The sequence below is a fragment of the Petromyzon marinus genome, chromosome 69, assembly GCF_048934315.1.
Source record: "Petromyzon marinus isolate PM22_M1 ecotype Great Lakes invasive population chromosome 69, UKy_Petmar_22M1.pri1.0, whole genome shotgun sequence".
Classification (NCBI taxonomy): Eukaryota; Metazoa; Chordata; class Hyperoartia; order Petromyzontiformes; family Petromyzontidae; genus Petromyzon; species Petromyzon marinus.
Window position 1 is genome coordinate 3457137 of NC_133735.1, and position 72089 is coordinate 3529225.

The following is a 72089-nucleotide window of genomic DNA, read 5'->3' on the forward strand; positions in this document are numbered from 1 at the left end:
TGTCTATGGGTCTCTGTGGGTGTCTATGTATGGGTGTCTATGGGTCTCTATGGGTCTCTGTGAGCGTCTCTGTGTGAGTGTCTATGGGTCTCTGTGGGTCTCTGTGGGTGTCTCTGTATAGGTGTCTATGGGTCTCTGTGGGTGTCTCTGTATGGGTGTCTCTGTATGGGTCTCTGTGGGTGTCTATGTATGGGTGTCTGTGGGTCTCTGTGGGTGTCTGTGGGTGTCTGTGGGTCTCTGTGGGTGTCTATGTATGGGTCTCTGTGGGTCTCTGTGGGTGTCTCTGTATGGGTCTCTGTGGGTCTCTGTGGGTGTCTATGTATGGGTGTCTGTGGGTCTCTGTGGGTCTCTGTGGGTGTCTGTGGGTCTCTGTGGGTGTCTATGTATGGGTCTCTGTGGGTGTCTGTGGGTCTCTGTGGGTGTCTCTGTATGGGTGTCTGTGGGTCTCTGTGGGTGTCTCTGTATGGGTCTCTGTGGGTGTCTATGTATGGGTGTCTGTGGGTCTCTGTGGGTCTCTGTGGGTGTCTGTGGGTCTCTGTGGGTGTCTATGTATGGGTCTCTGTGGGTGTCTGTGGGTCTCTGTGGGTGTCTCTGTATGGGTGTCTGTGGGTCTCTGTGGGTGTCTCTGTATGGGTGTCTGTGGGTGTCTATGTATGGGTGTCTGTGGATCTCTGTGGGTGTCTCTGTATGGGTGTCTCTGTATGGGTCTCTGTGGGTGTCTATGGGTGTCTCTGTATGGGTGTCTGTGGGTCTCTGTGGGTGTCTCTGTATGGGTGTCTGTGAGTCTCTGTGAGTCTCTGTGGGTCTCTGTATGGGTGTCTATGGGTCTCTGTGGGTGTCTCTGTATGGGTGTCTATGGGTCTCTGTGAGTGTCTCTGTATGGGTGTCTATGAGTCTCTGTGGGTGTCTCTGTATGGGTGTCTAAGGGTCTCTGTGGGTGTCTATGGGTGTCTCTGTATGGGTGTCTGTGGGTCTCTGTGGGTGTCTCTGTATGGGTGTCTGTGAGTCTCTGTGGGTCTCTGTGGGTGTCTCTGTATGGGTGTCTGTGGGTCTCTGTGGGTGTCTCTGTATGGGTGTCTATGAGTCTCTGTGGGTGTCTCTGTATGGGTGTCTGTGAGTCTCTGTGGGTCTCTGTGGGTGTCTCTGTATGGGTGTCTGTGAGTCTCTGTGGGTGTCTCTGTATGGGTGTCTGTGGGTGTCTATGTATGGGTGTCTGTGGGTGTCTCTGTATGGGTGTCTGTGGGTCTCTGTGGGTGTCTCTGTATGGGTGTCTATGAGTCTCTGTGGGTGTCTCTGTATGGGTGTCTGTGAGTCTCTGTGGGTCTCTGTGGGTGTCTCTGTATGGGTGTCTGTGAGTCTCTGTGGGTGTCTCTGTATGGGTGTCTGTGAGTCTCTGTGGGTCTCTGTGGGTGTCTCTGTATGGGTGTCTGTGAGTCTCTGTGGGTGTATCTGTATGGGTGTCTGTGAGTCTCTGTGGGTCTCTGTGGGTGTCTCTGTATGGGTGTCTGTGAGTCTCTGTGGGTGTCCCTGTATGGGTGTCTATGAGTCTCTGTGGGTCTCTGTGGGTGTCTCTGTATGGGTGTCTGTGAGTCTCTGTGGGTGTCTGTGGGTGTCTCTGTATGGGTCTTTGTGGGTCTCTGTGGGTCTCTAAGTTTGAAATATATTAACAACTTAAATTCTTATTTTCAAGTGATTAGTTTACCTTTCCTGTACTTTGCACTGCTGTCGTGTTTGTGAGTATTGTTTTTATTGTTGTAACTTTCTGACCCAGTGCCATCTGATTCTGTTTTTGACCATACTTCACCATTCTGGTCACAAGGCGGGGGGGGTCACGTGACTCATCCCCCCAAACCCGCCCCCCCCCCATTTGCCCCCACCCTCCCTTTGCCCCCTCCCCCCTCGCCCATACCACCGACGCATCCGATTGGTGAACGGGTTGGCCAACGGCTGCATATAATTACGAGGGCGAATTTGAATTTGTGCTCGCTTTCGATTGGCCCTCGCCGCTCGCGACGTCATCACGGCCCTTACGCGTTATCATATCGATCGCGTATATATTGTGTTAATGTTGTTTCGTGACGACATCGCGGCGACTGTAAATGTAATGCTAATAAGATTCGCCGCCCGTGACGTAATAGCGGCGACGTAATATACCGTGTAAATACTTGGTTCTTTCGGTAAAGTCGCCACCACGTAGAATGTAAACAATAAAATAATAAAAGTATAAAACAGTTAAATTCTCACGACGTTTCGACTGCAACACAATCAATCATCATCAGGTGTGAAAACCACACCCGTAGAAGGGAAACAATAAAATAATAAAAATATAAAACAATAAAATTCTCACGCCGTTTCGACTGCAACACAAGCAATCATCATCAGGTGTGAAAACCACACCCGTAGAAGGGAAACAATAAAATAATAAAAATATAAAACAATGAAATTCTCACGACGTTTCGACTGCAACACAAGCAATCATCATCAGGTGTGAAAACCACACCCGTAGAAGGGAAACAATAAAATAATAAAAATATAAAACAATAAAATTCTCACGACGTTTCGACTGCAACACAATCAATCATCATCAGGTGTGAAAACCACACCCGTAGAAGGGAAACAATAAAATAATAAAAATATAAAACAATAAAATTCTCACGACGTTTCGACTGCAACACAAGTAATCATCATCAGGTGTGAAAACCACACCCGTAGAAGGGAAACAATAAAATAATAAAAATATAAACAATAAAATTCTCACGTTTCGACTGCAACACAAGCAATCATCATCAGGTGTGAAAACCACACCCGTAGAAGGGAAACAATAAAATAATAAAAGTATAAAACAATACAATTCTCACGACGTTTCGACTGCAACACAAGCAATCATCATCAGGTGTGAAAACCACAACAAGAACATTTGAAAAAAGTGGTCACTCAAGCGGCGTCTTCCGGAGAGTCCTGTTTCTTCACCTGAGGAAGGCTACTTGTGTTGTGGCCGAAACGACGTGATAATTTTATTCTGTTATTATTATTACTTTTTTTTAGTTTAATGTTTGGTTCGATTCAGAACATCTTTCCAATGGTTGCTTAATTTGAAACCATCCTCTCGGTTGAAATTGTGTCTGTGTTTGTAGATCTGAATTGCCTCGTGAACAAATCTCTGATAAAAGCCCGTGGGTTTGCAAAGAACCTTGGCATCGGAGAAAATTATATCGTGATCACCCACAGTGTTGTAACAGTGATCAGCCACGGCAGAAGAATTCGTTCTGCCGTGTTTCAAATCTGATTTGTGCTCGCGAATTCGGTCAGAGACATGTCGCTTTGTCTCCCCGATGTAGCAATCACCGCAGGTACAACTCAATTTGTAAACCCCGGGGTACTGTAAGTCAGGAACAACATCCTTCACAGAAGGGATCAGATCACGAATTTTGTGTACTGTATTGAACCGGACCCGGATCTTGTGTTTGTTTAGAATTTTGGAGATCTTTTTAGTAACGCCTGCTATATATGGTAGCGTGATGGTTTTGATTGTGACCTGATCCCTTCCGTGAAGGATGTCATTCCTGACTTACAGTACCCCGGTGTTTACAAATTGAGCTGCACTTGTGGTGATTGCTATATCGGGGAGACAAAGCGGAACGAATTATTCTGCCGTGGCTGATCACTGTTACAACGCTGTGGGTGATCACGATATAATTTTCTCCGATGCCAAGGTTCTTTGCAAACCCACGGGTTTTTATCAGAGATTTGTTCACGAGGCAATTCAGATCTACAAACACAGACACAATTTCAACCGAGAGGATGGTTTCAAATTAAGCAACCATTGGAAAGATGTTCTAAATCGAACCAAACATTAAACTAATTTTCAATGGTACAGTATATTTTTTCATCAATATGTAAACTCCTCCTTCCCCCCTCGCCGGTCTGCACTTGTTCACCACCTCTACACCGTCCATCATTCTAAGTCCGCCAATTGAATGCTAATTTTCATGCTAATTCCTTTGGCAAGGCACCTTGATTCCTCTCACACAGCTTAAAGGTCGCGGTCTGAGCTTGGCTGTGTTTCACTCCAGCGCTCTCCTCGAGACAGTCTGGTCCCTTCACCTGGTGAAGGCCGCTTGCGTTGTGGCCGAAACGTCGTGAATTTTTTTTATTATATTTTGTTGTTTTATACTTATACGTGACTTTACCGAATAGAACCAAAGCGTTTGGACCCATAGACTACGTTAATGTTCATGCGATCTGACGTTATCGCGGCGACCGCATATATTATGTTAAATAGATGAGTGCCCCGTGACGTGAACGCGGCGACCGCATATATTATGTTAAAGAGAGGAGTGCTCCGTGACGTAATCGCGGTGACCGCATATATTATGTTAAATAGAGGAGTGCCCCGTGACGTAATCGCGGCGACCACATTATGTTAAATAGATGAGTGCCCCGTGACGTATATCGCGGCGACCACATTATGTTAAATAGATGAGTGCCCCGTGACGTAATCGCGGCGACCGCATATATTATGTTAAAGCTAGGTTGGCCAGTGCAGAGCGGTGGAAGCGTTGGCGTGGCCACAGATGTAAAGTCTTTCTCTTTTAAAGGGCGCTAAACATCGAGAGATAATTATTTGTATTAACTAAGAGCGATTTTGAGGGAAAATCAAACATGTTCTATTACCCAGAGGTGTTGAGGAGGCGAGGGAAGTTTGCGACGATTTGGTAAAACAAACTTTTACCTATATTTACCTATATTTGTTGTTTCCCTTCAACGTGACTTTACCGAAAGAACTAAGAATATGAATTACTGCAGTCACGAAAGCTTTAAATCAAAACTTTTACCTCACAATTTTAATGAACTTGCTGATAGCGACAAGATAGCGACTAATTATAATTGATAAACATTTTTCAAATATTGTAAATACATTAACCTGTCAATCAATTGATGAAGAGCGCAATGATGATATTAATTTGTTATTCTACATTACATAGTTATTAATATTACCTCACGTTATAAATGGTATTAATTTATTAATAGTACCTCACGTTATTAATGTATTAATATTACCTCACGTTATTAATGTTATTAATGTATTCATATTACCTCACGTTATTAATGTATTAATATTACCTCACGTTATAAATGTTATTAATGTATTCATATTCACGTTATTAATGTTATTAATCTATTAATATTACCTCACGTTATTAATGTTATTAATATTACTTCACGTTATTAATGTATTAATATTACCTCACGTTATTAATGTTATTAATGTATTCATATTACCTCACGTTATTAATGTATTAATATTACCTCACGTTGTAAATGTTATTAATGTATTCATATTACTTGACGTCATTCATGTTATTAATCTATTAATATTACCTCACGTTATTAATGTTATTAATATTACTTCACGTTATTAATGTATTAATATTACCTCACGTTATTAATATTATTAATGTATTCATATTATCTCACGTTATTAATGTATTAATATTGCCTCACGTTATAAATGTTATTAATGTATTCATATTACTTCACGTTATTAATGTTATTAATCTATTAATATTACCTCACGTTATTAATGTTATTAATATTGCTTCACGTTATTAATGCATTAATATTACCTCACGTTATTAATGTTATTAATGTATTCATATTACCTCACGTTATTAATGTATTAATATTACCTCACGTTATACATGTTATTAATGTATTCATATTACTTCACGTTATTAATGTTATTAATCTATTAATATTACCTCACGTTATTAATGTTATTAATATTACGTCACGTTATTAATGTATTAATATTACCTCACTTTATAAACGTTATTAATGTATTAATGTTACCTCACTTTATAAACGTTATTAATGTATTGATATTACGCGTGTTAAAATGTACCTTGTATATTTAAAACGTTATCGCTGTTCATATTTGTTGAGTTTATTTGTAAAATTTAAGTGAATAGTTGAATATTTACGTTAACGAGTAAAGTCTTGCTATTATACAATTATACATTTGCATTATCTCTGCGTTTATCATTTAATTAGCACCAGTATAACCCTTCAATTAAACAGTTGTATAATATAATCATACAAATGATATACAGAATGTATTAATAACGATACACTTGCACAGTAGTACGGTCTATAATGAATAATTAATCACTTATAGATTTATAATACATCGTGCTAATGTATTCATTTATAAAGTTACCAATGTTCGTATCCATTCCTAATGTTATCACAACTATTAACTACTCAAACATTCGTGAGCAGAGAATTTGATATCGTTAATTTTTTTAGAAAAATTTCCCTCAGGTAACAATCAACAAACATTCACCTCACAGTTTATTATATATAAAGTTAATATCACGTAACCTATACAGTATTACAATTTATAACTCGCACCAAGCTATTAAATTATCATTATTGTACAAAACAATAGTCAATACATTATCGCATTTTTATAAATACATTTATTAACTGATCGATTTTTGTTATCAAAGTACGGGGGGGGGGTGATGGTTGACCATACTTCACCACTCTGGTCAATGCGGATTGGTAGAGAGTGGGGGGGGGGTATTGGTTGACCATACTTCACCACTCTGGTCATTGCGGATTGGTAGGGGGGGTGATGGTTGACCATACTTCACCACTCTGGTCAATGCGGATTGGTAGGGGGGGGGGGGGGTGATGGTTGACCATACTTCACCACTCTGGTCAATGCGGATTGGTAGAGAGTGGGGGGGGGGGGGTGATGGTCGACCATACTTCACCACTCTGGTCAATGCGGATTGGTAGAGAGGGGGGGGTGATGGTTGACCATACTTCACCACTCTGGTCAATGCGGATTGGTAGAGAGGGGGGGTGATGGTTGACCATACTTCACCACTCTGGTCAATGCGGATTGGTAGAGAGTGGGGGGGGGGGTATTGGTTGACCATACTTCACCACTCTGGTCATTGCGGATTGGTAGGGGGGGTGATGGTTGACCATACTTCACCACTCTGGTCAATGCGGATTGGTAGGGGGGGGGTGATGGTTGACCATACTTCACCACTCCGGTCAATGCGGATTGGTAGGGGGGGGTGATGGTTGACCATACTTCACCACTCCGGTCAATGCGGATTGGTAGAGAGTGGGGGGGGGTGATGGTTGACCATACTTCACCACTCTGGTCAATGCGGATTGGTAGAGAGGGGGGTGATGGTCGACCATACTTCACCACTCTGGTCAATGCGGATTGGTAGAGAGGGGGGGGTGATGGTTGACCATACTTCACCACTCTGGTCAATGCGGATTGGTAGAGAGTGGGGGGGGGGTGATGGTTGACCATGCTTCACCACTCTGGTCATTGCGGATTGGTAGAGAGTGGGGGGGGGGTGTTGGTTGACCATACTTCACCACTCTGGTCAATGCGGATTGGTAGAGAGTGGGGGGGGGGGTGATGGTTGACCATACTTCACCACTCTGGTCATTGCGGATTGGTAGGGGGGGTGATGGTTGACCATACTTCACCACTCTGGTCAATGCGGATTGGTAGGGGGGGGGTGATGGTTGACCATACTTCACCACTCCGGTCAATGCGGATTGGTAGAGAGTGGGGGGTGATGGTTGACCATACTTCACCACTCTGGTCATTGCGGATTGGTAGAGAGTCGGGGGGGGGTGTTGGTTGACAATACTTCACCACTCTGGTCATTGCGGATTGGTAGAGAGTGGGGGGGGGGGGGTGATGGTTGACCATACTTCACCACTCTGGTCATTGCGGATTGGTAGAGAGTGGGGGGGGGGGGGTGTTGGTTGACCATACTTCACCACTCTGGTCATTGCGGATTGGTAGGGGGGGTGATGGTTGACCATACTTCACCACTCTGGTCAATGCGGATTGGTAGGGGGGGGGTGATGGTTGACCATACTTCACCACTCCGGTCAATGCGGATTGGTAGAGAGTGGGGGGTGATGGTTGACCATACTTCACCACTCTGGTCATTGCGGATTGGTAGAGAGTCGGGGGGGGTGATGGTTGACCATACTTCACCACTCTGGTCATTGCGGATTGGTAGAGAGTGGGGGGGGGGGGGTGTTGGTTGACCATACTTCACCATTCTCGTCATTGCAAATTGAAAACAAGACGCGTTTATAGGAGAATGGACCGTACCGTTGTGTTGTTATTGCTTCAGGTTGGCCGCCACCAAAGCAGTGAAGCTCTCGAGAAGGGAATTGCTGGTCGTGAACGTCCACGCGTCCTGGTGAGAGCCTGGCCATCCAGTGATGTGTATGTGTTGGAGAGTAATGCTGATGGTGTGTGTGATGACGTTGATGATGGTGTTTGTGATGATGATGATGTTGACGGTGCGTGTGTGATGATGGTGTTTGTGATGATGATGTTGACGGTGTGTGTGTGATGATGGTGTGTGTGATAATGCTGATGGTGTATGTGTGATGATGGTGTCTGTGATAATGCTGATGGTGTATGTGTGATGATGGTGTGTGTGATAATGCTGATGGTGTATGTGTGATGATGGTGTGTGTGATAATGCTGATGGTGTATGTGTGATGATGATGGTGTGTGTGATAATGCTGATGGTGTATGTGTGATGATGGTGTGTGTGTGATAATGCTGATGGTGTATGTGTGATGATGGTGTGTGTGATAATGCTGATGGTATATGTGTGATGATGGTGTGTGTGATAATGCTGATATTGTATGTGTGATGATGGTGTGTGTGATAATGCTGATGGTGTGTGTGTGATGATGGTGTGTGTGATAATGCTGATGGTGTATGTGTGATGATGGTGTGTGTGATAATGCAGATGGTGTATGTGTGATGATGGTGTGTGTGATGATGATGGTGTATGTGTGATGAAGGTGTGTGTGATAATGCTGATGGTGTATGTGTGATGATAGTGTGTGTGATAATGCTGATGGTGTATGTGTGATGATGGTGTGTGTGATAATGCTGATGGTGTATGTGTGATGATGGTGTGTGTGATGATGATGATGGTGTATGTGTGATGAAGGTGTGTGTGATAATGCTGATGGTGTATGTGTGATGATGGTGTGTGTGATAATGCTGATGGTGTATGTGTGATGATGGTGTGTGTGATAATGCTGATGGTGTATGTGTGATGATGGTGTGTGTGATAATGCTGATGGTGTATGTGTGATGATGGTGTGTGTGATGATGACGATGGTGTATGTGTGATGAAGGTGTGTGTGATGATGCTGATGGTGTATGTGTGATGATGATGATGGTGTGTGTGATGACGATGATGGTGTGTGTGATGACGTTGATGATGGTGTTTGTGATGATGATGTTGATGGTGTGTGTGTGATGTTTTTGATGATGGTGAGTGTGATGATGGTGTTGATGGTTTGTGTGGTGATGATGATGATGTTGTTGCAGTCACGATGTTCTGGATCACGTGATGCTGCGAGTGAAGGAGAAGGGTGAGCTGCGGCGGTTCTCCCTCTACCTCTCAGCTCAGCTCATGTATGGCCTGGCGTGCGTTTTCTCTCGCCAGAGCAGCTACCTCATCGGTGAGACAGACGCACCGGGGGCGGGCGGGTGACGCACGGGGGGACAAGCGGAGACACGGGGAGACACGGGGGGGGACAAGCGGAGACACGGGGAGATGCGGGGAGAGACGGGGAGACATGGGGAGATGCGGGGAGACATGGGGAGACACGGGGAGATGCGGGGAGACACGGGGGGACAAGCGGAGACACGGGGAGACGCGGGGGGGACAAGCGGAGACACGGGGAGATACGGGGAGACACGGGGAGACATGGGGAGACATGGGGAGATGTGGGGAGACACGGGGAGGCATGGCGAGACACGGGGGGACAAGCGGAGACACGGGGAGATGCGGGGAGACACGGGGAGGCATGGGGAGACACGGGGAGATACGGGGGGGGACAAGCGGAGACATGGGGGAGATACGGGGAGACACGGGGAGGCATGGGGAGATACGGGGGGGGACAAGCGGAGACATGGGGGAGATACGGGGAGACACGGGGAGACATGGGGAGACACGGGGAGATGCGGGGAGACACGGGGAGGCATGGGGAGATATGGGGGGGACAAGCGGAGACATGGGGAGATACGGGGAGACAGGGGGAGACATGGGGAGATATGGGGGGGACAAGCGGAGACATGGGGAGACATGGGGAGACAGGGGGAGACATGGGGAGACACGGGGGGACAAGCGGAGAGACGGGGAGACACGGGGAGACACGGGGACACACAGTGAGGTATAGGGAGACACGGGGGTGGGGCACAGAGACACACAGGGAGGTATAGGGAGACAGAGGGGCATGTGAAGACCACGGCATGAGTAATGTGGGACATTGTGAGACATCGGGAACACCGGGGGGGGGGGGGGGGGGGGCGAGTGGGACGTGGAAAGGACACGCGGACAAATAGTGGAGACACGGGGACAAGTACAGGGACAAGTACAGGGACACACGGGGGACACACGGAAGGAGACCATCGTGCGTCTGGCACGCCCGCGTCTCCAGACGCACGGGGGTGGGCACACGGAGGTGGCACGATGATGAGGTGGCGCGGTGAGGAGGTGGCACGGTGATGAGGTGGCACGGTGATGACGAGGTGGCGCCACATTGCGTCCACGCGTGTCGCCCCCTCAGATGACGTGCGCTCATGTCTGGAGAAGTTGCACAGAGCGGCGACGGTGGCTCGCATAGACATGGAGGAGACAGAGAGGTGACAGCAGCAGCAGCATCAGAATCATCAGCAGCAGCAGCATCAGAATCAGCAGCAGCAGCATCAGAATCATCAGCAGCAGCATCAGAATCATCATCAGCAGCAGCATCAGAATCATCAGCAGCAGAAGCAGCATCAGAATCATCATCAGCAGCAGCAGCATCAGAATCATCAGCAGCAGAAGCAGCATCAGAATCATCAGCAGCAGCATCAGAATCATCAGCAGCAGCAGCAGCATCAGAATCATCATCAGCAGCATCAGAATCATCAGCAGCAGCAGCATCAGAATCATCAGCAGCAGCAGAATCATCAGCAGCAGAAGCAGCATCCATCATCAGCCGCATCACCAGAAGCAGTGGCATCAGCAGCACCACCACATAATACTGCCATCGTCACCACCATCTTCACCATCATCACTACCATCGTCACCACCATCCTCACCATCACGCCACGACTACCACTACTATCATTACCATCTCCACCATCACCGCCGTCATAATCATCACCACCGCCATCATCACCACCATCTTCACCATCACAACCAGCATCACTACGACCATTACTACCATCTCCAACATTACCACCATCACCACCATGCGGTCAACCATCAACATCGCGTTGTCTCTGCTAGACTGAGGCTGACGCTTCCGGATCAGCTGGCCATCATGGAAGAGACCCTGGGAGCTGCTGACCCCTGGTTCGGGGTCATGACCTTCCAATCCCCAGCCTCAGAAACTCTCCACCCAATCGAGGTACCCGCGTGCGTTTGCGTGCGTGTGTGTCAGTGTGGGGAGCGCCAGCGTAGCGGTTAGCGCGCTGCAGTACGAACACGGCCACCCCGGGTTCGATTCCCGCTCACGACTGACGCCGGTGACGATTGTCTGAACCGGTCCTGGGCCTCCCCTAGGTCGACTCAGCCTCAAATGAGTACCTGGTGTAGAGTGCAGTAAACATCGCCACTGGGGAGACAAAGGCGGTCGGGCGTGGTGCTGGCCACCCACCCCCTCGTGTGCCGTGCCAGCCTTCAAAGGCGCTAGCTAACAGCACTTGCCTAAAGAGTATGTTAGGGCTATACGGGAGATCTTTGTCTTTATCATCGTGCACCTAGCCTGGCACAAAGTGGCTTAGTTATGTAATTTAGTGACTAATGGTGGCTGCGGTTGTTTGGTTGTGTGTGCCAAAGTGCACATAGCCTGGCACAAGCGCTGTGGTGACATCACCGCCACTTGGTGGCGAATGGTGCGGTTAGCAACGCTGCGCTACGAACCCAGCAAGAGACCCAATTTCGATTCCCGCTCAGGGTCACACCAGCGATAGCGATTATCCGAACTGGTCCCGGGCCACCCCTAGGTCGACTCAGCCTAAAACGAGCATCTGTTGCGGTGTGTAAACATCACCACGAGGGCGTGGTGCTGACCACCCACCCCCTCGTCTGCAGTGCCTGTGTGGGTCGTGCCGGCCTTCACAGGAGTTCGATAACAGCACTTGCCCCATCGTTTGCGTTGACTACACAGGGGATCTTTGATTTTGCCCACAGTTTCAAGCAGATGTGTTGAGTCCCCTACCTCCATCTGGCTCTCCTCTATCGCCTGGTAAATGCAAGATGCACCAACACATTAGCCTGCGTTAATGCTGCCAATACATCAGTTTTCACTGCTACAATCTGAGCCAAGCCAGCGCAGTACTGGTGGTGTTTTTTCCACTGCCTCATCTGAGCCAAGCCAGTGCGGTACAGGTGGTGTTTTTCCACTGCCTCATCTGAGCCAAGCCAGTGCGGGACAGGTGGTGTTTTTCCACTGCCAAATCCGAGCCAAGCCAGCGCAGTACAGGTGGTGTTTTTCCACTGCCACATCCGAGCCAAGCCAGCATGGTATGGGTGGTATATTTCCACTGCCACATGTGAGCTAAGCCAACACAGTACGGGTAGTGTTTTTCCACTGCCACATTCGAACAAAGCCAGTGTGGTTTGGGTGGTGTTTTTCCACTGCCACATTTGAACCAAGTCTCACAAAACTCGACCAAGAGCCCATCGATGAATTGAGACAACAGATCATAATTGATGAATGTTCAAAGATGATGCCTGTAATTATGAAAAAAAGAAGTTGATAAACTCATTTTTGTTCAAATCCATGCATTGTGCATGAATGTTAATCATGGAAGTCACTTTGAACATGCATGTGTGTATGTGTGTTATTTGTGTGACGATTATGTGAACTGGTCGTAGGCCTCTCCTAAGTGGACTCAGCCTCAATTGAGTACCGGGTGTAGCGGTGTGTGGTAAACATCGTCGCTGGGGAGAGAGGCTCCCGGGCGTGGTGTTGGCCACCCACCCCCTCGTGTGCCGTACCGGCCTTCATAGCTGCTACCTGCTAACAGCACTTGCCCCTACAGTCTGCTAAGTCTATACGCGGGGGATCTTTGTCTTTGTGCGTGTGCAGAGCCACCATTTACAATGAGAGATGTAATGTCTCTGGTGCCAGAGGCAGGCATGGTAAGTTTATAAAATTATCATTTGCTACTTGAAACTCAACACATTTGTAAACAACACGTGTGTGTGTGTGTGTGCGTCTGCGTGTGTGAGCGGCGGTGTAGCAGTTAGCACACTGCGCTACGAACCCGGCGACCCGAGTTTGATTCCCGCTCACGGCCAACCGCACCACTGACGATGATCTGAACCCGTCCTGGGCCTTTCCTCGGTCGACTCAGCTTCATACGAGTACCTGGTGCGGTGTGTAGTAAACATCGCCACTGGGGAGACAAAGGTGCTGTACTGGCCTATCATAGCACAAATCTCGATTGAAAACTCAATTTGTTGAGTACTGCCTTCTGTGTTTAGTTTGCAGTCCTTCCCCCGCACCTCCAGTTATCACGATTGGCTACGTCCGGTGCGAAAGAAGTTCAACATACCTACGTGCGGTGAGGTCGATGGCTGGGGAGGCACTGGCTAGTGTCAGAGCCAGATTCACACACTGAGGGGGGGGCGTGGCTTCACTGTGGGGGGGCGTGGCCTCACTGAGGGGGGCGTGTTAGGCACGTCCCCCTCGGTGAGGCAGATGGGATCGCTGCCTCCCCTGGTGCTTTCTCAATGCAGTTTCATGACGAGAACAGCAAGCCTAAATATCTTTATACACATAATACGTGAGATAATATACCTGGAGTATGGAAGGCGAGGACGTGAAATGAAGGGGTCTACAAACATTACATTGGTGACATACAGAGAGACAGTAACAGGCACGTGCTTATTGCCCACACTCCATCCAGTTACTGAGGGGTTGCGCAATCAGAGGGGAGGCTGAGCTCGTCGCTGCCTCACCTCTCGTCTCTTCCTCCGCAAATTTGGCGATTTTGACCATAAAAATGATTGGAATCGTACAGAAATGACATTTATAACACAGATCAGATGAGGCTCTGCCTCCCCTGCCCGCACGTCCCTGATGTACAAGCACCTTGAGCTCAGGGGCTCTATAAATGTAGGGAATGGTTAAGGGGCATCGCCATATTCAATTTGTTTTTCGTTGCAGTTTGCAGAGCAAGCGGACCTGCCTGAGCTGTCCCCGCAAGAGATTCAACACCTATCTCCCCACCTGCTCTCTCCTCTCGCTCCGCACGAAGGTACCGACCGTGTGGGAACCCGTCTGGATACTCGTTAGGCGAGAACTCTTAGATAACGCTGCTGATGGTGGTGATGCTGATGGTGGTGGTGGTTGGCGGTGATGTTGGTCAAAGTGGCTTCCCTGCACCTCCAATAGGCACGGTTGGCTATGTACGGTGCAAATGAAGTTTAACATACACAGAGACCATAGACTATTCACACAGAGACATATAGACTCATCACACAGAGACCTATAGACTATTCACACAGAGACACATAGACTCATCACACAGAGACACATAGACTCATCACACAGAGACACATAGACTCATCACACAGAGACGCATAGACTCACACAGAGACCATAGACTATTCACACAGAGACACATAGACTCATCACACAGAGACCCATAGACTATTCACACAGAGACACATGGACTCATCACACAGAGACACATAGACTCATCACACAGAGACACATAGACTCACCACACAGAGACACATAGTCTCACCACACAGAGACACATAGACTCACCACACAGAGACCCATAGACTCATCACACAGAGACCCATAGACTCATTACACAGAGACCCATAGACTCACATAGAGACCCATAGACTCATCACACAGAGACCCATAGACTCATCACACAGAGACGCATAGACTCATTACACAGAGACCCATAGACTCATCACACAGAGACACATAAACTCATCACACAGAGACCCATAGACTCACATTGAGACCCATAGACTCATCACACAGAGACCCATAGACTCATCATACAGAGACACATAGATTCATTACACAGAGACACATAGACTCATCACACAGAGACACATAGACTCACCACACAGAGACACATAGACTCACCACACAGAGACACATAGACTCACCACACAGAGACACATAGACTCACCACACAGAGACCCAGAGACTCATCACACAGAGACCCATAGACTCATTACACAGAGACCCATAGACTCATCACACAGAGACCCATAGACTCATTACACAGAGACCCATAGACTCACATAGAGACCCATAGACTCATTACACAGAGACACATAGACTCATCACACAGAGACCCATAGACTCACATAGAGACCCATAGACTCATCACACAGAGACCCATAGACTCATCACACAGAGACCCATAGACTCATTACACAGAGACCCATAGACTCACATAGAGACCCATAGACTCATTACACAGAGACCCATAGACTCACATAGAGACCCATAGACTCATCACACAGAGACACATAAACTCATCACACAGAGACCCATAGACTCACATAGAGACCCATAGACTCATCACACAGAGACCCATAGACTCATCACACAGAGACCCATAGACTCATTACACAGATACCCATAGACTCACATAGAGACCCATAGACTCATTACACAGAGACCCATAGACTCATTACACAGAGACCCATAGACTCATCACACAGAGACACATAGACTCATCACACAGAGACCCATAGACTTACCACACAGAAACCCATAGACTCACATATAGACCCATAGACTCATCACACAGAGACCCATAGACTCATTACACAGAGACCCATAGACTCACATAGAGACCCATAGACTCATTACACAGAGACCCATAGACTCATTACACAGAGACCCATAGACTCATTACACAGAGACCCATAGACTCACCACACAGAGACCCATTGACTCACCACACAAAGACCCATAGACTCACCACACAGAGACCCATAGACTCACATAGAGACCCATAGACTCATCACACAGAGACCCATAGACTCACATAGAGACCCATAGACTCATACACAGAGACCCATAGACTCATTACACAGAGACCCATAGACTCATCACACAGAGACCCATAGACTCATCACACAGAGACCCATAGACTTACCACACAGAGACCCATAGACTCACATAGAGACCCATAGACTCATCACACAGAGACCCATAGACTCATCACACAGAGACCCATAGACTCACATAGAGACCCATAGACTAATTACACAGAGACCCAGAGACTCATTACACAGAGACCCATAGACTCATTACACAGAGACCCATAGACTCACCACACAGAGACCCATAGAATCACCACACAGAGACCCATAGACTCACATAGAGACCCATAGACTCATCACACAGAGACCCATAGACTCACATAGAGACCCATAGACTCATCACACAGAGACCCATAGACTCATCACATAGAGACACATAGACTCATCACATAGAGACACATATACTCACACAGAGACCCATAGACTCACATAGAGACACATAGACTCATCACATAGAGACACATAGACTCATTACACAGAGACCCATAGACTCACATAGAGACCCATAGACTCATCACACAGAGACCCATAGACTCATCACACAGAGACACATAGACTCACATAGAGACACATAGACTCACATAGAGACCCATAGACTCATTACACAGAGACCCATAGACTCATCACACAGAGACCCATAGACTCACATAGAGGCCCATAGACTCACATAGAGACCCATAGACTCATCACACAGAGACACATAAACTCATTACACAGAGACACATAGACTCACATAGAGACACACAGACTCACATAGAGACCCATAGACTCATCACACAGAGACCCATTGACTCATTACACAGAGACCCATAGACTCATTACACAGAGACCCATAGACTTCACACACAGAGACCCACAGACTCACATAGAGACCCATAGACTCATCACACAGAGACCCATAGACTCACCACACAGAGACCCATAGACTCATCACACAGAGACCCACAGACTCACATAGAGACCCATAGACTCACATAGAGACCCATAGACTCATCACACAGAGACCCATAGACTCACATAGAGACCCATAGACTCATCACACAGAGACCCATAGACTCACATAGAGACCCACAGACTCACATAGAGACCCATAGTTTGTTGTCTTTCCCCCGCACCTCAGATTAGCACGTTTGGCTGTGTACGGTGCAAAAGAAGTTCAACATACATATGGCAGTGGTGGGCGTTGTCAATGTTTGTGTGTGGTGTTTGTGTTGTGCGTGTTATATTTGTGTTGTGTGTGTGGTGTTTGTGTTGTGAGTGTTGTGTGTATGTCTGTATATATGTGTGTGTGTGTGGTATATGTGTGTGAAGGTGTGGTACATGTATATTGTGTGGGATGTGTGCATGTATTATATCTGTGTTGTGAATGTATGTGTGTGGTGTTTGTGTTGTGTGTCATCCATCCCTCGTGTGTCAACTCCTCTCTGCGCCTGCACACACAAACATCCTTGATGATGTGGCGAATAATTATACTGATTCTGCTTTATGAATGACGCTGCTGCTGATGATGATGATGACGCTGATGACTTACATTGATGATATTGACGATGATCATGATCTGGTAGCTGTGGTGGAGGAGGATGAGGAGGACTTACGCAAGGATGTAACATTTGAAGATTCTGGCGTCACTCAACATCCATCCAGGTGGGCACGGAAGCCACACAATGGCCGGCACTCACTCGCCCAGAGACAAAGATCCCCCGTGTAGCCTTAACAGACTGTAGGGGCAAGTGCTGCTAGCGAGCACCTATAAAGGCCGGCACGGCACAAGAGGGGGTGGGTGGCCAACACCACGCCCGGCCGCCTTTGTCTCCCTAGTGACGATGTTTACACATCGCACCAGGTACTCATTTGAGGCTGAGTCGACATAGGGGAGGCCCTGAACCAGTTCAGATAATCGTCACCGGTGTTTGCCATTAGCGGGAATCGAACCCGGGTGGCCAGGTTTGTGGCGCAGTGCGCTAACTGCTTCACCACCACTCCCCACACTCACCTACCTACCCACTCACTCACTCCCTCACTCGCACACCCACTCACACACTCACCCACTCACTCACTCACCCACTCACTCACCCACCTACCCACTCCCACTAACTCATGCACCCTCGCACGCTTACTCACCCACTGTCCCACTAACATACCCACTCCCACTCACTCAAGCACCCACTCACTCGCACACCCACTCACCCACTGTCCCACTCACCCACTCGTTCACACGCTCACCCAATCACTTACGCACCTACTCATGCACTTACTCACCCACTCACTCACCTCTCCTCTCACTCGCACACTCACCCACTCACCCACTCACCCACTCGCTCACACACCCAATCACTTACGCACTCTCCCAATCACTCACATACCTACTCACTGATACACTCACACACCCTTTCATTGAGCCACTCACCCACTCACCCACTCGCACACTCACTCGCACATTCACCCAATCATTCGCACACTCACTCACCCACTCACTCACACACCCACTGTCCCACTGACGCACTCTCTCACTCAGCCGCTCTGCGTGCGTCTCTGTCTTTCCAGGATTTCACTGGAGACCGACGTGGACGTTACGAAGAGGCGTACGGTCGAAGATATCCTAGCTGCGTCACTCGTCGCTTCTCCTGACGCCCTGCGTGAGACACACACAGGGACGCGGGGACACTTTTTGCGTGCGCGTGATTGTAATTCGCTTTGTAAGTACGTACGTACGGTGGATTTCTTTCGCACCGTACATAGCGCACCGCCCGAATCGGAGTTGCTCAGTTGGTGTTTGCTGCTGAGGGTGTGATTGGTTAATTTTCTCATTCCCATTGCTCTGTGCCCCCTGCATTATTCCCGTTCCGCTGTAAAGCGCACCGATGCCCACTTGAATGATATTGGCACGGAAAATAAAGATTGATTGATCGATTGACTTGATCAATCAATCTTTATTCTTGATTGTGAATGCTTTGTTTGATTTTTGATTCTGAATGCTTTGTTTGAGACATTTGCTCGTGAATTTACAGAGGTCACACTCCCTGGAGCTGTAGCCCCAGCCATGCCAAGCCCCCCCTCACCTCTTCATAGAGCGGTACACACATCACACACACACACACGTATATACATACACACACACACACACACGTGTACACACACACACGTGTACACAACAACAACCGCCATTCGCCACTAAGTGGCGGTGATGCCACCACGACGCTTGTGCCAGGCCATGTGCACCTTGAGGCCACGTGAAGTGTCGAACGCCCGCTGGCAGGAGGTCACGGGGCAGACCCAGGTGCCACGGGCCGACTGACTGAGATGACTGGCTGGTGCACCACCTGTGCCCCCTACTGTGCCAACCCGCTGTGCTTTAGCCACCCGGCGCTCCACTCGTTGTGAGCGTCGCTCCTCCGCCCTCCGTTGTTGTTGGAGGGCGACTGCCTCCAACTGCCCAGTAGCATCCTTCATGAGCCTCCTCCACAGAGGCCGATCTTGACACCGCTGGTACCAGTCATCGGCAAGTCCACTCAGCTCCACGTCCTCCTGTACCACATCACTCCATCTCTTCTCTAGCCCGTGCCGTGCCCGTTTAGCCCCCTCGATCCGGCCGAACAAAAGCTGTTTAGCCATGCGGTGGCTGGGCATGCGGGCTACATGACCCAGCCAACACAGCTCTGACTGCCGGAGGAGCTCACACACACACACGTGTACACACACACACGTGTAGTAACACACACACGTGTACACACACCACACACACGTGTACACACACGTGTACACACGTGTACACACACCACACACACGTGTACACACGTGTACACACACCACACACACGTGTATAAACACGTACACACACGTGTACACACACCGCACACGTGTATATTTGGAGTTTGCATGTCTATCGCTCTCTCTCCCCGTGGTTGCGTGGATTTCTCACCGCGTCTTCCGGTGTTTCTCTCCGCATTTAGAATCAACGTCGCGTGTTTTAGAGTATTTGGCCGCTGTAAATTTCCGCGTAGATGATGAAAGGCCACTTGGTTTGGCTAACATTTGTGATGGCCAGGTCGCTTCTGAAAGAGAAGCGACCTTCTTTACTGTACTGCGTGCTCCGCGTCTCTGCCGCCTGTAGGATGACAGCATGGACAGCCCCTTCCACCTGGCCCCCCTCAGCCCTCAGGAGGTCGCCCGCCCCCCCTATCGACGACGCCGCCGCCGCCTCTTCATCGACGACGTCATCCAGATGCCGCAGGACGAGATGAGGGCCCAAGTGGACGGGCCCCAACGCGCGCTGCAGCCGTTTGTGAGTAACGCCGTCACCGTAGTAGTGAGCCGGTGGGTGGGTGGGTGAGCGGGTGGGTGGGTGGGTGAATGAGTGGGCGGGTGAGTGGGTGGGTGGGTGAGCGAGTTAGTGGGTGGGTGAGCGAGTAGGTGGGTGGGTGAATGAGTGGGCGGGTGAGTGGGTGGGTGTGTCAGCGAGTAGGTGGGTGGGTGAATGAGTGGGCGGGTGAGTGGGTGGGTGGGTGGGTGAGTGAGTGGGTGGGTGGATGGGTGTGTGAGCGATTAGGTGGGTGGGTGAATGAGTGGGCGGGTGAGTGGGTGGGTGAGTGAGTTAGTGGGTGAGCGGGTGGGTGGGCGGGAGAGCGAGCAGGTAGGTGGGTGAGTGGGTGGGTGAGTCTCAACTTTTTATTGAGAATCACGGTGTGAAAATGTCTGTGTGTTAATAATGATATTGATGATCATGATAGCGATGATATCATGTTCATGATGGTGTCGATGATGCGATGTTAACGGTGGTGTTTGTTTTTCTCAAATCCAGGTTCCAATTGAGCCGGAATCCATTCAAAGGAATTCCGTCTCTTATCTTTTCAGAAACCCGGCATCAGGTAAACTATCTGGATGGTGATTACTTTTTCCATTTACTGTCATCATCGTCGTCAGAATCTTTATTTTTCCAGGAAAAATAAAGATTCTGACGACGATGATGACAGTAAATGATTTTTCCAGGAAAAATAAAGATTCTGACGACGATGATGACAGTAAATGATGATGGCGACAATGATGATGATTTAAAAAAAAGATTGGACCAAACAAACTTAACTAAAACTACGAGCTAATTTTATTTTACCAGGTAGGGCCCACTGAGCTATATAGGTTTTTTTCAGCAGCGACCTGGCCGCAAATGATAGCTTATTTCGTGGACATTTCTAGCAGCCAAACACGATGAGCGGGTGATGTTGCCTGGAGAAAAACCCACGTGACCACAGGGAAAGAGCGAGAGAGAGAGATGCAAACTCCAAATATACAGCAGGCGTAAGGGTCGGGATGGGAACCCCACGTCCTCCCGTGTGACAGGCGAGGTAGTGAACATCTAGCCACCGCGGCGAGATTTCAGCAGTCTGGCGGAGACCTCGACGTGACCGGAGAAATGGGCGAGCGACCACGGCAGTAGTAGCGATAGAAGAGAGACACGCAGGCGAGTGACCACAGGTGGGCGGGCGACTCGGCAGGTGGGTGGGTGAGTCGTTGAGGGGGTGAGCGAGTGACTCTGTAGGTGGGTGGGTGAGTCGTTGAGCGGGTGAGCGGGCGACTCGTTAGGTGGATGGGTGAGTCGTTGAGCGGGTGAGCGAGTGACTCGGCAGGTGGGTGGGTGAGTCGTTGAGCGGGTGAGCGAGTGACTCGGCAGGTGGGTGGGTGAGTCGTTGAGCGGGTGAGCGGGCGACTCGGTAGGTGGGTGGGTGAGTCGTTGAGCGGGTGAGCGAGCGACTCGGCAGGTGGGTGGGTGAGTCGTTGAGCGGGTGAGCGAGTAACTCGGTAGGTGGGTGGGTGAGTCGTTGAGCGGGTGAGCGAGCGACTCTGTAGGTGGGTGGGTGAGTCGTTGAGCGGGTGAGCGAGTGACTCTGTAGGTGGGTGGGTGAGTCGTTGAGCGGGTGAGCGGGCGACTCGGCAGGTGGGTGGGTGAGTCGTTGAGCGGGTGAGCGGGCGACTCGGTAGGTGGGTGGGTGAGTCGTTGAGCGGGTGAGCGAGTGACTCGGTAGGTGGGTGAGTCGTTGAGCGGGTGAGCGAGTGACTCGGTAGGTCGGTGGTTGAGTGGGTGAGTAGTCGACCGGGTGAGTGAGTGAGTAACTAGAAATTCTTCATTGAGCGTAGTTCCTGGGAACAGCAACCACGGTAGTAGCTATAGAAGAGTGATAAGGAGGTGAGTGACCGCTGGTGAGTGAGTGACTGAGTAGGTGGGTGAGTGAGCAGTTGAGAGGGTGAGCGATTGAGTGAGCAAGTGACTGGGTGGGTGTGTGAGTAGTTGAGCGGGTGACTGAGTGGGTGAGTAGTTGAGTGCGTGAGCGAGTTGACTGGGTGAGTGGGTGAGTGATGGAGTGAGCGAGTGACTGGGCGGCTGGGTGAGTAGTTGAGCAGGTGAATGATTGAGTGAGCGATTCCCGCTCAGGGCCAACTCCCCACCCCCAACTTGGTGTGCCACAGTCCCGGCCTTCACAGGCGGCGCTGCTACTCGCTATAACAGCACTTGCCCCATCGGTCTGTTAAGGCCATACTGGGGGATCTTTGTGTCAATTCTGCCACGTCTGTCCTAGGTAAAGGCTGCACGGAGGGGAGGGCTGTGTGGTGATTCTTCGTCTTGGCTGTGTGCAGGCTGGCTGATGGCCCCTCTACGTGAGTTGTGGGACAGGGCGGCTGTCCCGCCAGTGTCCGCCAGAAGACGGCCGCACGCCCCCACCGCGTCTCCCTCGTCTGTCTTAAGCGAGACCGAGGTGGGTGGGTGGGTGGCTGACATTCGTGGCCGGGTGCCTTGTGAGAGGAATATTCGGCGTCGATTGGAGCGGCTGACGCTTTCTTCAACGGCACGAAAGAACACGGGCGGGAAAACAACTCACTTTCGTTAACAATAGGAAATGGCTTTTCCGGTTTTAATTCAACAATGAAAATGAGGGTGCCTGTAAAGTGCGGCAGACGCCATGCGGGACGAAGGCGCACGAGTGTCGGTTCAAGGAGAGTTATTGAATAGCCTGAGAGACGACAGAGATCTCAGAATAAGAATATTTATTGAAACTGGAGGATGAATCCGATAAGCCATAAAGCTCTTTCGCCGCAGATGGCACAGGATAAGAACGTTACAACAACAACAACAAACAGCACAAACGCACCATCGGCGTGCAACGTGCAAGAGAGCTAAACAAATCACTGGGACACAGACAAATTCAACTCAACCATCCCCAACCCTGGCAGACACAGCCCACCGAGGTTTACACTTATTGGCCAAATGCGACCTGGCCACAAATGACAGCTCGACAAAGCGGCTCATCATTTGGACATTTATAGCGGCATGTTTATAGGTGTGGAGGGAAAGCTGCGTCGTACTGCAGGGAAAGTGTGCAGACCATGAAGTAAACCGTAATACAGGTTTTTTGGGTTGGATCGCGTTTGATATATAAACGTAAACCCACCACCGCCCGACAGCCAAGGAGCAAGGTTTGTCACGTAAGCAGAACATGCCAATTCGTTACCATTACAGCACACTGGTGTGCTGTACTCGTAACGAGCGGTGGCGGGTTTAACGACACATTATATTTTGATTTAAAGCTTTCGTGACTGCAGTAAAAGAAATAATATTATTTTGTTGTTTCCCTTCAACGTGACTTTACCGAAAGAACTAAGAATATGACACTTTATATATTTGCGCGATCCAACCCAAACAGACCTGTGTTATGGATGATGTCTGTCGCGAAAGCGTCGCGCGTGTTTCAGACGCTGAATTAAGTCGGGAGAGGATGCAGGACTGAGGATTGACGTGGACGAGAGAGAGAGAGAGAGAGACGACGCCGTCCTGAAGGGAGGACGTTGAGAAAGAAGTTCATCATAGACAGTAGCAGGAAATGTGAACGTCAAAGGAATCTGTGCACTTGGGAAGTTTCCCGACACGGGACAAAGACTGCATTAAGGAGTAATGGCGGGATTCAATAATGTCTGGAGAAGCGAGCAAATCGCCTAGAAGACCACACTGAACATCTCCAGAGTGCGCGTGCTCAGTGCAGCTCTCCTGTGTGCCTGCGAGGCTGGCACATTGAAAGAGACTGACAGAGATAAGATGTTGGGCACTCGGAATGTACGGCTGCGGCTGCTGCTGCTGCTGCATCGAAGCTGCACCCGAATGAGTGGCCGACGTAGAAGTAGGAAAAACGTTGCCACACAGAAGAAGAAGAAGACTACGACCCGATGATGATGATGATGATGATGCAGTAGTGAGATGGAAACTGACACTATTTGATGGACGACAGCAGGAAGAATTAAAAGCGTGTTGTTGGTCAAGATAATTGTAAGGAACTCCAGAGGGGGGAGGAAGAGCTAAGGGGAGAGTGTTTCGACGACCACGACATCGCAGATGGGTGCCAGAAAGACGTAGGCCCATTACTTGAGCTACTTTGGCACCGCAAGCCGTCGAGGAAAAATGGAAACGACCAATGACGAAAATGCGCAGTGGACGCACCGACGTACTGTGATGCTGTCTGAGCCATCGATCGTCACGACGATGATGAAAAATGAGAGAGAGAGAGCCATTGCGACTCTCCCCCCAGCCTAAGACGAGAAGACTCCTCTCTCACACAACGCAGCCGCCTCGCGTGTGACACGCGCTTACGCAGCGCCATTTTTAAATAGCGCCTTAGATTAATGTACGCTTGCACTAATTTAATATAATATATTAATGTACACTTGTACTAATTTACAGTAATATAGATTTAATATAGATTAATTTACGCTTGCACTAATTTAATATAATATATATTAATGTACACTTGTACTAATTTACAATAATATAGATTTAATATACATTAATTTACACTTGTACTAATTTAATATAATTTAGATTTAATATAGATTAATTTACGCTTGTACTAATTGAATATAATATATTAATGTACACTTGTACTAATTTACAATAATATAGATTTAATATAGATTAATTTACACTTGTACTCATTTTAAATATAGATTTAATATACATTAATTTACACTTGTACTCATTTAATATAATATATTAATGTACACTTGTACTAATTTACAATAATATAGATTTAATATAGATTAATTTACACTTGTACTCATTTAAAATATAGATTTAATATACATTAATTGACACTTGTACTAATTGAATATAATATATTAATGTACACTTGTACTAATTTACAATAATATAGATTTCATATAGATTAATTTACACTTGTACGAATTTAAAATATAGATTTAATATACATTAATTTACACTTGTACTAATTTACAATAATATAGATTTAATATACATTAATTTACACTTTTTAGCTATGCGCTCCAGCGCGTTGGCCACTAACAGCACTTGCCCCAACAGTCTGAAGGCGATGGGGGCGTCTTTGTGGAATGCTTTCTGAACTGAAATTCACTTCTGCACTTCTGAGTGGAAGGCGATTCTGATTCATGATCAAGGTTTTTACATCCAGCATCAACGGGCGATTTTCCAGAAACGAATCAAACTTACTCTGGCAAATCGCCAGATGATGCTGGTTGGTGTAGTTACCAGCGAAACTTCACGGCACTCAAATTGTGAATGTTGTAGATTTACTCTCCAACACACCGGTGGGCTGAAGTAGCAACTGATCATACCTACGCGATCTAACCCAAAAAAAACTTTAGTAATAATATTGGCCGCAAAAGCCTACAACGTGTTAAACTGATGCTGATTCAATTGCGCACTCCCAGAAGGATGGCTGTGTGGATTATGGAATGTGTACAAAAAAAATAGCTTTTAAATGTTTTTCTATTTTTAATGTAGAGGGACAGATTAGGAGAAAAGATGTCGACTCTCATTTTATTTTATGTGCAGGTGGTGAGAGCACAAGTGGAGAGGAGCACCTTGCTTGGAGTCACCGGAGGTGAGCGGTGGTGATGTTGGCGGTAGTGGTGGTGATGGTGATAATTCTAGTGATGATTGTGATGATGATGATGGTGGTGGTGGTTGTGATGATTCTAGTGATGATTGTGATGATGATGGTGGTTGTGATGATAATATAATGTAATCCGATAATGGTGGCGGTGATGGTGATATGATGTGATAATAAAATGGTTATGATGTGGTGATGGTGTTGCTACCCATGTTAATGATAGTAACGATGTTGACCGATGATGTTTTACAGAAGGAATAGAGTCTGTGGATGGGGAGAGCATCACTTCTGCAGAAATTGATAAGTACGTGGAGTAATTCATCCAACAACAACCGCTGTTCACCACCAATTACCGGTGACATCAACCACGGTGATTGTGCCAGGCTAGGTGCACTTTCAGGCGATCACGTGGAGTGTCGAAGACTCATTTGCAGGAGATCACGGGATAGACGCAGGTGCCATGGGTTGACTGGCTGAGGCCGAGGCACCACCGGTGTGCCCCAACGTCTCTGTTGGGAGTCTATGGGTCTCTGTGTGTGATGAGTCTATGGGTCTCTACTGTGTGGTGATTCTATGGGTCTCTGTGTGTGATGAGTCTATGGGTCTCTGCTGTGTGATGAGTCTATGGGTCTCTGTGTGTGATGAGTCTATGGGTCTCTACTGTGTGGTGATTCTATGGGTCTCTGTGTGTGATGAGTCTATGGGTCTCTGCTGTGTGATGAGTCTATGGGTCTCTACTGTGTGGTGATTCTATGGGTCTCTGCTGTGTGATGAGTCTATGGGTCTCTGCTGTGTGATGAGTCTATGGGTCTCTGCTGTGTGATGAGTCTATGGGTCTCTGTGTGTGATGAGTCTATGGGTCTCTGCTGTGTGATGAGTCTATGGGTCTCTGTGTGTGATGAGTCTATGGGTCTCTACTGTGTGGTGAATCTATGGGTCTCTGTGTGTGATGAGTCTATGGGTCTCTGCTGTGTGATGAGTCTATGGGTCTCTACTGTGTGGTGATTCTATGGGTCTTTGCTGTGTGATGAGTCTATGGGTCTCTGTGTGTGATGAGTCTATGGGTCTCTGTGTGTGATGAGTCTATGGGTCTCTGTGTGTGATGAGTCTATGGGTCACTGTGTGTGATGAGTCTATGGGTCTCTGCTGTGTGATGAGTCTATGGCTCTCTGCTGTGTGATTAGTCTATGGGTCTCTGCTGTGTGATGAGTCTTTGGTTCTCTGTGTGTGATGAGTCTATGGGTCTCTGCTGTGTGATTAGTCTATGGGTCTCTCCTATGTGATGAGTCTATGGGTCTCTGTGTGTGATGAGTCTATGGGTCTCTGTGTGTGATGAGTCTATGGGTCTCTGCTGTGTGATGATTCTATGGGTCTCTGCTGTGTGATGAGTCTATGGGTCTCTGCTGTGTGATGAGTCTATGGCTCTCTGCTGTGTGATGAGTCTATGGGTCTCTGCTGTATGATGAGTCTATGGATCTCTGCTGTGTGATGAGTCTATGGGTCTCTACCATGTGATGAGTCTATGGGTCTCTGTGTGTGATGAGTCTATGGGTCTCTGCTGTGGGATGAGTCTATGGGTCTCTGCTGTAGGATGAGTCTATGGGTCTCTGTGTGTGATGAGTCTATGGGTCTCTGTGTGTGATGAGTCTATGGGTCACTGTGTGTGATGAGTCTATGGGTCTCTGCTGTGTGATGAGTCTATGGGTCTCTACCATGTGATGAGTCTATGGGTCTCTGCTGTGTGATGAGTCTATGGGTCTTTACTGTGTGATGAGTCTATGGGTCTCTGCTGTGTGATTAGTCTATGGGTCTCTGCTGTGTGATGAGTCTATGGGTCTCTGTGTGTGATGAGTCTATGGGTCTCTACAGTGTGATGAGTCTATGGGTCTCTGCTGTGTGATGAGTCTACGGGTCTCTACTGTGTGATGAGTCTATGGGTTACTACAGTGGGATGAGTCTATGGGTCTCTACTGTGTGATGAGTCTATGGCTTTATGTCCCATAGACTCATCACACAGCAGAGACCCATAAAATCACCACACAGTAGAGACCCATAGACTCATCACACAGCAGAGACCCATAGACTCATCACACAGTAGAGACCCATAGAATCATCACACAGTAGAGACCCATAGACTCATCACACAGCAGAGACCCATAGACTCATCACACAGCAGAGACCCATAGACTCATCACACAGCAGAGACCCATAGAATCACCACACAGTAGAGACCCATAGACTCATCACACAGCAGAGAGCCATAGACTCATCACACAGCAAAGACCCATATAATCACCACACAGTAGAGACCCATAGACTCATCACACAGCAGAGACCCATAGACTCATCACACAGCAGAGACCCATAGAATCACCACACAGTAGAGACCCATAGACTCATCACACAGCAGAGACCCATAGACTCATCACACAGCAGAGACCCATAGACTCATCACACAGCAGAGACCCATAGACTCATCACACAGTAGAGACCCATAGACTCATCACACAGCAGAGACCCATAGACTCATCACGCAGCAGAGACCCATAGACTCATCACGCAGCAGAGACCCATAAACTCATCACACACAGAGACCCATAGACTCATCACACACAGAGACTCATCACACAGTAGAGACCCATAGTCTCATCACACAGTAGAGACCCATTGACTCATCACACAGTAGAGACCCATAGACTCATCACACAGCAGAGACCCATAGACTCATCACACACAGAGACCCATAGACTCATCACACAGCAGAGACCCATAGACTCATCACACAGCAGAGACCCATAGACTCATCACACAGCAGAGACCCATAGACTCATCACACAGCGGAGACCCATAGACTCATCACACAGCAGAGACCCATAGACTCATCACACAATAGAGACCCATAGTCTCATCACACAGCAGAGGCCCATAGACTCATCACACAGTAGAGACCCATAGACTCATCACACAGCAGAGACCCATAGACTCATCACACAGCAGAGACCCATAGACTCATCACACAGCAGAGACCCATAGAATCACCACACAGTAGAGACCCATAGACTCATCACACAGCAGAGACCCATAGACTCATCAGACAGCAAAGACCCATAGACTCATCACACAGTAGACACCCATAGACTCATCACACATTAGAGACCCATAGACTCATCACACAGCAGAGACTCATAGACTCATCACAGCAGAGACCCATAGAATCACCACACGGTAGAGACCCATAGACTCATCACACAGCAGAGACCCATAGACTCATCACACAGCAGAGACCCATAGACTCATCACACAGTAGAGACCCATAGAATCATCACACAGTAGAGACCCATAGACTCATCACACAGCAGAGACCCATAGACTCATCACACAGCAGAGACCCATAGACTCATCACACAGCAGAGACCCATAGAATCACCACACAGTAGAGACCCATAGACTCATCACACAGCAGAGAGCCATAGACTCATCACACAGCAGAGACCCATATAATCACCACACAGTAGAGACCCATAGACTCATCACACAGCAGAGACCCATAGACTCATCACACAGCAGAGACCCATAGAATCACCACACAGTAGAGACCCATAGACTCATCACACAGCAGAGACCCATAGACTCATCACACAGCAGAGACCCATAGACTCATCACACAGCAGAGACCCATAGACTCATCACGCAGCAGAGACCCATAGACTCATCACGCAGCAGAGACCCATAGACTCATCACACACAGAGACCCATAGACTCATCACACACAGAGACCCATAGACTCATCACACAGTAGAGACCCATAGTCTCATCACACAGTAGAGACCCATTGACTCATCACACAGTAGAGACCCATAGACTCATCACACAGCAGAGACCCATAGACTCATCACACACAGAGACCCATAGACTCATCACACAGCAGAGACCCATAGACTCATCACACAGCAGAGACCCATAGACTCATCACACAGCAGAGACCCATAGACTCATCACACAGCAGAGACCCATAGACTCATCACACAGCAGAGACCCATAGACTCACCACACAGCAGAGACCCATAGACTCATCACACAGCAGAGACCCATAGACTCATCACACAGCAGAGACCCATAGACTCATCACACAGCAGAGACCCATAGACTCATCACACAGCAGAGACCCATAGACTCATCACACAATAGAGACCCATAGTCTCATCACACAGCAGAGGCCCATAGACTCATCACACAGTAGAGACCCATAGACTCATCACACAGCAGAGACCCATAGACTCATCACACAGCAGAGACCCATAGACTCATCACACAGCAGAGACCCATAGAATCACCACACAGTAGAGACCCATAGACTCATCACACAGCAGAGACCCATAGACTCATCACACAGCAGAGACCCATAGACTCATCACACAGTAGACACCCATAGACTCATCACACAGTAGAGACCCATAGACTCATCACACAGCAGAGACTCATAGACTCATCACAGCAGAGACCCATAGAATCACCACACGGTAGAGACCCATAGACTCATCACACAGCAGAGACCCATAGACTCATCACACAGCAGAGACCCATAGACTCATCACACACAGAGACCCATAGACTCATCACACAGCAGAGACCCATAGACTCATCACACAGCAGAGACCCATAGACTCGTCACACAGTAAAGACCCATAGTCTCATCACACAGCAGAGACCCATAGACTCATCACACAGCAGAGACCCATAGAATCACCACACAGTAGAGACCCATAGACTCATCACACAGCAGAGACCCATAGACTCATCACACACAGAGACCCATAGACTCATCACACAGCAGAGACCCATAGACTCATCACACAGTAGAGACCCATAGACTCATCACACAGTAGAGACCCATAGACTCATCACACAGCAGAGGCCCATAGACTCATCACACAGTAGAGACCCATAGACTCATCACACAGCAGAGACCCATAGACTCATCACACAGCAGAGACCCATAGACTCATCACACAGCAGAGACCCATAGAATCACCACACAGTAGAGACCCATAGACTCATCACACAGCAGAGACCCATAGACTCATCACACAGCAGAGACCCATAGACTCATCACACAGTAGACACCCATAGACTCATCACACAGTAGAGACCCATAGACTCATCACACAGCAGAGACTCATAGACTCATCACAGCAGAGACCCATAGAATCACCACACGGTAGAGACCCATAGACTCATCACACAGCAGAGACCCATAGACTCATCACACAGCAGAGACCCATAGACTCATCACACACAGAGACCCATAGACTCATCACACAGCAGAGACCCATAGACTCATCACACAGCAGAGACCCATAGACTCGTCACACAGTAAAGACCCATAGTCTCATCACACAGCAGAGACCCATAGACTCATCACACAGCAGAGACCCATAGAATCACCACACAGTAGAGACCCATAGACTCATCACACAGCAGAGACCCATAGACTCATCACACACAGAGACCCATAGACTCATCACACAGCAGAGACCCATAGACTCATCACACAGTAGAGACCCATAGACTCATCACACAGTAGAGACCCATAGACTCATCACACAGCAGAGACTCATAGACTCATCACAGCAGAGACCCATAGAATCACCACACGGTAGAGACCCATAGACTCATCACACAGCAGAGACCCATAGACTCATCACACAGCAGAGACCCATAGAATCACCACACAGTAGAGACCCATAGACTCATCACACAGCAGAGACCCATAGACTCATCACACAGCAGAGACCCATAGACTCATCACACAGCAGAGACCCATAGACTCATCACACAGCAGAGACCCATAGACTCATCACACAGCAGAGACCCATAGACTCGTCACACAGTAGAGACCCATAGTCTCATCACACAGCAGAGACCCATAGACTCATCACACAGCAGAGACCCATAAACGCATCACACGGCAGAGACCCATAGACTCATCACACAGCAGAGACCCATAGACTCATCACACAGCAGAGACCCATAGACTCATCACACAGCAGAGACCCATAGACTCATCACACAGCAGAGACCCATAGACTCATCACACAGCAGAGACCCACAGACTCATCACACAGTAGAGACCCATAGACTCATCACACAGCAGAGACCCATAAACTCATCACACAGCAGAGACCCATAGACTCATCACAGCAGAGACCCATAGAATCACCACACGGTAGAGACCCATAGACTCATCACACAGCAGAGACCCGTAGACTCATCACACAGCAGAGACCCATAGACTCATCACACACAGAGACCCATAGACTCATCACACAGCAGAGACCCATAGACTCATCACACAGCAGAGACCCATAGACTCATCACACAGCAGAGACCCATAGACTCATCACACACAGAGACTCATAGAGTCATCACACGGTAGAGACCCATAGACTCATCATACAGCAGAGACCCATAGACTCATCACACAGCAGAGACCCATAGACTCATCACACAGCAGAGACCCATAGACTCATCACACAGCAGAGACCCATAGACTCATCACACAGCAGAGACCCATAGACTCATCACACAGCAGAGACCCATAGACTCATCACACAGCAGAGACCCATAGACTCATCACAGCAGAGACCCATAGAATCACCACACGGTAGAGACCCATAGACTCATCACACAGCAGAGACCCATAGACTCATCACACAGCAGAGACCCATAGACTCATCACACAGCAGAGACCCACAGACTCATCACACAGCAGAGACCCATAGACTCATCACACACAGAGACTCATAGAGTCATCACACGGTAGAGACCCATAGACTCATCACACAGCAGAGACCCATAGACTCATCACACAGCAGAGACCCATAGACTCATCACACAGCAGAGACCCATAGACTCATCACACAGCAGAGACCCATAGACTCACCACATTCCCGTTTGTGTTACCCAGGTTTCCCAGAGCCTTGGTTCACGATGTGGTGATGGAGGCGGCGGTGCCGGAGGAGGTGGATATGATGGAGGCTTCAGTGGAGGAAGCTTCCCCTGCAGTCGCCCGCTTCCCCGCGGTGCCCTCGCGCTCCCCCACGCCTCCCGCCAGGGTTCGATCCCCGCTCCAGGCGGCGGAAGCGGCGGCGGCGGCGATGCGGAATCAGCTCCTGCAGTGAGTCAGAATCAGGAGATTCTTTTTTGTTATTATTATATATACGGGAGGAGGAAATGTCACAGGTGTGCAGTGAAGGGGCACGGGGTCAGAACGTCATAAGAACAAACAATACGGAAAACTCGATAGCAGTGCAAAGCATTGGAGAGGTAAACACATCACTTAAAAAAAATATGTACAAATTACAACTGCACTGTTTTTTATCTTGCCAGGTAAAGCCCACTGAGGTGCCGTTTTGCATGTGTGTAAGATGTTGCGTGTTTGAGCTGCCGCTCTCGCTCTGGCCCCTCCCCCCCTCCAACCGTATTTCCTATTTAAGCTTCTGTTCATCCCTCCGGCCTCCTCCACCCCCTCTCTCTCTCTCTCTGCCTCTCTGTCCGTCTTTCCTCCCTCCTTACCTCTTGGTGGACTTGTATATGTATTTCTACTGACCGTGTACCTCGTATTTTTCATTCTATCTATGCTGGTATGTGCAATCCAAAGGTTGAACACGAAATTTAACTCTCTTGTGAAATTCGTGGTCCGCCAGGAAGTGTCTAACTGTGTTGTTGGCCTGACAGGATGTGCTTCACATAATGTTTTTTCAGGTTTGTTGAATTCTCGTCTCTCATCTTTTTGTTGTATTTACCTCCGTGATTTGTTCTTGACACCTGATGAAGATCGCTTGCGTTGTGATCGAAACGTCGTGATTGTTTTTTGTTTTAATATATTTTTTTTGTATTTCTACATACATGACTTTACCGAAAAAACCAATGAGTGCCCACTGAGGTGTTTAGGGAAAAACTGAAGGACAAATCCACCGCTACCACAGGGAGAGAGACAAACTCCAAATATACTGCGGGCGTCAGGGTCGGGGTCGAACCCACGACCTCCTGTGTGTCAGGCGAGGTAGTTAACATTCTCGTCACTGGGTTCAATCCCCACCCTGACACCTGCTGCTGCTGTATATTTTTGAGTCTGTGTCTCTCATCATCATCACGGTGGCTAGGAGTTGTTAACTACCTTGCCTGGTCTACAGGAGGTCGTGGGTTCCATCCTGGCCCTGACGATGCCTGTATACGGGCATGTATGTATACGTATGTGTGTATGTTGAACCTCTTTCACACCGTACATAGCCAACTGTAATAATCAGAGGTTGCGGGGTGAAGGACAACAAACTACGGGGCTCTGTGTGAGTCTATGGGTCTATGCGTGAGTCTATGGGTCTCTGTGTGAGTCTATGGGTATCTGTGTGAGTCTATGGGTCTCTGCGTGAGTCTCTGAGTCTCTGTGTGAGTTTATGGGTCTCTGTGTGAGTCTATGGGTCTCTGCGTGAGTCTATGGGCCTCTGTGTGAGTTTATGGGTCTCTGTGTGAGTCTATGGGTCTCTGCGTGAGTCTCTGAATCTCTGTGTGAGTTTATGGGTCTCTGTGTGAGTCTATGGGTGTCTGCGTGAGTCTATGGGTCTCTGTGTGAGTCTCTGGGTCTCTGTGTGAGTAGTCTATGGGTCTCTGTGTGAGTAGTCTATGGGTCTCCGTGTGAGTCTATGGGTCTCTTTATGATGAGTCTATAGGTCTCTGTGTGAGTTTATGGGTCTCTGTGTGAGTCTATGGGTCTCTGTGTGAGTCTGTGGGTCTCTGTGTGAGTCTCTGGGTCTCTGTGTGAGTAGTCTATGGGTCTCTGTGTGAGTCTATGGGTCTCTTTGTGATGAGTATATGGGTCTCCGTGTGAGTCTATGGGTCTCTGTGTGATGAGTCTATGGGTCTCTATGTGAGTCTATGGGTCTCTGTGTGAGTCTATGGGTCACTGTGTGATGAGTCTGTGGGTCTCTGTGTGATGAGTCTGTGGGTCTCTGTGTGATGAGTCTGTGAGTCTCTGTGTGATGAGTCTGTGGGTCTCTTGTGTGATGAATCTATGTGTACTCATACTCTTTGGTTTTTCGGTAAAGTCACGTAGGTAACATAAAATGAAAACAACTAAATTAAATCACGACGTCTGTGTGTCTTTGTGTGATGAGTCTATGGGTCTCTGTGTGAGTAGTCTGTCTCTGTGTGATGAGACTATGGCCACCTGCCCCCTCGTGTACCACCGTGCCGGCCTTCATAGGTGCTACTCGCTAACAGCACTTGCCATAACAGTCTGTTAAAGTCTATATGGGGGGTGTTTGTGTGTGCGTGTGCACAGGCGCATCGAGGAGTTGACACGAGAGACGGATGACACACTTATGTCCCTTCTCATCCCACATGACCGCACAACACGTGGCATGGCAGCTAGAGTCTTCAATATGTGTTTGGGTAAACTCAACACACACACAGACACAACACACGTACCACACACACATATACACACAACAACAACAACCGCCATTCGCCACTAAGTGGCGGTGACGTCACCACGACGCTTGTGCCAGGCTATGTGCACCCTGAGGCCACGTGAAGTGTCGAACGCCCGCTAGCAGGAGGTCACGGGGCAGACCCAGGTGCCACGGGTCGACTGACTGAGATGACTGGCTGATGCACCACCTGTGCTCCCTACTGTGCCAACCTGCTGTGCTTTAGCCACCCGGCGCTCCGCTCGTTGTTCTGAGCATCGCTCCTCCGCCCTCCGTTGTTGTTGGAGGGCGACTACCTCCAACTGCCCAGTAGCGTCCTTCACGAGCCTCCTCCACAGAGGCCGATCTTGACACCGCTGGTACTAGTCATCGGCAAGTCCACTCAGCTCCACGTCCTCCTGTACCACATCACTCCATCTCTTCTCTAGCCCGTGCCGCACCCATTTAGCCCCCTCAATCCGGCCGAACAAAAGCTGTTTCGGCATGCGGTGGCTGGGCATGCGGGCTACATGACCCAGCCATCGCAGCCTTGCCCGCCGGAGGAGCTCACCGATGGGACCTTGCCCAGATCTTTCAAGGATTTGTGAGCGCCTCACACAATCCAGTCTGGTTAAACCCAGGATGGATCGTAGGCAGGCCAGCCTAAATGTTTCTAACCGGCGAAGATGTTCCATTAGGGGGGTCCACGTTTCACAAGCGTAGAGAAGGGAGGGAATGACCGTGGCCGAGAAGACCTGACGCTTAGTGCGGAGCGACAGACCAGGTAGCTTCCACACAGCGTTACGCAACCGATGAAAAGATATTGCCGCTCGACTGATTCGGAGTGAGACCTCTGCTGTTAAACTGGAGCCGGTCATAAGCACACTGCCCAGGTATGGGAAACTCTCCACTCGCTCCACAACTGCCCTATCACCGATTGGGATTTGTGGGGGTGTAGTGTCCGATGGTACAAAATACCCAGGCAGTTGCTTAGTTTTGGTGGGGCTGATGGTAAGGCCCCACCTCTTAGTGGCACGCTCCAATCTCAGCAGCGGCGTCTCCAACTCCTCCTCTGAATGAGCAGCTATTACCAAATCATCAGCATACATGACGTGGTTGAGCAATAGGGAGCCATCCCTTGACCGCACCCGGGTATCGATCAGCCTCCCATTATATCTGTACCATATGGAGATTCCCCCGGTACAGCTATTGAAGGCTTCACGAACTATGTGGTCAAAATAGATGTTAAATAATGTGGGAGCCAGAGGACATCCCTGTCGCACCCCAAGGTGTACAGGGAATGGCTCTGACTCCCGGCCACATAGTTTTACCCGGGCCCGCTCACCATCATGAAGGTCCTTAATGATCATGAGCAGAGGGTCAGGTACTCCAAAAGCACGAAGAACAACCCAGAGCCCAGACCTACTGATGGTATCATAGGCCTTGACCAGGTCAATAAAGCAGAGATGTAGGTCTTTTTGGAATTCCCTACACCTCTGCTGTAGCAGACGGACAGAAAATGTGGCATCTGTGCAGGACCGCCCTTTCCTGAAACCGCATTGGGGCTCCGCAAGCCTCTCCTCAGCGTGCCTGGCAAGGCGATGCTGACTAATCCTTGCCAGGACCTTTCCCGGCACACTGAGGAGTGAAATGCCCCTGTAGTTGTTCCAGTCTGTGCGGTCCCCCTTCTTAAAAAGGGGGACCACCAGGGCATCCTTCCAATCCTGCGGAACCCATCCAGTGGTCCAGACTGTTATGATGTCATATAGGGCAGTCTGTGCACAAACGCCACCCTCCCTCTGCATTTCGCTTGGGAGATCATCTCTGCCCGCTGCCTTTTCTGGTGTCAAACTCCAGATCGCCCTCAGTACTTCCTCAACAGATGGCACCTCAGCCAGCCACTCGCAGGGGGTGACTTCTTCCAATATTTGAGGCACCACAGCCTCAGCAGGGTCATCCTCACTTTGTGCCACGATGTTTTCCTGGCTGAGGGATTTTCCCTCCCCCAGGACCTCACAGAAATACTCAGCAAATCTGCAAACCTGTTCCTGGGGGTCGCAGATTGGATCTCCGTTTTTTCCCCTAATGATGGTAATAGGTGTGGCGCTGCAGGTTACTTTTTTGATGGAGTTAAATAGAGATTTGTGATCACGGGCCACTGAGGCAGACTCCATCTCCTCAGCAATCCGCGACCACCACCCATCCTTGCAGCGCCTCACGGCTCTCCGAACCTCCGAGCGAAGGCTGCGGTAAGCCTCCTCATTCTCTGACGTGGGATTTTGTAGCCGATGACAGTGGGCCTGTCGCTTTTTCTCAACCATCCTGAACACCTCTGTCAGCCAGGGTCTCTGGGGAGGTCTGGACTGCATACCCAAAGCAGCCATTGAAGCTGCATGAGTCACAGTCCTCAACCTCGCCCATTTCCCCTCGACGTCAGGAGGAGTCGGGGACGATGCCAATCCCAGCCGCAAGCGATGATGAAATTCTCGCTTGCAACTTTCATCAGATAACTGAGACCAGGCCACTTTAGGTTGGAATGGGGTCCTGGGTGTACACCCACCACCGGAGTGGAAGAATGGCAGGCGCATCTTACAGATGACTAGTCGATGGTCAGAGGGCAGATCAGCTCCACGGTAGGTCCTGGTGTCAAGGACATGGGCTCGCATCCGCTGGTCCGTCACTATGTAGTCCAGCAGATGTTCTTGCTTGGACCTGGCATGCATCCATGATGTTGTGTGGATGCGCCGATGCTGGAACAGCGTGTTGGTAATTACAAGCCCATGGGCTGCACAAAAATCTAGCAGCCTCCTACCGTTGTTATTGAGCTGATCTGGCCCATGCCCTCCAATCACTCCAGACCAGGTGCCAGTATCATGACCAACTCGGGCATTGAAGTCACCCAACATGATGACTCTATCCCGAGGGGCTACTTTAGCCAGCACCTCTGACAGGAGGTCATAGAAGGCATCTGACTCATCGGCTTTGCCTGCATCTCTCCACGGATGTTCATCTTCGGTGGGGGCATAAGTAACCACGACCACCATTCCTCGCCTACGGTTGATGGGAAGGCGAGCCCAAAGTAGCCTGGGGCTTACAGCTTCCCACACCTCACCGCCACGCTCCCACGCCCCCTTCATTCTTTTGTTCAAAAGAAGAGCCACACCCTGTTGTTTGGCAGTCTCCTGCCCCGAGTAGAGGACTGTCCACCCCTCATGGTGGCAGGAGCCAGAACCGGTCCACCGGACCTCCTGAATGCCACATAGATCCAGGCGGTACCGGTCCAGCTCCCGACAGAGGAGTGGCAGCCTCTCCTCCTCAGTGAGCGTTCGAACATTCCACGTGGCCACCCGTAGTGGTTTTTCGTTGTTTCTGGAGAAGCCCCGAGGGTAGATATTCAATCTCCTGGCTCCGCCAATTGGGGTTTGGCCAGGAGACGTCATAGACGCCTGGCTCCCCGGGGCCTCCGGCACAAGCTTATTAGTTATATATTTCAGTCGTAGTTTAGTGGTAATTAATTGAAGGTGGAGGGGTTACCAGCCCCTCGCACCCGTCCAGAGCCCCCGTTTAGCCCCTGTGGTGGACACAGATGCCATGAGGGGAGGAGCCAATCGAAATTGGACCTCCCCCCACAGCACTGTCCACGACAGAGTTGCCCGTCCGGCACCGCGAGGAGGTAGGGGGTTGTTTTGCCGGACATATACACACACACACATATACACACACACATATACACACAACAACAACAACAACCGCCATTCGCCACTAAGTGGCGGTGACGTCACCACGACGCTTGTGCCAGGCCATGTGCACCTTTAGGCCACGTGAAGTGTCAAACGCCCGCGGGCAAGAGGTCACGGGGCAGACCCAGGTGCCACGGGTCGACTGACTGAGATGACTGGCTGGTGCACCACCTGTGCCCCCTACTGTGCCAACATACACACACACATATATACACACAGACCACGTACACACAACACTCACCACCGTGGTGCCCCTTTGTCTTTGTGTGTGTCTGTATGTGTGTGTCTGCGTGTCTATGTCTGTGTGTCTAAGTGTCTATGTGTGTGTGTCTACGGGTCTATGTGTGTGTGTGTCTACCTGTCTATGTGTCTACATGTCTACGTGTCTATGTGTCTACGTGTCTATGTGTGTGTGTCTACATTTCTACGTGTGTGTGTCTGTGTGTGTGTCTGTGTGTGTCTACGTGTCTATGTGTGTGTGTCTACCTGTCTATGTGTGTGTGTGTCTACGTGTCTATGTGTGTGGGTGTGTACGTGTCTAAGTGGCTGTGTGTGTGTGTGTACGTGTCTGTGTGTGTTTATCTCTACGTGTCTATGTGTGTGTGTGTGTGTACGTGTCTGTGTGTGTTTATGTCTACGTGTCTATGTGTGTGTCTATGTCTAAGTGTATATGTGTGTACGTGTACAGAACTGGCTGGGCACCGTATTATCGCTTTGGAGCAGACGCAGCCGTTTGGGGCGATCCGGATCACACGTGGACCCAACTTCACCAGCGTCCGATGAGTCCATTATAAGATTACTGATCAAACCTTGCTGGCAGTGGCACAGGAGGTGTGTTAAAGATGTTCAAACACCAAATAGACAGCACAGCAGCTATCAGCAGCTAACTTGTGGCAAAACATGCAGACACCCTCTGCTAACAATAATAATAATATGAATGTACGCATTCTCTTTGAAACTGATTAGCCTACAGCAGAGCTCCAGGCTTCTATTTGACCTCGTCTCACCAGCAATGCAAGACCAGAGCACGCCAAGATGTGAACAGTTCACGGGCAGTGCAAGTTGTCGGGGCACTTAGAGCTCGGCTTGAGCGGTTATTATCGATCCATGGAACCTTGTCAGTTTGGTGTTTGAACATCGAAACGTCTGTCAGAAATGGGGCAGAGCCCATTCTCATCGATACAATTATCAGACATTTGGATTGTTGTGCACTATTTTACATATGGCATTATGTTTGTTGCTATATTGCTTTGGTTTTACGTACGTGGTGACAACATTGAAGAAGTGTAATCTATGCGGCGTGCATTGTCGCTGAGGATTACAACGACTTTATTACATTTCTTGCACGTGTTAAAATTACTCACCTTTAGGTTTGATAAGCGAGGACACATTTAATCAGCAGCTATTAAACGTATTCTATGATATTTTCAAAAGTACGTAATAATTACGCTACATTTTAATATGTTAATAGTGATAATTAAAGTATATTTATTATATTTAATGTATTTATTAAATATGTGTATTAAATATTTTATTGATTGTTTCACACGCAAATATATACAAAGAGAATCAAACACAGCAACAACATTAATACCTCTATATGCGTACATTCTGTGAACTAAGATTCAGTACAATGAACTTGGGGTTTTTCTTACCATTATACTACACACAAAGCTAAAATAATGAAGTTAAACAATGATTAAATGCACTGAAATTAATAACTATTTTATACATTGGTCATGAATCAGAATAACATTATTTTGATTCGCTGTTTAATTTATTTACGTGAGTTTGTTTATTATGCTACTATACAGTGTAAAGTATAATATTATTTTCCGTATAGATTACCTTTGCGTAAGGTAAGTTGAAAAGTGTCTCTTAGTATTAAACGGTAAGTTACCAAGGTTAGGGGAGTGCATCCTCATAGCACGAATGTCCTAAGTTATTCTAAACTAGTCTCTATTAAATCTAAACTAGTCTCTATGAAATCTAAACTAGTCTCTATTAAATCTAAACTAGTCTCTATTAAATCTAAACTAGTCTCTAGTAAATCTAAACTAGTCTCTATTTAATCTAAACAAGTCTCTATTTAATCTAAACTAGTCTATATTAAATCTAAACTAGTCTCTATTAAATCTAAACTAGTCTCTAGTAAATCTAAACTAGTCTCTATTTAATCTAAACTAGTCTCTATTTATCTAAACTAGTCTCTATTAAATCTAAACTAGTGTCTAGTAAATCTAAACTAGTCTCTATTTAATCTAAACTAGTCTCTATTTATCTAAACTAGTCTATATTAAATCTAAACTAGTCTCTATTAAATCTAAACTAGTCTCTATTAAATCTAAACTAGTCTCTATTTAATCTAAGCTAGTCTCTATTAAATCTAAACTAGTCTCTATTAAATCTAAACTAGTCTCTATTAAATCTAAACTAGTCTCTATTTAATCTAAACTAGTCTCTATTAAATCTAAACTAGTCTCTATTTAATCTAAACTAGTCTCTATTAAATCTAAACTAGTCTCTATTAAATCTAAACTAGTCTCTATTAAATCTAAACTAGTCTCTATTAAATCTAAACTAGTCTCTATTAAATCTAAACTAGTCTCTGTTTAATCTAAACTAGTCTCTATTAAATCTAAACTAGTCTCTATTAAATCTAAACTAGTCTCTATTAAATCTAAACTAGTCTCTATTTAATCTAAACTAGTCTCTATTTAATTTAAACGAATCTCTATTAAATTCTAAACTAGTCTCTATTAAATCTAAACTAGTCTGTATTAAATCTAAACTAGTCTCTATTAAATCTAAACTAGTCTCTATTTAATCTAAACTAGTCTCTATTAAATCTAAACTAGTCTCTATTAAATCTAAACTAGTCTCTATTTAATCTAAACTCTATTAATTCTAAACTAGTCTCTATTAAATCTAAACTAGTCTCTATTAAATCTAAACTAGTCTCTATTTAATCTAAACTAGTCTCTGTTTAATCTAAACTAGTCTCCATTAAATCTAAACTAGTCTCTATTAAATCTAAACTAGTCTCTATTAAATCTAAACTAGTCTCTATTAAATCTAAACTAGTCTCTATTTAATCTAAACTAGTCTCTATTTAATTTAAACGAATCTCTATTTAATTCTAAACTAGTCTCTAGTAAATCTAAACTAGTCTCTATTAAATCTAAACTAGTCTCTATTTAACCAGAGCTCAGTGGACCTCATCACTTTATCTCTCACCACTTTATCTCTCACCACTTTATCTCTCATCACTTTATCTCTCACCACTTTATCTCTCATCACTTTATCTCTCTCATCACTTTATCTCTCTCATCACTTTATCTCTCATCATTTTATATCTCACCACTTTATCTCCCTCGTCACTTTATCTCTCATCGCTTTATCTCTCTCATCTCGTTATCTCTCTCTCATCATCACTTTCTGACCATTAAATAAAACTATTTAAAAAAATAATTACAAAAGTATTTCCGGACACAGCATTGCTGCTTTGAGAGCTATCGATGAGCTATAAAGCTCTTTTTTTCACAGATGTCCAGTTAGGCTTGGGTTGTCGTGGTTTAAGACAAGCGGAGGCAGCCGTAGCTTTCGTTACAATCTCCCGGTGCGGCACGGCAACATGGTAGGTGCAGGTGTCAGAATTACCGCCACCACCACCGTCACCACCTCCGTCACCACCTCCGTCACCACCGTCACCACCTCTACTACCACCACCACCGTCGCCACCGTCACCGCCACCACCTCTACTACCACCACCTCCACCACCGTCACCACCGTCACCGCCACCACCTCTACTACCACCACCTCCACCACCGTCGCCACCGTCACCGCCACCACCACCGTCACCACCTCCTCCACCGTCACCACCGTCACCGCCACCATCACCACCACCTCCACCACCGTCACCGCCACCACCACCGTCACCACCTCCGTCACCACCGTCACCACCTTCACCGCCACCACCTCTACTACCACCACCTCCTCCACCGTCACCACCGTCACCGCCACCACCACCACCACCTCCACCACCGTCACCGCCACCACCACCACCGTCACCACCTCCTCCACCGTCAACAACACCACCATCACGACCACCACCATCACCACCGTCACCACCATCACGACTACCACCGTCACCACTGTCACCGTCACCACCACCGCGTCACCACCACCGTGTCCACCACCACCACCACCTCTGTCCACGCAGCAGCAGCAGTGTAAATCGGTTTCACTGCAATCATCTGCAGGTGGTGGCGGCGGTGGGGTAAAGTGTGGGTAACCACCTCGCCCACCTCGAGCCGCAGATGTACTTGGTTGGCTCCTAGCAGCAGCAGGACGTGGTGCGAAACGTCGGGCATCGTGCCCAACAATACGTTGTGACCTTGGTGTTATGAATTCATTGAAAAAAAAAGTCTTAAAATACGTAAACAAGAACAACCAAAAATATTTTACCGTTGTGAGAGAGAGAGAGAGAGGTGTTATTGTTGAACTCTTTAAGAAATGAACACCAGGGTGTGTGCGCTATGAGCCGAGAGGTTTCAGAATGCCCATGTAGCCCCTTCTACGGCTCACGAGGAGCCAGACTGGGTTGGCTTGGATGTGGCAGTGGAAAAACACCACCCATACCACTCTGGCTTGGCTCGGATGTAGCAGTGAAAAAACACCACCCATACCACTCTGGCTTGGCTCGGATGTGGAAGTGGAAAAACACCACCAATACCATTCTGGCTTGACACGCATGTGGCAGTGGAAAAACACCACCCATACCACACGGGCTTGGCTCGGATGTGGAAGTGGAAAAATACCACCCATACTATTCTGGCTTGACACGCATTTGGAAGTGGAAAAACACCACCCATACCATTCTGGCTTGACACGCATGTGGCAGTGGAAAAACACCACCCATACCGCACTGGCTTGGCTCGGATGTGGAAGTGGAAAAACACCACCCATACCACTCTGGCTTGGCTCGGATGTGGAAGTGGAAAAGGGCTACTGGTGTTGATTTCAGGTTGCGCGGATCTAGGAATTAAGTGAGGAGCTAAGGCTGTTTTCCTGTTGACAAATTTGTACTTTGACTGAATAATAAATGTTTACATCTTGCCTTCAATGATTTCATTCTCTACGTCAAACAGGTGATGGTTGTCATGGTAATGATGGTTATGGTGGTGGTGATGGGTGAATTACCTACGGCCTATCGTGGGTTTAACCACAAGGCTGGATTGTGTGAGGAACTCGCAAATCCTCGAAGTCCCATCAGTGAGCTCTTCCGGTAGGCCGGGTCATGTAGCCCGCATGCCCAGCCACCGCATGCCCAAGCAGCTTCTGTTTGGCCGAACAGAGGCGGCCAAACGGGCACGACACGGGCTGGAGAAGAGATGGAGCTGATGTGGTACGGGAGGATGTGGAGCTGAGCGGACTTGCCCATGACTGGTACCAGCGGTGTCAAGATCGCCCTCTATGGACGAGGCTCGTGAAGGACGCTGCTGCTACTGAGCAGTTGGAGGCAGTCGCCCTCCGGTAACAGCAGAGGGCAGAGGAGCGACGCTCACAATAACGAGCGGAGCGCCGGGTTGCTAAACCGTATCAAGTTGGCACAGTGGGGGGCATAGCCAGTCATCTCAGTCAACCCATGGCCTCCTGTCAGGGAGCCTGGCACAGCAGCACTTATCTCAACTGATCGATGGCGCTCCCCTAGGTCGGCTCAGCCTCAAATGAGTTACCTCTCGCGATGTGTAAAACATCAGCGCCGGAGAGACAAAGGCGGCCGGGCGCGGTGCTACCTACGCCTTGCCCACACACCGACTGACCTACGAGATGAGTGTGAACGCGTTCTGTCACCAGGAGTGTGGGGCGCTGGGTGGCAGCTGTCCCTGTGTGTTAGTCTGATGCCAGTAGGAGGTGTGAGCTGGGCCTAGGGGAGCCCCAGTGGTAGCTGTCCCTGTGTGTTAGTCTGATGCCAGTAGGAGGTGTGGGTCTGGCCTAGGGGAGCCCCCAGTGGCAGCTGTCCCTGTGTGTTAGTCTGATGCCAGTAGGAGGTGTGAGCTGGGCCTAGGGGAGCCCCCAGTGGCAGCTGTCCCTGTGTGTCAGTCTGATGCCAGTAGGAGGTGTGAGCTGGGCCTAGGGGAGCCCCCAGTGGTAGCTGTCCCTGTGTGTTAGTCAGATGCCAGTAGGAGGTGTGAGCTGGGCCTAGGGGAGCCCCCAGTGGCAGCTGTCCCTGTGTGTTAGTCTGATGCCAGTAGTAGGTGTGAGCCCAGCCTAGGGGAGCCCCCAGTGGCAGCTGTCCCTGTGTGTTAGTCTAATGCCAGTAGGAGGTGTGAGCTGGGCCTAGGGGAGCCCCCAGTGGCAGCTATCCCTGTGTGTTAGTCTGAAGCCAGTAGTAGGTGTGAGCTGGGCCTAGGGGAGCCCCCAGTGGTAGCTGTCCCTGTGTGTTAGTCTGATGCCAGTAGGTGTGGGTCTGGGCCTAGGGGAACCCCAGTGGTAGCTGTCCCTGTGTGTTAGTCTGATGCCAGTAGGTGTGGGTCTGGCCTAGGGGAGCCCCCAGTGGCAGCTGTCCCTGTGTGTTAGTCTGATGCCAGTAGGAGGTGTGAGCTGGGCCTAGGGGAGCCCCCAGTGGCAGCTGTCCCTGTGTGTTAGTCTGATGCCAGTAGGAGGTATGAACTGGGCCTAGGGGAGCCTCCAGTGGCAGCTGTCCCTGTGTGTTAGTCTGATGCCAGTAGGAGGTGTGAACTGGGCCTAGGGGAGCCCCCAGTGGCAGCTGTCCCTGTGTGTCAGTCTGATGCCAGTAGGACGTGTGAGCTGGGCCTAGGGGAGCCCCAGTGGTAGCTGTCCCTATGTGTTAGTCTGATGCCAGTAGGAGGTGTGAGCTGGGCCTAGGGGAGCCCCCAGTGGTAGCTGTCCCTGTGTGTTAGTCTGATGCCAGTAGGTGTGGGTCTGGGCCTAGGGGAACCCCAGTGGCAGCTGTCCCTGTGTGTTAGTCTGATGTCAGTAGCAGGTGTGAGCTGGGCCTAGGGGAGCCCCCAGTGGTAGCCGTCAGCACTTGCCCCTACAGCCTGTTAGAGGCTACACGGGGGACCTTTGTGTGTCCATAGGTAGTGCTACTCGCTACTAACAGCACTTGCCCCTACAGCCTGCTAGAGGCTACACGGGGGACCTTTGTGTGTCTATAGGTAGTGCTACTCGCTACTAACAGCACTTGTCCCTACAGCCTGCTAGAGGCTACACGGGGGACCTTTGTGTGTCTATAGGTAGTGCTACTTGTAGGCGCCGCTTGTACCAAAAAATAAGCTACGCCTTAACTTGTGGGAGCAAAAAGTCTGACGCGTATTTGAGGTGTCTTAAATCAAACTTTCTTTATTTCTTAGTTGCACAAAAACGAGCGTTTTCTAAAGTTATATCATCGCCTGTTCACGTACTGTGTCACCCTGTCTCACATACTGTGTCACCCTGTCTCACGTACTGTGTCACCCTGTCTCACGTACTGTGTCACCCTGTCTCACGTACTGTGTCACCCTGTGTCACGTGCTGTGTCACCCTGTGTCACGTGCTGTGTCACCCTGTCCCACGTACTGTTTCACCCTGTCTCACGTGCTGTGTCACCCTGTCTCACGTACTGTGTCACCCTGTCTCACGTACTGTGTCACCCTGTCTCACGTGCTGTGTCACCCTGTGTCACGTGCTGTGTCACCCTGTCTCACGTACTGTGTCACCCTGTCTCACGTGCTGTGTCACCCTGTGTCACGTGCTGTGTCACCCCGTCTCACGTACTGTGTCACCCTGTCTCACGTACTGTGTCACCCTGTGTCACGTGCTGTGTCACCCTATATCACGTACTGTGTCACCCTGTGTCACGTGCTGTGTCACCCTGTGTCACGTGCTGTGTCACCCTGTGTCACGTACTGTGTCACCCTGTCTCACGTGCTGTGTCACCCTGTCTCATGTACTGTGTCACCCTGTGTCACTTTCGTGTCACCCTGTCTCACGTACTGTGTCACCCTGTGTCACGTGCTGTGTCACCCTGTGTCACGTGCTGTGTCACCCTGTGTCACGTACTGTGTCACCCTGTCTCACGTGCTGTGTCACCCTGTCTCACGTGCTGTGTCACCCTGTCTCACGTGCTGTGTCACCCCGTCTCACGTACTGTGTCACCCTGTCTCACGTACTGTGTCACCCTGTGTCACGTGCTGTGTCACCCTATCTCACGTACTGTGTCACCCTGTGTCACGTACTGTGTCACCCTGTCTCACGTACTGTGTCACCCTGTCTCACGTACTGTGTCACCCCGTCTCACGTACTGTGTCACCCTGTCTCACTGTCACCCTGTCTCACGTACTGTCACCCCGTCTCACGTACTGTGTCACCCTGTGTCACGTGCTGTGTCACCCTGTGTCACGTACTGTGTCACCCACGTACTGTGTCACCCTGTCTCACGTACTGTGTCACCCCGTCACACGTACTGTGTCACCCTGTGTCACGTGCTGTATCACCCTGTGTCACGTGCTGTGTCACCCTGTGTCACGTGCTGTGTCACCCTGTGTCACGTACTGTGTCACCCACGTACTGTGTCACCCTGTCTCACGTACTGTGTCACCCCGTCACACGTACTGTCACCCTGTGTCACGTGCTGTGTCACCCTGTGTCAGGTGCTGTGTCACCCTGTGTCACGTGCTGTGTCACCCTGTGTCACGTACTGTGTCACCCTGTCTCACGTACTGTGTCACCCTGTGTCACGTGCTGTGTCACCCTGTGTCACGTGCTGTGTCACCCTATATCACGTACTGTGTCACCCTGTCTCACGTGCTGTGTCACCCTGTCTCATGTACTGTGTCACCCTGTGTCACTTTCGTGTCACCCTGTCTCACGTACTGTGTCACCCTGTGTCACGTGCTGTGTCACCCTGTGTCACGTGCTGTGTCACCCTGTGTCACGTACTGTGTCACCCTGTCTCACGTGCTGTGTCACCCTGTCTCACGTGCTGTGTCACCCTGTCTCACGTGCTGTGTCACCCCGTCTCACGTACTGTGTCACCCTGTCTCACGTACTGTGTCACCCTATATCACGTACTGTGTCACCCTGTCTCACGTGCTGTGTCACCCTGTCTCATGTACTGTGTCACCCTGTGTCACTTTCGTGTCACCCTGTCTCACGTACTGTGTCACCCTGTGTCACGTGCTGTGTCACCCTGTGTCACGTGCTGTGTCACCCTGTGTCACGTACTGTGTCACCCTGTCTCACGTGCTGTGTCACCCTGTCTCACGTGCTGTGTCACCCTGTCTCACGTGCTGTGTCACCCCGTCTCACGTACTGTGTCACCCTGTCTCACGTACTGTGTCACCCTGTGTCACGTGCTGTGTCACCCTATCTCACGTACTGTGTCACCCTGTGTCACGTACTGTGTCACCCTGTCTCACGTACTGTGTCACCCTGTCTCACGTACTGTGTCACCCCGTCTCACGTACTGTGTCACCCTGTCTCACTGTCACCCTGTCTCACGTACTGTCACCCCGTCTCACGTACTGTGTCACCCTGTGTCACGTGCTGTGTCACCCTGTGTCACGTACTGTGTCACCCACGTACTGTGTCACCCTGTCTCACGTACTGTGTCACCCCGTCACACGTACTGTGTCACCCTGTGTCACGTGCTGTATCACCCTGTGTCACGTGCTGTGTCACCCTGTGTCACGTGCTGTGTCACCCTGTGTCACGTACTGTGTCACCCACGTACTGTGTCACCCTGTCTCACGTACTGTGTCACCCCGTCACACGTACTGTCACCCTGTGTCACGTGCTGTGTCACCCTGTGTCAGGTGCTGTGTCACCCTGTGTCACGTGCTGTGTCACCCTGTGTCACGTGCTGTGTCACCCCGTCGCACGTACTGTGTCACCCTGTCTCACGTACTGTGTCACCCTGTCTCACGTACTGTGTCACCCTGTCTCACGTACTGTGTCACCCTGTCTCACGTGCTGTGTCACCCTGTGTCACGTGCTGTGTCACCCTGTCTCACGTACTGTGTCACCCTGTCTCACGTGCTGTGTCACCCTGTGTCACGTGCTGTGTCACCCCGTCTCACGTACTGTGTCACCCTGTCTCACGTACTGTGTCACCCTGTGTCACGTGCTGTGTCACCCTATATCACGTACTGTGTCACCCTGTGTCACGTGCTGTGTCACCCTGTGTCACGTGCTGTGTCACCCTGTGTCACGTACTGTGTCACCCTGTCTCACGTGCTGTGTCACCCTGTCTCATGTACTGTGTCACCCTGTGTCACTTTCGTGTCACCCTGTCTCACGTACTGTGTCACCCTGTGTCACGTGCTGTGTCACCCTGTGTCACGTGCTGTGTCACCCTGTGTCACGTACTGTGTCACCCTGTCTCACGTGCTGTGTCACCCTGTCTCACGTGCTGTGTCACCCTGTCTCACGTGCTGTGTCACCCCGTCTCACGTACTGTGTCACCCTGTCTCACGTACTGTGTCACCCTGTGTCACGTGCTGTGTCACCCTATCTCACGTACTGTGTCACCCTGTGTCACGTACTGTGTCACCCTGTCTCACGTACTGTGTCACCCTGTCTCACGTACTGTGTCACCCCGTCTCACGTACTGTGTCACCCTGTCTCACTGTCACCCTGTCTCACGTACTGTCACCCCGTCTCACGTACTGTGTCACCCTGTGTCACGTGCTGTGTCACCCTGTGTCACGTACTGTGTCACCCACGTACTGTGTCACCCTGTCTCACGTACTGTGTCACCCCGTCACACGTACTGTGTCACCCTGTGTCACGTGCTGTATCACCCTGTGTCACGTGCTGTGTCACCCTGTGTCACGTGCTGTGTCACCCTGTGTCACGTACTGTGTCACCCACGTACTGTGTCACCCTGTCTCACGTACTGTGTCACCCCGTCACACGTACTGTCACCCTGTGTCACGTGCTGTGTCACCCTGTGTCAGGTGCTGTGTCACCCTGTGTCACGTGCTGTGTCACCCTGTGTCACGTACTGTGTCACCCTGTCTCACGTACTGTGTCACCCTGTGTCACGTGCTGTGTCACCCTGTGTCACGTGCTGTGTCACCCTATATCACGTACTGTGTCACCCTGTCTCACGTGCTGTGTCACCCTGTCTCATGTACTGTGTCACCCTGTGTCACTTTCGTGTCACCCTGTCTCACGTACTGTGTCACCCTGTGTCACGTGCTGTGTCACCCTGTGTCACGTGCTGTGTCACCCTGTGTCACGTACTGTGTCACCCTGTCTCACGTGCTGTGTCACCCTGTCTCACGTGCTGTGTCACCCTGTCTCACGTGCTGTGTCACCCCGTCTCACGTACTGTGTCACCCTGTCTCACGTACTGTGTCACCCTATATCACGTACTGTGTCACCCTGTCTCACGTGCTGTGTCACCCTGTCTCATGTACTGTGTCACCCTGTGTCACTTTCGTGTCACCCTGTCTCACGTACTGTGTCACCCTGTGTCACGTGCTGTGTCACCCTGTGTCACGTGCTGTGTCACCCTGTGTCACGTACTGTGTCACCCTGTCTCACGTGCTGTGTCACCCTGTCTCACGTGCTGTGTCACCCTGTCTCACGTGCTGTGTCACCCCGTCTCACGTACTGTGTCACCCTGTCTCACGTACTGTGTCACCCTGTGTCACGTGCTGTGTCACCCTATCTCACGTACTGTGTCACCCTGTGTCACGTACTGTGTCACCCTGTCTCACGTACTGTGTCACCCTGTCTCACGTACTGTGTCACCCCGTCTCACGTACTGTGTCACCCTGTCTCACTGTCACCCTGTCTCACGTACTGTCACCCCGTCTCACGTACTGTGTCACCCTGTGTCACGTGCTGTGTCACCCTGTGTCACGTACTGTGTCACCCACGTACTGTGTCACCCTGTCTCACGTACTGTGTCACCCCGTCACACGTACTGTGTCACCCTGTGTCACGTGCTGTATCACCCTGTGTCACGTGCTGTGTCACCCTGTGTCACGTGCTGTGTCACCCTGTGTCACGTACTGTGTCACCCACGTACTGTGTCACCCTGTCTCACGTACTGTGTCACCCCGTCACACGTACTGTCACCCTGTGTCACGTGCTGTGTCACCCTGTGTCAGGTGCTGTGTCACCCTGTGTCACGTGCTGTGTCACGTACTGTGTCACGTGCTGTGTCACCCCGTCGCACGTACTGTGTCACCCTGTCTCACGTACTGTGTCACCCTGTCTCACGTACTGTGTCACCCTGTGTCACGTGCTGTGTCACCCTGTGTCACGTACTGTGTCACCCTGTCTCACGTACTGTGTCACCCTGTGTCACGTGCTGTGTCACCCTGTGTCACGTACTGTGTCACCCACGTACTGTGTCACCCTCTCTCACGTACTGTGTCACCCCGTCACACGTACTGTGTCACCCCGTCACACGTACTGTGTCACCCTGTCTCACGTACTGTGTCACCCCGTCACACGTACTGTGTCACCCCATCACACGTACTGTGTCACCCCGTCACACGTACTGTGTCACCCTCTCTCACGTACTGTGTCACCCTGTGTCATGTACTGTGTCACCCTGTCTCACGTACTGTGTCACCCCGTCTCACGTACTGTGTCACCCTGTCTCACGTACTGTGTCACCCTGTCTCACGTACTGTGTCACCCTGTCTCACGTGCTGTGTCACCCTGTGTCACGTATTGTGTCACCCACGTACTGTGTCACCCTCTCTCACGTACTGTGTCACCCCGTCACACGTACTGTGTCACCCCGTCACACGTACTGTGTCACCCTGTCTCACGTACTGTGTCACCCTGTCTCACGTACTGTGTCACCCCGTCACACGTACTGTGTCACCCCATCACACGTACTGTGTCACCCCGTCACACGTACTGTGTCACCCTGTCTCACGTGCTGTGTCACCCTGTGTCACGTGCTGTGTCACCCTGTGTCACTGCTGTGTCACCCTGTGTCACGTGCTGTGTCACCCGCTGTGTCACCCGCTGTGTCACCCGCTGTGTCACGTGCTGTGTCACCCGCTGTGTCACGTGCTGTGTCACGTGCTGTGTCACCCTGTGTCACGTGCTGTCACGTGCTGTGTCACGTGCTGCGTCACGTGCTGTATCCACTCGCTCCCCTCGGCTCTTCTCGTAGCTCCCCGTTTTTACTGTAAAACCGGAAGTGACGTCATGGGTTCAACCAACGGAGCGTCTAGCCACAGGGGGGTTTCTACACAGTTGGGATATTCCAAATCAAATATAACCAGTTCGTCAACAAATGTATGACGGATGTACATCAAATGTATATACAGAAATAATACACTCACTTTCTGTCTTGTGGCTCTTACACCATAGACTACTCACACAGAGACCCACAGACTCACCACACAGAGACCCACAGACTACTCACACAGAGACCCATAAACTACTCACACAGAGACCCATAGATTACTCACACAGACACCCATAGACTACTCCCACAGAGACCCACAGACTACTCACAGAGACCCACAGACTACTCACACAGAGACCCATAGACTCATCACGCAGAGACCCATAGATCACTCACACAGACACCCATAGACTACTCACACAGACACCCACAGACTACTTACACAGAGACCTACAGACTACTCACACAGAGACCCATAGACCACTCACACAGAGACCCATAGACTCATCACAGAGAGACCCATAGACTCATCACAGAGAGACCCATAGACTACTCACACAGAGACCCATAGACCACTCACACAGAGACCCATAGACTCATCACAGAGAGACCCATAGACTCATCACAGAGAGACCCATAGACTACTTACACAGAGACCCATAGACTACTCACACAGACACCCACAGACTACTCACACAGAGACCTACAGACTACTCACACAGAGACCCATAGACCACTCACACAGAGACCCATAGACTCATCACAGAGAGATCCACAGACTCATCACAGATAGACCCATAGACTACTCACACAGAGACCTACATACTACTCACACAGAGACCCATAGACTACTCACACAGAGACCCACAGACTACTCACACAGAGACCCATAGACTACTCACACAGAGACCCACAGACTACTCACACAGAGACCCACAGACTATTCACACAGAGGGCGTATGACCATCTAATTACTAAGCTAATTAAAACTAGGGACAAGGCTTGGGCATGTGCTCATAAAAGTAACGTGGTCAATGACTGGCTAGAATACAGGATTTTAAGAAATAAATGCGTCAAAACAATACGAAATGCAAGAAATTATTACTTTTCCTCCGTGGAATCACATGGCAATGCCCGGATCTTCTGGAAAACAATGAAATGTATCGAACAAAAACATCTAAAACAGATCATCTGCCTGTTACGCTGAACCGAAATCGGGAGTGTTTTTCAGATCCCCCAAAAATAGTCGACATTTTTCTGAAGCTGGTGACCTTCGTGACGATGTTTTGGGAGTGTAACCCCAGCTCAAGAAATTTCGGAAACCGCCGACCAAACGTTAAATAAATTACATTTCTTGCCTATAAACGAAAGTAATGTTCTCAAACATCTGTCTAACCTCAAAGGGTCTTCTGTTCCCGGAGTGGACAGTATTTCCGTCTTTGCTCGTCTTACTGTCGGTCGCCGAATACACAAACCGATAGCCCATATATTTATAACCTGTCCAACAAGGAAGCATCAGTACCTATAGAATGGAAACATTCCTATGTCCTTCTTCTTTGGTTCTTTCGGTAAAGTCACGTAGAATGAGAATAAAATAATCAATTGATAAAATAAAATAACACAATAATATTCTCATTCTACGTGACTTTACCGAAAGAACCAAAGAAGATGAATCATTGCAGTCACGAAAGCTTTAAATCGAAATTTAAAATTCCTATGTCCGTCCACTTCACAAAGGAGGCCCCTTAAAGATGATCCAAATAACTACCGACCTATATTAATTTTGTCTGCGTTGATGAAATTATTTTTTTTTATTACTGAACGACCAAATGTGCAGTTTCCTGTCCGACAACACTCTGCTACATCTAAAACAAATACAGCACCACGACTTAACATCTCGTCACCGAGACGGCGTTTGGAAGGCAATTGCCCAGCGGTGATCATGGCCGGTTTGCTCCTGATCTTCGTCTATTTACGAGTGCTGGCTGCTGTTTTATCTGTTGACTGCCACATGACACCTTTCAAAATGAGACGATTCTCCTCCTGGTTTATTATCCCCCCCACCCCCCAAATAAATGTTTAGAAATAAGAAATAATAATAAAATGACATGACAGAGAATAAAACTACGTAATTTTATTCATAATAAAGGTTTAATTTTATTCTTTACACAATTTAACTCTTTCTCATTCCTGCGTGACTTCACCGGGAAAAAAAGCCGAGGAGAAATTCCTGCAGTCACGATAGCGCCACGTCAGGTTTGTTTTAATTGCAGCTGCCATCTGGATTTTATAACCTTGGAACTCTGACATGGGCAACATTATCAGTTCCTGAAACCACGTGGTTCTGCTTAAACAAAAGGTCACGACAAAGGCAACATCGAGCTGACGCCCAATTACAAAATAATACGTCCATGATGCACCCCGCCGTGTGGAAACCCACCGAGACAATGTGGAAAATAGAAGTGAAACCGCGTGTCTGCATCGCTGACTTTCCTAATCTTCCGAGGTCTGAAAGCTCTTCACCCGATGCGCTGTAGCGTGTCGGAGGGTCTGGAGTAGGCTGGTTACGTTGTTTTGGCTGTCGCTATAAGTTTCCACGTGGCAAGCCCACTTCGTTGAGCCTACGACTTGTGGGCAGGATGCTTCTGAAAAAAAAAGCTCATTGCTCAGTGGGGGCAAAAGACCTGGCAAAAATTAAAAAAAAAGTTAAGGATTTTCGTTATTTGTTCACCTTTCCTATTATATATATTTTTTTCAATCGTGAAAGAGAGATGAGCAGCAAATCATGTCCCTCCTGCGATATCGCTAAAGACTCTGATCATGAAAAATGTGCCGATACGTTTGGCCAAAAGGCAAGCCCGCTGGCTGCTGTGCGTCCTACCCAGTGGGGATCTGGTTGTCACCCACGGCGTGGATGCACCTCGCTGTCCAATAGCCAAAGTTTCAGAGCTGTAGCAGACGGTGCGGCCAACGTGACGGGATCGCTTGACTCCGTCACGCCCATCCATTCAAATCTCCCAAAGCTTTCTTTAGCAGTGCATCCAGTCGCGTTCGAGAATGCCAAACGGAAGCGGATATCCGAGAAGATCACTTTTCACGTGAACTCTGTTCTGCTTTTATGGCTTTGTTTGGGCGATGTCGAAAAGGTTTTTTTTTTGGTTTGGCCATGGTTGGTTTGTTGTAGTACGGAGTTAGACCGATGGTTCTAGATTTGAAGCTTTCGTGACTGCAAGGATCCATACTCTTTGGTTCCATTCGGTAAAGTCACGGAGGTAAAAACATTTAAAACAACAAAAATCACGACGTTTCGGCCACAACACAAGCGGCCTTCATCAGGTGAAGGGGAAAACCTTCCAACCTGGACAGGTTGGTCCCTTCACCTGACGAAGGCCGCTTGTGTTGTGGCCGAAACGTCGTGATTTTTGTTGTTTTAATTTTTTTTACCTACGTGACTTTACCGATTAGACTGATGGCCTTAATCTAAGTTGTCTTAGATTAAGGCCAAATCTAAGTTGTCTTGTGGTGGTTGTTGTTGTTGTTTGATTTGCATCCCACTGGGATTTTTTGCACACAGTGTTGGTGTTCGCGGTGCTTTTTCTGGAATATTTTGCTGGTTTTTTTTCCCCCTTTGGATTTTCTGTTTGCACGGTCACACGTAGTGGTCACCTTAAGATGTTTTTTCTTGTTCGTGGTTTTGTTTTTTGTGTATGTCGCGATTGCACCCGATTCAAGAGCCGAATGGCTCACAGGGCTGTATCCAAAATACATGAAACTAACAAAAAACTGAAGAAAAATATCCTCTCTGAATCGCATTTACAGTCGCCTTGATAACAAGCAGTACTGTGCCGGTCCAGAGACTTTGATGCAGTAGACCACAACACCCTGCTTATTAAACTAAGTTGCCTCGGTTTTGACGAACACACAGTACAATGGTTAAAAAAAATTACCTCTTTTCTCGCACCCAAACTGTATTCACAGATGGTTGGAGGTCAAACTGTGTTAAGATAACAAAAGCGGTTCCACAGGGTTCCATCCTCGGCCCCCTTTTGTTCTCTCTTTACGTCAATGACTTGGGCACCGACCTCGATCATTCCAGGGTAAATCTGTTCGCTGATGACACGATATTGATTACTGCTGGCCGCTCTCCGGATGACGTGATTGATAAGCTACAGGGTGATTTCAACAAACTACATCAGCCAGTTGCTCTTACACTAGTCCCTTAATACCTCCAAAACCAAGGTGCTATGCTTCTCACCAAGACTAAAGCAGGAAGTTATTTTTCCACAATTCCATTCCGTAAATAATCATCAAATAGAGCAAGTCAAGACCTATAAGTATATTTTGAAGATCACATTAATTATATTGGTAAAAAGACAAAAATAAAAATTGGTTTTCTGTATCGACACAAGCACTGCTTCCCCCAAAGTTCCGTTTGGAATTGATAAAAGCTACCATACCGCCTCTACTTGATTCCTGTGACATCGTGTATAAATCAGCCCCAAGTACCGTACTGAAGAAGCTTGATTCCATCTATCACTCGGCCTTAAGATTTGCATTGAACTGCCCATATAGGACTCACCACTGTGATCTCTACATTGGGTCAAACTTAACATCTCTTAATGCTCGACGGCTTGTGCACCAGATCTTATTGATTCACGATGTACTTACAAACAAAATCCGCAGACTACCTGCCGCTGGATCTCCTCTCTGTTTCAAAGAACAAATTTGACCTCAGATCTTCGCTCATTTACCAGCTTCACATTCCCTGTTGCCGTACAAAAACCGGAGGAAGGGCCTTTGCTATTGATGCCCCCAGGGTCTGGAATGCTATCGCCAATAAACTCCAGCTTGGATCACTGCCTACGAGACCATCACTCAAAACTGCTCTGGAGGAGTTGTACAACACCCCTAGCTGAAATCAAAGAAAAATATCTATAGGTGACCAATGCAATAAATTATCATGCATTTGATTATTGTGTGCTGCTACTAATATTGTTACTCCTGCGATTGTGGTTTGACTCATGGCAGCTAGCGAAAGATGCAAGGTTTAGTAATATATGTTATGTATGTCGCTATTGTTAACTTTCAGTCACATTTACAATGATCAACTGTTACGTTGTTTTTATATAATTATTTTAGTGATTTCTAGAAAGGTTTAGTTTAGCCAGATTTTTTTTTTACGTAGTATAAAGTTAGACTTATTTTTTTTTAATCTAGATTGTATTATGATTGTTATTGTGATCTAACATAAAAATGTTTTTTTTTGCACGGTTTAGTACGCAGCAGAAACAATTGGTGCTTTTTTCTGAAAGATTTTATTGTTTTCGTAGGGGATGTTTCAATTTGCGTGCAGTAAATTTTAAATGCATCTCGGAATTTTTATTGTTTGTGGAAGTCGCACCCGAATCAAGAGCCGAATGGCTCACGGGGTTATTCCAAATAAATGAAACTGAACTTATTATAATCTTAGCTCTTTCGGTAAAGTCACGTTGAAGGGAAACAATAAAATAATAAAATATATATAAAACAATAAAAATTCTCACAACGTTTCGACCGTAGCACAAACGGTCGTCTTCAGGTGTGTCAGTTTGCATAAATTTATTTATTTATATTTTATTATTTTGTTGTTTCCCTTCAACGTGACTTTACCGAAAGTGCTAAAAATATGAATTACTGCAGTCACGGAAGCTTTAAATCGAAACTGAACTTGCCCCGAGCGGCCTGTTAGAGGCTACCTGGGTGAGCTTTGGCTTATTTATCTGTACCTGGGGCCCCTCACGCCTACCTGGGCTCTCTGTGCGCATGCGCGTGGAGCAGACTCAGAGTGTCCACGCCTCTCTCTGTGGAGACGCCGGCTCTGGATCTCAGCGGGAGACAGACGCAGGGAGAGGGACAAGGTGAGACAGATACGGGGAGACACGGGGGAGACACTGGGAGACACGGGGGAGACACTGGGAGACATGGGGGAGACACGGGGGAGACACTGGGAGACACGGGGGAGGCACTGGGAGACACTGGGAGACACGGGGGAGACACTGGGAGACACGGGGGAGACACTGGGAGACACGGGGGAGACACTCGGAGACACTGGGAGACACTGGGAGACACGGGGGAGACACGGGTGAGACACTGGGAGACACGGGGGAGGCACGGGGAGACACGGGGGAGACACGGGGGAGACACGTGGAGACACGGGGAGACACGGGGGAGACACTGGAGAGACACGGGGGAGACACGGGGGAGACACGTGGAGACACGGGGGAGACTGGGGGAGACACGGGGATACACGGGGGAGACACGGGGAGACGGGGGAGACACGGGGAGACACGGGGAGACACGGGGAGACACGGGGGAGACACGTGGAGACACGGGGATACACGGGGGAGACACGGGGAGACACGGGGGAGACACGGGGAGACCGGGGGGAGACTGGGGGAGACACGGGGATACACGGGGGAGACACGGGGAGACACGTGGAGACACGGGGGAGACTGGGGGAGACACGGGGGAGACACGGGGATACACGGGGGATACACGGGGGAGACACGGGGAGACACGGGGGAGACACGGGGAGACACGGGGGAGACACGGGGAGACACCGGGAGACACCGGGAGACACTGGGAGACACTGGGAGACACGGGGGAGACAAGGGGGAGACACGGGGAGACACTGAGAGACACGGGGAGACACGGGGGAGACACGGGGGAGACAAGGGGGAGACACGGAGAAGGGGGAGACAAGGGGGAGACACGGGGAGACAAGGGGGAGACACGGGGGAGACACGGGGGAGACACGGGGGAGACACGGGGAGACACGGGGGAGACAAGGGGGAGACACGGGGAGACAAGGGGGAGACACGGGGAGACACGGGGAGACACGGGGGAGACACGGGGGACACGGGGAGACACGGGGGAGACACTGAGAGACAGGGGGAGACACGGGAGACATGTGGGGAGACACGGGGGAGACACGGGGAGACACGGAGGAGACACGGGGGAGACACTGAGAGACACTGGGAGACACGGGGAGACACGGGGGAGACACTGGAGGCACGGGGAGACACGGGGAGACACGTGGGGAGACACGGGGGAGACAAGGGGGGGGGGACACGGGGAGACACTGGGAGACATGGGGGAGACACGGGGGATACACGGGGGAGACACGGGGGGAGACACGGGGAGACACGGGGAGACAAGGGGGAGACACGGGGGAGACAAGGGGGGGGGGCACGGGGAGACACTGGGAGACATGGGGGAGACACGGGGGATACACGGGGGAGACACGGGGGGAGACACGGGGAGACACGGGGGAGACACGGGGAGACATGGGGAGACACGGGGAGACACGGGGGAGACACGGGGGACACGGGGAGACACGGGGGAGACACTGAGAGACATGGGGAGACAGGGGGAGACACGGGAGACATGTGTTGAGACACGGGGGAGACACGGGGGACACGGGGAGACACGGAGGAGACACGGGGAGACACGGGGGAGACACTGGAGACACGGAGAGACAAGGGGGAGACACGGGGAGACAAGAGGGAGACACGGGGGAGACACAGGGAGACACGGGGAGACAAGGGGGGGGGGACACGGGGAGACACTGGGATACACGGGGGAGACACGGGGAGACAAGGGGGAGACACTGGGAGACACGGGGAGACACTGGAGACACGGAGAGACAAAGGGGAGACACGGGGAGACACGGGGAGACACGGGGAGACAAGGGGGAGACACGGGGAGACACGGGGAGACAAGGGGGAGACGGGGGAGACAAGGGGGAGACACGGGGGAGACAAGGGGGAGACACGGGGAGACAAGGGGGAGACACGGGGGAGACACGGGGGAGACAAGGGGGAGACAAGGGGGAGACACGGGGGAGACAAGGGGGAAACACGGGGAGACACTGAGAGACACGGGGAGACACGGGGAGACAAGGGGGAGACACGGGGGAGACAAGGGGGAGACAAGGGGGAGACACGGGGAGACAAGGGGGAGACACGGGGGAGACACGGGGAAACACGGGGGAGACACGGGGAGACACGGGGGAGACACGGGGGAGACACGGGGAGACACTGAGAGACACTGGGAGACACGGGGAGACACGGGGGAGACACTGGAGACACTGAGAGACACGGGGAGACACGGGGAGACAAGGGGGAGACACGGGGGAGACAAGGGGGAGACAAGGGGGAGACACGGGGAGACAAGGGGGAGACACGGGGGAGACACGGGGAGACACGGGGGAGACACGGGGAGACACGGGGGAGACACGGGGGAGACACGGGGAGACACTGAGAGACACTGGGAGACACGGGGAGACACGGGGAGACACGGGGGAGACACTGGAGACACGGAGAGACAAGGGGGAGACACGGGGAGACACGGGGGAGACAAGAGGGAGACAAGGGGGAGACAAGGGGGAGACACGGGGAGACAAGGGGGAGACACGGGGGAGACACGGGGAGACACGGGGGAGACACGGGGAGACACGGGGGAGACACGGGGGAGACACGGGGAGACACTGAGAGACACTGGGAGACACTGGGAGACACGGGGAGACAGGGGGGAGACACGGGGAGACACGGGGGAGACAAGGGGGAGACACGGGGAGACACTGGGATACACGGGGGAGACACGGGGGGAGACACGGGGAGACAAGGGGGAGACACGGGGGAGACACGGGGGAGACACGGGGAGACACGGGGGAGACACGGGGGAGACACGGAGAGACAAAGGGGTGACACGGGGAGACACGGGGAGACACGGGGAGACAAGGGGGAGACACGGGGAGACACGGGGGAGACAAGGGGGAGACACGGGGAGACACTGAGAGACACGGGGAGACACGGGGGAGACACGGGGAGACAGGGGGAGACACGGGGGAGACACGGGGGAGACACTGAGAGACACGGGGAGACACGGGGGAGACACGGGGAGACAGGGGGAGACAAGGGGGAGACACCGGGAGACACTGGGAGACACGGGGGAGACAAGGGGGAGACACGGGGAGACACTGAGAGACACGGGGAGACACGGGGGAGACACGGGGGAGACACGGAGAAGGGGGAGACAAGGGGGAGACACGGGGAGACAAGGGGGAGACACGGGGGAGACACGGGGGAGACACGGGGAGACAAGGGGGAGACACGGGGAGACACGGGGAGACACGGGGGAGACACTGGAGACACGGAGAGACAGGGGGAGACACGGGAGACACGTGGGGAGACACGGGGGAGACACGGGGGACACGGGGAGACACGGGGGAGACACTGAGAGACAGGGGGAGACACGGGGGAGACACTGAGAGACAGGGGGAGACACGGGAGACATGTGGGGAGACACGGGGGAGACACGGGGAGACACGGAGGAGACACGGGGGAGACACTGAGAGACACTGGGAGACACGGGGAGACACGGGGGAGACACTGGAGGCACGGGGAGACACGGGGAGACACGGGGAGACACGGGGAGACACGGGGGAGACACGGGGAGACATGGGGAGACACGGGGAGACACGGGGGAGACACGGGGGACACGGGGAGACACGGGGGAGACACTGAGAGACATGGGGAGACAGGGGGAGACACGGGAGACATGTGTTGAGACACGGGGGAGACACGGGGGACACGGGGAGACACGGAGGAGACACGGGGAGACACGGGGAGACACGGGGGAGACACGGGGGAGACACTGGAGACACGGAGAGACAAGGGGGAGACACGGGGAGACAAGAGGGAGACACGGGGGAGACACAGGGAGACACGGGGAGACAAGGGGGGGGGGACACGGGGAGACACTGGGATACACGGGGGAGACACGGGGAGACAAGGGGGAGACACTGGGAGACACGGGGAGACACTGGAGACACGGAGAGACAACGGGGAGACACGGGGAGACAAGGGGGAGACACGGGGAGACACGGGGAGACAAGGGGGAGACGGGGGAGACAAGGGGGAGACACGGGGGAGACAAGGGGGAGACACGGGGAGACAAGGGGGAGACACGGGGGAGACACGGGGGAGACAAGGGGGGGACAAGGGGGAGGCACGGGGGAGACAAGGGGGAGACACGGGGAGACACGGGGGAGACACGGGGAGACAAGGGGGAGACACGGGGGAGACAAGGGGGAGACAAGGGGGAGACACGGGGAGACAAGGGGGAGACACGGGGGAGACACGGGGAGACACGGGGGAGACACGGGGGAGACACGGGGAGACACTGGGAGACACGGGGAGACACGGGGGAGACACTGGAGACACGGAGAGACAAGGGGAGACACGGGGGAGACACGAGGGAGACACGGGGGAGACACGGGGGAGACACGGGGGAGACACAGGGAGACACGGGGAGACAAGGGGGGGGGGACACGGGGAGACACTGGGATACACGGGGGAGACACGGGGGGAGACACGGGGAGACACGGGGGAGACAAGGGGGAGACACGGGGAGACACTGGGATACACGGGGGAGACACGGGGGGAGACACGGAGAGACAGGGGGAGACACGGGAGACACGTGGGGAGACACGGGGGAGACACGGGGGACACGGGGAGACACGGGGGAGACACTGAGAGACAGGGGGAGACACGGGGGAGACACTGAGAGACAGGGGGAGACACGGGAGACATGTGGGGAGACACGGGGGAGACACGGGGAGACACGGAGGAGACACGGGGGAGACACTGAGAGACACTGGGAGACACGGGGAGACACGGGGGAGACACTGGAGGCACGGGGAGGCACGGGGAGACACGGGGAGACACGGCGAGACACGGGGGGAGACACGGGGAGACACGGGGGAGACACGGGGAGACATGGGGAGACACGGGGAGACACGGGGGAGACACGGGGGACACGGGGAGACACGGGGGAGACACTGAGAGACATGGGGAGACAGGGGGAGACACGGGAGACATGTGTTGAGACACGGGGGAGACACGGGGGACACGGGGAGACACGGAGGAGACACGGGGAGACACGGGGAGACACGGGGGAGACACTGGAGACACGGAGAGACAAGGGGGAGACACGGGGAGACAAGAGGGAGACACGGGGGAGACACAGGGAGACACGGGGAGACAAGGGGGGGGGGACACGGGGAGACACTGGGATACACGGGGGAGACACGGGGAGACAAGGGGGAGACACTGGGAGACACGGGGAGACACTGGAGACACGGAGAGACAACGGGGAGACACGGGGAGACACGGGGAGACAAGGGGGAGACACGGGGAGACACGGGGAGACAAGGGGGAGACGGGGGAGACAAGGGGGAGACACGGGGGAGACAAGGGGGAGACACGGGGAGACAAGGGGGAGACACGGGGGAGACACGGGGGAGACAAGGGGGAGACAAGGGGGAGGCACGGGGGAGACAAGGGGGAGACACGGGGAGACACGGGGGAGACACGGGGAGACAAGGGGGAGACACGGGGGAGACAAGGGGGAGACAAGGGGGAGACACGGGGAGACAAGGGGGAGACACGGGGGAGACACGGGGAGACACGGGGGAGACACGGGGGAGACACGGGGAGACACTGAGAGACACTGGGAGACACGGGGAGACACGGGGGAGACACTGGAGACACGGAGAGACAAGGGGAGACACGGGGGAGACGAGGGAGACACGGGGGAGACACAGGGAGACACGGGGAGACAAGGGGGGGGGGACACGGGGAGACACTGGGATACACGGGGGAGACACGGGGGGAGACACGGGGAGACACGGGGGAGACAAGGGGGAGACACGGGGAGACACTGGGATACACGGGGGAGACACGGGGGGAGACACGGGGAGACAAGGGGGAGACACGGGGGAGACACGGGGGAGACACGGAGAGACAAAGGGGTGACACGGGGAGACACGGGGAGACACGGGGAGACAAGGGGGAGACACGGGGAGACACGGGGGAGACAAGGGGGAGACACGGGGAGACACTGAGAGACACGGGGAGACACGGGGGAGACACGGGGAGACAGGGGGAGACACGGGGGAGACACGGGGGAGACACTGAGAGACACGGGGAGACACGGGGGAAACACGGGGAGACAGGGGGAGACACGGGGGAGACACTGAGAGACACGGGGAGACACGGGGGAGACACGGGGAGACAGGCAGAGACACGGGGGAGACACGGGGAGACACTGAGAGACACTGGGAGACACGGGGAGACACGGGGGAGACACTGGAGACACGGAGAGACAAGGGGGAGACACGGGGAGACACGGGGGAGACAAGAGGGAGACAAGAGGGAGACACGGGGGAGACACAGGGAGACACGGGGAGACAAGGGGGGGGGGGGGGGGGGGACACGGGGAGACACTGGGATACACGGGGGAGACACGGGGGGAGACACGGGGAGACACGGGGGAGACAAGGGGGAGACACGGGGAGACACTGGGATACACGGGGGAGACACGGGGGGAGACACGGGGAGACAAGGGGGAGACACGGGGGAGACACGGGGGAGACACGGGGAGACACGGGGGAGACACGGGGGAGACACGGAGAGACAAAGGGGTGACACGGGGAGACACGGGGAGACACGGGGAGACAAGGGGGAGACACGGGGAGACACGGGGGAGACAAGGGGGAGACACGGGGAGACACTGAGAGACACGGGGAGACACGGGGGAGACACGGGGAGACAGGGGGAGACACGGGGGAGACACGGGGGAGACACTGAGAGACACGGGGAGACACGGGGGAGACACGGGGAGACAGGGGGAGACACGGGGGAGACACTGAGAGACACGGGGAGACACGGGGGAGACACGGGGAGACAGGCGGAGACACGGGGGAGACACGGAGAGGCAGGGGGAGACACGGGGGAGACACGGGGGACACGGGGAGACACGGGGGAGACACTGAGAGACATGGGGAGACAGGGGGAGACACGGGGAGACAGGGGGAGACACGGGGGAGACACGGGGGAGACACTGGAGACACGGAGAGGCAGGGGGAGACACGGGAGACATGTGGGGAGACACGGGGGAGACACGGGGGACGCGGGGAGACACGGGGGAGACACTGAGAGACATGGGGAGACAGGGGGAGACACGGGAGACATGTGGGGAGACACGGGGGAGACACGGGGGACACGGGGAGACACGGAGGAGACACGGGGGAGACACGGGGAGACAGTGAGAGACACTGAGAGACACTGGGAGACATGGGGAGACACGGGGGAGACACGGGGGAGACACTGGAGACACGGAGAGACAAAGGGGAGACACGGGGAGACACGGGGAGACAAGGGGGAGACACGGGGAGACACGGGGGAGACACGGGGAGACAAGGGGAGACAAGGGGGAGACACGGGGGAGACACGGGGGAGACAAGGGGGATACACGGGGAGACACTGGGAGACATGGGGAGACACGGGGAGACACGGGGAGACACGGGGGAGACACTGGGAGACACGGGGAGACAAGGGGGAGACACGGGGGAGACACGGGGGAGACACTGGGAGACACGGGGAGACACGGGGGAGACACGGGGGAGACACGGGGAGACACTGGGAGACACGGGAAGACACGGGCAGACATGTGGGGAGACACGGGGGAGACACGGGGGAGACACGGGGGAGAAGGGGGAGACACGGGAGACACGGGGAGACACGGGGGAGACACGGGGGAGACATGGGGGAGACACGGGGGAGACATGGGGGAGACATGGGGGAGACACGGGGGAGACACGGGGAGACACTGGGAGACATGGGGAGACACGGGGAGACACGGGGGAGACACGGGGGAGACACTGGGAGACATGGGGAGACACGGGAGACATGGGGAGACACGGGAGACACGGGGAGACACGGGGGAGACACGGGGAGACATGGGGAGACACGGGGAGACACGGGGGAGACACGGGGGAGACACGGGGAGACACGGGGGAGACACTGGAGACACGGAGAGACAAGGGGGAGACACGGGGAGACAAGAGGGAGACACGGGGGAGACACAGGGAGACACGGGGAGACAAGGGGGGGGGACACGGGGAGACACTGGGATACACGGGGGAGACACGGGGAGACAAGGGGGAGACACTGGGAGACACGGGGAGACACTGGAGACACGGAGAGACAAAGGGGAGACACGGGGAGACACGGGGAGACAAGGGGGAGACACGGGGAGACACGGGGAGACAAGGGGGAGACGGGGGAGACAAGGGGGAGACACGGGGGAGACAAGGGGGAGACACGGGGAGACACGGGGAGACAAGGGGGAGACACGGGGGAGACAAGGGGGAGACACGGGGAGACACGGGGGAGACACGGGGAGACACGGGGAGACACGGGGGAGACAAGGGGGAGACACGGGGAGACATGTGGGGAGACACGGGGGAGACACGGGGAGACAAGGGGGAGACACGGGGGAGACACGGGGGAGACACGGGGAGACAAGGGGGAGACACGGGGGAGACACGGGGAGACACTGAGAGACACTGGGAGACACGGGGAGACACGGGGGAGACACTGGAGACACGGAGAGACAAGGGGGAGACACGGGGAGACACTGAGAGACACTGGGAGACACGGGGAGACACGGGGGAGACACTGGAGACACAGAGAGACAAGGGGGAGACACGGGGAGACACGGGGGAGACAAGAGGGAGACACGGGGAGACACGGGGGAGACACTGGAGACACAGAGAGACAAGGGGGAGACACGGGGAGACACGGGGGAGACAAGAGGGAGACACGGGGGAGACAAGGGGGGGGGGGGGGGACACGGGGAGACACTGGGATACACGGGGGAGACACGGGGGAGACACTGGAGACACGGAGAGACAAGGGGGAGACACGGGGAGACACGGGGAGACACTGAGAGACACTGGGAGACACGGGGAGACACGGGGGAGACACTGGAGACACGGGGAGACACGGAGAGACAAGGGGGAGACACGGGGAGACACTGAGAGACACTGGGAGACACGGGGAGACACGGGGGAGACACTGGAGACACGGGGAGACACTGAGAGACACTGGGAGACACGGGGAGACACGGGGGAGACACTGGAGACACGGAGAGACAAGGGGGAGACACGGGGAGACACGGGGGAGACAAGAGGGAGACACGGGGGGGACAAGGGGGGGGGACACGGGGAGACACTGGGATACACGGGGGAGACACGGGGGGAGACACGGGGAGACACGGGGGAGACAAGGGGGAGACACGGGGAGACACGGGGAGACAAGGGGGGGGGGGGGGACACGGGGAGACACTGGGATACACGGGGGAGAGACGGGGGGAGACACGGGGAGACAAGGGGGAGACACTGGGGAGACATGGGGGAGACACGGGGGAGACATGGGGGAGACGGGGAGACATGGGGGAGACACGGGGGAGACACGGGGAGACACTGGGAGACACGAGGAGACACGGGGAGACAAGGGGGAGACGGGGGAGACAAGGGGGAGACACGGGGGAGACAAGGGGGAGACACGGGGAGACACGGGGAGACAAGGGGGAGACACGGGGGAGACAAGGGGGAGACACGGGGAGACACGGGAGAGACACGGGGAGACACGGGGAGACACGGGGGAGACAAGGGGGAGACACGGGGAGACATGTGGGGAGACACGGGGGAGACACGGGGAGACAAGGGGGAGACACGGGGGAGACACGGGGGAGACACGGGGAGACAAGGGGGAGACACGGGGGAGACACGGGGAGACACTGAGAGACACTGGGAGACACGGGGAGACACGGGGGAGACACTGGAGACACGGAGAGACAAGGGGGAGACACGGGGAGACACTGAGAGACACTGGGAGACACGGGGAGACACGGGGGAGACACTGGAGACACAGAGAGACAAGGGGGAGACACGGGGAGACACGGGGGAGACAAGAGGGAGACACGGGGAGACACGGGGGAGACACTGGAGACACTGAGAGACACTGGGAGACACGGGGAGACACGGGGGAGACACTGGAGACACAGAGAGACAAGGGGGAGACACGGGGAGACACGGGGGAGACAAGAGGGAGACACGGGGAGACACGGGGGAGACACTGGAGACACAGAGAGACAAGGGGGAGACACGGGGAGACACGGGGGAGACAAGAGGGAGACACGGGGGAGACAAGGGGGGGGGGGGGACACGGGGAGACACTGGGATACACGGGGGAGACACGGGGGAGACACTGGAGACACGGAGAGACAAGGGGGAGACACGGGGAGACACGGGGAGACACTGAGAGACACTGGGAGACACGGGGAGACACGGGGGAGACACTGGAGACACGGGGAGACACGGAGAGACAAGGGGGAGACACGGGGAGACACTGAGAGACACTGGGAGACACGGGGAGACACGGGGGAGACACTGGAGACACGGGGAGACACTGAGAGACACTGGGAGACACGGGGAGACACGGGGGAGACACTGGAGACACGGAGAGACAAGGGGGAGACACGGGGAGACACGGGGGAGACAAGAGGGAGACACGGGGGAGACAAGGGGGGGGGGGGGACACGGGGAGACACTGGGATACACGGGGGAGACACGGGGGAGACACTGGAGACACGGAGAGACAAGGGGGAGACACGGGGAGACACGGGGAGACACTGAGAGACACTGGGAGACACGGGGAGACACGGGGGAGACACTGGAGACACGGGGAGACACGGAGAGACAAGGGGGAGACACGGGGAGACACTGAGAGACACTGGGAGACACGGGGAGACACGGGGGAGACACTGGAGACACGGGGAGACACTGAGAGACACTGGGAGACACGGGGAGACACGGGGGAGACACTGGAGACACGGAGAGACAAGGGGGAGACACGGGGAGACACGGGGGAGACAAGAGGGAGACACGGGGGGGACAAGGGGGGGGGGGACACGGGGAGACACTGGGATACACGGGGGAGACACGGGGGGAGACACGGGGAGACACGGGGGAGACAAGGGGGAGACACGGGGAGACACGGGGAGACAAGGGGGGGGGGGGGGACACGGGGAGACACTGGGATACACGGGGGAGAGACGGGGGGAGACAAGGGGGAGACACTGGGGAGACATGGGGGAGACACGGGGGAGACATGGGGGAGACGGGGAGACATGGGGGAGACACGGGGGAGACACGGGGAGACACTGGGAGACACGGGGAGACACGGGGAGACACGGGGGAGACACGGGGGAGACATGGGGAGACACGGGAGACATGGGGAGACACGGGAGACACGGGGAGACACGGGGGAGACACGGGGAGACATGGGGAGACACGGGGAGACACGGGGGAGACACGGGGGAGACACGGGGAGACACTGGAGACACGGAGAGACAAGGGGGAGACACGGGGAGACAAGGGGGGGGGGACACGGGGAGACACTGGGATACACGGGGGAGACACGGGGAGACAAGGGGGAGACACTGGGAGACACGGGGAGACACTGGAGACACGGAGAGACAAAGGGGAGACACGGGGAGACACGGGGAGACAAGGGGGAGACACGGGGAGACACGGGGAGACAAGGGGGAGACGGGGGAGACAAGGGGGAGACACGGGGAGACACGGGGAGACAAGGGGGAGACACGGGGGAGACAAGGGGGAGACACGGGGAGACACGGGGGAGACACGGGGAGACACGGGGAGACACGGGGAGACAAGGGGGAGACACGGGGAGACATGTGGGGAGACACGGGGGAGACACGGGGAGACACGGGGAGACAAGGGGGAGACACGGGGGAGACACGGGGGAGACACGGGGAGACAAGGGGGAGACACGGGGGAGACACGGGGAGACACTGAGAGACACTGGGAGACACGGGGAGACACGGGGGAGACACTGGAGACACGGAGAGACAAGGGGGAGACACGGGGAGACACTGAGAGACACTGGGAGACACGGGGAGACACGGGGGAGACACTGGAGACACAGAGAGACAAGGGGGAGACACGGGGAGACACGGGGGAGACAAGAGGGAGACACGGGGGAGACAAGGGGGGGGGGGGGGACACGGGGGGGGGGGGGGACACGGGGAGACACTGGGATACACGGGGGAGACACGGGGGAGACACTGGAGACACGGAGAGACAAGGGGGAGACACGGGGAGACACTGAGAGACACTGGGAGACACGGGGAGACACGGGGGAGACACTGGAGACACGGGGAGACACTGAGAGACACTGGGAGACACGGGGAGACACGGGGGAGACACTGGAGACACGGAGAGACAAGGGGGAGACACGGGGGAGACAAGAGGGAGACACGGGGGAGACAAGGGGGGGGGGGGGACACGGGGAGACACTGGGATACACGGGGGAGACACGGGGGGAGACACGGGGAGACACGGGGGAGACAAGGGGGAGACACGGGGAGACACGGGGAGACAAGGGGGGGGGGGACACGGGGAGACACTGGGATACACGGGGGAGAGACGGGGGGAGACACGGGGAGACAAGGGGGAGACACTGGGAGACACGGGGAGACACTGGAGACACGGAGAGACAAAGGGGAGACACAGGGAGACACGGGGAGACAAGGGGGAGACACGGGGAGACACGGGGAGACAAGGGGGAGACGGGGGAGACAAGGGGGAGACACGGGGGAGACAAGGGGGAGACACGGGGAGACAAGGGGGAGACACGGGGGAGTCAAGGGGGAGACACTGGGAGACACGGGGGAGAAACGGGGAGACATGTGGGGAGACACGGGGAGACACGGGGAGACACGGGGGAGACACGGGGAGACAAGGGGGAGACACGGGGGAGACACGGGGGAGACACGGGGAGACAAGGGGGAGACACGGGGGAGACACGGGGAGACACTGAGAGACACTGAGAGACACTGGGAGACACGGGGAGACACGGGGGAGACACTGGAGACACGGAGAGACAAGGGGGAGACACGGGGAGACACTGAGAGACACTGGGAGACACGGGGAGACACGGGGGAGACACTGGAGACACGGAGAGACAAGGGGGAGACACGGGGAGACACTGAGAGACACTGAGAGACACTGAGAGACACGGGGAGACACGGGGGAGACACTGGAGACACGGAGAGACAAGGGGGAGACACGGGGAGACACGGGGGAGACAAGAGGGAGACAAGAGGGAGACACGGGGGAGACAAGGGGGGGGGGGATACGGGGAGACACTGGGATACACGGGGGAGACACGGGTGGAGACACGGGGAGACACGGGGGAGACAAGGGGGAGACACGGGAAGACACGGGGAGACAAGGGGGGGGGGGGGGGACACGGGGAGACACTGGGATACACGGGGGAGACACGGGGGGAGACACGGGGAGACAAGGGGGAGACACGGGGGAGACACGGGGGAGACACTGGGATACACGGGGGAGACACGGGGAGATAAGGGGGAGACACTGGGAGACACGGAGACACTGGAGACACGGAGAGACAAAGGGGAGACACGGGGAGACACGGGGAGACAAGGGGGAGACACGGGGAGACACGGGGAGACAAGGGGGAGACGGGGGAGACAAGGGGGAGACACGGGGGAGACAAGGGGGAGACACGGGGAGACACGGGGAGACAAGGGGGAGACACGGGGGAGACAAGGGGGAGACACGGGGAGACACGGGGGAGACACGGGGAGACACGGGGGAGACAAGGGGGAGACACGGGGAGACACGGGGAGAC

General features: G+C 52.2%; 2 protein-coding genes across 3 annotated transcripts in view; both read left to right on the forward strand.

The window, feature by feature from the left end:
- The first annotated feature begins 4293 nt into the window (after positions 1 to 4293).
- Positions 4294 to 41476, forward strand: REC8 (REC8 meiotic recombination protein). Its single transcript, XM_076054994.1, has 19 exons — positions 4294 to 4715; positions 8190 to 8258; positions 9416 to 9549; positions 10660 to 10735; positions 11367 to 11487; positions 12273 to 12327; positions 13174 to 13226; positions 14257 to 14347; positions 17741 to 17819; positions 18720 to 18811; positions 19184 to 19248; positions 20287 to 20457; positions 20974 to 21040; positions 22803 to 22921; positions 26023 to 26071; positions 26333 to 26384; positions 33048 to 33257; positions 35421 to 35530; positions 39976 to 41476. The coding sequence occupies exons 1-19, from the start codon at positions 4663 to 4665 to the stop codon at positions 40068 to 40070; spliced, it is 1761 nt and encodes a 586-aa protein (XP_075911109.1). The 5' UTR covers positions 4294 to 4662; the 3' UTR covers positions 40071 to 41476.
- Positions 41477 to 58214: 16738 nt separating this feature from the next.
- LOC142906684 (uncharacterized) overlaps positions 58215 to 72089 on the forward strand; it is a 65493-nt gene continuing 51618 nt past the window's right edge. For both annotated transcript variants that reach the window (XR_012930451.1, XM_076054996.1), the window contains exon 1: positions 58215 to 58355. Coding sequence is in view for 1 of the 2 variants with exons in the window: in XM_076054996.1 (XP_075911111.1) it covers positions 58261 to 58355 (95 nt within the window). In the remaining variant the exon portion in view is untranslated. The remainder of the gene's footprint in view (positions 58356 to 72089) is intronic.

What these genes read in the sequence shown, in the direction of transcription:
- REC8 (XM_076054994.1), top strand. Translation starts at nt 4,663, where the DNA reads ATGTTCTATTACCCAGAGGTGTTGAGGAGGCGAGGGAAGTTTGCGACG. An exon ending in CCAGAGCAGCTACCTCATCG is followed by an intron (nt 9,550 to 10,659) that starts GTGAGACAGACG and finishes TCGCCCCCTCAG; the next exon opens with ATGACGTGCGCTCATGTCTG. An exon ending in CCTCACCTCTTCATAGAGCG is followed by an intron (nt 19,249 to 20,286) that starts GTACACACATCA and finishes TGCCGCCTGTAG; the next exon opens with GATGACAGCATGGACAGCCC.